This window comes from Maylandia zebra, linkage group LG15, assembly GCF_041146795.1.
Source record: "Maylandia zebra isolate NMK-2024a linkage group LG15, Mzebra_GT3a, whole genome shotgun sequence".
Classification (NCBI taxonomy): domain Eukaryota; kingdom Metazoa; phylum Chordata; class Actinopteri; order Cichliformes; family Cichlidae; genus Maylandia; species Maylandia zebra.
This window is the reverse complement of record NC_135181.1, coordinates 32,491,017-32,563,105: the sequence shown is the minus strand read 5'-3', so window position 1 is coordinate 32,563,105 and position 72,089 is coordinate 32,491,017. Positions and strand designations below refer to the sequence as shown.

General features: G+C 43.2%; 2 protein-coding genes and 2 long non-coding RNA genes across 5 annotated transcripts; 1 reads left to right on the top strand and 3 right to left on the bottom strand.

Annotated features, from left to right (window-relative positions):
* The first annotated feature begins 26,606 nt into the window (after positions 1–26,606).
* LOC143412810 (uncharacterized) lies at positions 26,607–27,830 on the top strand. Its single transcript, XR_013093344.1, has 3 exons — positions 26,607–27,221; positions 27,413–27,494; positions 27,666–27,830. It is a non-coding gene; the product is annotated as an uncharacterized LOC143412810 (long non-coding RNA).
* A 212-nt stretch (positions 27,831–28,042) lies between these two features.
* On the bottom strand, positions 28,043–32,739 carry LOC143412809 (uncharacterized). Its single transcript, XR_013093343.1, has 3 exons — positions 32,639–32,739; positions 29,015–31,485; positions 28,043–28,535 (listed from the first exon to the last, which is right to left on the bottom strand). It is a non-coding gene; the product is annotated as an uncharacterized LOC143412809 (long non-coding RNA).
* Positions 32,740–46,793: 14,054 nt separating this feature from the next.
* LOC112429821 (uncharacterized) lies at positions 46,794–49,308 on the bottom strand. The gene is made up of 5 exons (XM_076873596.1): positions 49,253–49,308; positions 48,113–48,363; positions 47,778–47,945; positions 47,562–47,657; positions 46,794–47,111 (listed from the first exon to the last, which is right to left on the bottom strand). The coding sequence occupies exons 2-5, from the start codon at positions 48,254–48,256 to the stop codon at positions 46,794–46,796; spliced, it is 726 nt and encodes a 241-aa protein (XP_076729711.1). The 5' UTR covers positions 48,257–48,363; positions 49,253–49,308.
* A 692-nt stretch (positions 49,309–50,000) lies between these two features.
* On the bottom strand, positions 50,001–52,813 carry LOC112435997 (uncharacterized). Of its 2 annotated transcripts, XM_076874295.1 has the most exons (5): positions 52,637–52,813; positions 52,155–52,220; positions 51,865–52,032; positions 51,532–51,627; positions 50,001–51,083 (listed from the first exon to the last, which is right to left on the bottom strand). In XM_076874295.1, the coding sequence occupies exons 2-5, from the start codon at positions 52,164–52,166 to the stop codon at positions 50,820–50,822; spliced, it is 540 nt and encodes a 179-aa protein (XP_076730410.1). In that variant the 5' UTR covers positions 52,167–52,220; positions 52,637–52,813; the 3' UTR covers positions 50,001–50,819. The 2 variants fall into 2 exon arrangements, with proteins under 2 accessions (XP_076730410.1, XP_076730411.1); XM_076874296.1 differs by having other exon boundaries at positions 52,155–52,680.
* Between the last annotated feature and the right edge of the window lie 19,276 nt (positions 52,814–72,089).

The following is a 72,089-nucleotide window of genomic DNA, read 5'->3' as shown; positions in this document are numbered from 1 at the left end:
GGGTGCTGGTGGGCGATCTGTCTAGTAAAAACCCTCTCCCCAGACTTCTCTTACCTGCCAAACTTCGAGTACAATCTGTTTTTCACTCGCTTTCAGTACTCATTGACTCTGGGGCTGAGCAGAACTTTATTGACACCTCGCTCGCTGCCAAACTGAACATCGCCTTGGAGCCCTTGTCACGCCCTCTCCACGTGCACGCGCTCTCTGGTCACCGCCTGCCTGATATCACTCATGTCTCGGAATTCCTTTCGCTGTCTCTCTCGGGCAATCACACGGAGAGGATTTGTTTTTTTGCATTCACGGCTCCGCTCACCCCGCTGGTTCTCGGTCACCCCTGGCTGGTGCTCCATAACCCGCACATTGACTGGGAGAAAGGTGACATCCTAGGTTGGAGTGTGAATTGTCACATGTCTTGCCTTCGGGCGGCCACGTCACCCGTTCCGCTTCTGCCCTCTGGTTCGCCGTCCGACCCCCCGGATCTTTCGGCGGTCCCGCGGGTCTATCATGACTTGTGAGGCGTGTTCTGCAAGGATCGGGCGCGGTCCCTTCCCCCCCACCGCCCGTATGACTGCGCTATCGATCTCCTTCCGGGGGCTCCGTTGCCGTCTAGCCGCCTGTACAGCCTCTCCCAGCCGGAGCGGGTCGCTATGGAACGTTACATCTCTGAGTCGCTTGCTGCGGGCTTGATCCGTCCCTCCTCCTCCCCGGTTGCGGCTGGGTTCTTCTTCGTGGACAAGAAGGATGGTTCGTTGCGCCCGTGTATCGATTATCAGGGCCTTAATCTGATCACTGTCAAGAACAGGTATCCTTTGCCGCTGCTTTCCTCTGCTTTTGAGCTGCTCCAGGGCATGACTGTTTTTACTGAGCTGGACCTGCGCAACGCTTACCACCTGGTTCGCATCAGGGAGGGGGATGAGTGGAAGACAGCCTTCAATACTCACCAGGGGCACTTTGAGTACCTTGTTATGCCCTTCGGCCTCACCAACGCTCCCGCGGTTTTTCAGACCATGGTGAACGAGGTGCTTCGTGACTTTGTTAATCGCTGTGTCTTTGTGTACTTGGATGATATTCTCATCTTTTCTAAGACGCTCGCGGAACATCAGGTGCATGTGAGACAGGTCCTGCAACGCCTCTTGGAGAACCGGCTGTTTGTGAAGGGGGAGAAGTGTGAGTTCCACGTGCCTGCAGTAGCTTTCCTGGGCTATATTGTTGAGAGGGGAAATCTATGGACTGACCCTGGAAAGGTGCGTGCGGTGGTTGAATGGCCTGTTCCTCCTAATTGCCGCTAACTGCAACGTTTTCTGGGATTCGCTAATTTCTACAGGAGATTCATTCGCGATTTTAGTAGGCTCTCCCTCCCTCTCACTAAACTCACCTCTCCAAAGGTTCCTTTTCAGTGGGATCCTGCCGCTCAGCGAGCCTTCGCCCAGCTCAAGGAGAGGTTTTCCTCGGCGCCCATCCTCCGGCAACCGGATCTCACACGGCAGTTCGTGGTGGAAGTCGACGCTTCTGACTCCGGGGTGGGGGCGGTTCTCTCGCAACAAGAGGACGGTAAGCTTCACCCGTGTGCTTTCTTCTCTCGCCGTCTCTCGCCCGCAGAAAGCAATTACAACGTCGGGGATCGGGAACTCTTAGCCATAAAACTCGCCCTGGAGGAATGGAGACATTGGCTGGAGGGAGCTGCTCACCCGTTCATTGTTTGGACGGATCACAAGAACCTGGAGTACATCCATTCGGCCAGACGTCTCAGTTCTCGGCAAGCCAGGTGGGCATTGTTCTTTGCTCGCTTTGATTTCACCATCACCTACAGGCCAGGATCTCGCAACGTGAAGCCAGACGCCCTGTCCCGGCAGTTTTCCACCACGGAGGAGGAGTCGGACCCCGAACCCATTCTGCCGGCGGCCTGGGTGGTTGGAGCAGTTTCCTGGGAGATTTAATCCCTCATTCAGGAGGCACAAGAGACTGAACCGGATCCTGGTACCGGCCCGACTGGCCGCCTCTTCGTCCCCTCGGCGGTCCGCTCCCAGGTACTCCAGTGGGCTCACACTGCCCCTTTCTCATGTCACCCCGGGGTCCTCCGCACCCTGTCCTTCCTTCGACGCTACTTCTGGTGGCCCACCATGGCGAGGGACGTCAGGGAGTTTGTGTCCGCCTGCCCGACCTGCGCCCAGAACAAGCGGTCAAACCAACCGCCGTCGGGCCGTCTTCTGCCTCTCCCTACGCCGGCCCGACCATGGTCACACATCGCTCTAGACTTCATCACTGGACTGCCTCCCTCTGCAGGTTACACCGCTGTACTAACTATCATCGACCGTTTCTCTAAGGCCGCACACTTTGTCGCCCTTCCTAAACTCCCTACTGCTCTGGAGACGGCTCGGCTCCTCACCTCACATGTGTTCAGGCTCCACGGGATCCCCGAGGACATCGTCTCAGACAGAGGACCACAATTCACTTCCCGAGTATGGAAGGAATTTTGCACCGCGCTGGGAGCCAAGGTCAGCCTCTCTTCCGGTTTCCACCCGCAGAGCAACGGACAGTCCGAACGGGCTAACCAGGAGTTGGAAGCTGCCCTCCGGTGTGTTGCCTCCCACAATCAATCAACCTGGAGTGAACAGCTGCCATGGATTGAATACGCCCACAACAGCCACACCTCCGCTGCCACGGGCAGGTCACCCTTTGAGGCATCCCTGGGCTACCAACCACCCCTGCTCCCAGCTGTCGAAGGTGAGCACTCTGTCCCCTCTGTTCAGGCTCACCTCCGCAGGTGCCGCCGGGCCTGGCGTGCTACTCGGGCCGCTCTACTCCGCACTAGGGAGCGCAACAAAGCCCTCGCTGACCGCCACCGGACACCAGCCCCGGAATACTCCGTCGGTCAACAGGTATGGCTGTCTACCCGTTTTGTGCCGTTACGGACAGAGTCTAAGAAGCTGTCACCTCAGTTCATTGGCCCCTTTCCCGTAGACTCCATTGTCAACCCTGTGTCCGTTCGCCTCAAGCTGCCACGTACCATGCGGATTCACAATGTTTTCCATGTGTCCCAGGTCAAGCCTGTGCTCTCCAGCCCGCTGTGTCCTCCCGCCAGGGCCCCGCCGCCCCCCCGCCTTGTGGGTGGTCAGCTGGTCTACGACATCTCCCGCATCATGGACTCCCGGCGCCGGGGCAGGGGTTTTCAGTACCTGGTGGATTGGGAGGGCTACGGGCTAGAGGAACGTTCCTGGGTGCCTCGGGCGGCTATTCTGGACAAGAATATGCTTCGGGACTTCCATCGCAGGCATCCAGGTAAGCCTGGTGGGTCGCCGGGAGGCTCCCGTTGAGGGGGGGGTACTGTCATGGTCCCTGTGCCTGCCCAGCCGGCCTCACAAGGCTACACTTGTGTTTTTGCTTTTTCTCTCTCTCCCCTACCTCTCTGCCTGGGCGGAGCTCACAGCTGGCTCCCACCCTTGGCTCACACAGCTGTTGGCGATCAGCTGATGGCGATCAGCTGATTACCGATCTACTATTTGAGGCTGGGTCACAGATCCTCTCATCGCTGGATGATTGAGCTACTGACGTTAGTCTTTCTTTTGGTCTTATACCTTTACGCCCTACCTTCGTGATTTGTGAGTGATTTCTCCCTTCCCTATTCCAGTTTATCTTCCCGGACCTGTGACCTCCCCGCGGTACGGACGTGTGTGAGTCGGATGTAAGGACGTGAGCGAGCGTGAGAGAGAGAGAGAGAGAGCCTTCCCCTAATCCCCTGGAATCCTGGACTTTCCCCCGTCACTGTATATAGTATTGCACTGGTGTGTAAATAAATCGTGTTCTGATACGTCAACCTGCTCTGCGCTTGAGTCCCTGCTTTCAGTTTGTGACAACTACAACTGCTACTATTAATAATAACAATTATAACAATTTGTATTTCTATTATTGCTTTATTGTCACTATTTACAGTTTTCCAAAACAGTATAAGTCACAAAATGCTCAAAAATTTCAATTAAAAAATGCACAGAAAGAAAACAAAATACTTAATGTAAAAGGTGTCAGCTTGAACCTTATTAACTCAAACACACACCCTTATCTTATTGTATCTTAAATATTCTTATTTTTCATTAAATGTGACTTTTATCATTGCTGGATGTCGTCACTTACAGTATCGTTTCTTAGCTCTATGGAATGAAAGCTGGGGAATCTGGATTTTTTTTTTTCCATTGCAGTGAGTTTCTCATCTGGGGCTGACAGAAGAAAAAGGTTCCCCCTCCCATTTTCTTTTTCTTGTAGTTTTTTAGTTTTTTTTTCTACCCATCATAGGGAATGTCTCAGGGGAAATGATAGTCCACACTTCCATAGTTTAAGCCTGAGTACTGCTTTTAATTTATTTATTGTTTTTAAATAGTCATCACTCCCATGGAAACACTATGGAAAGCAGCAGCTCTTCTTTCTTCCTCCTTGGACCTCAGACACAATTCTTCAATTTTCTATAGACTTCCTCTTTATTCGTTGCCTGCAGCCTCCTCGCTTTACAAAACTTTCACCACTTGCTCCGCTTCACCTGGATTCAAATGTGTTTCCTTATATAGATAAATTGAGGAGGGCGAGTCTGCAGATACTCCAAAACTGTATGAAGATTGCACAAGGCTGTTGGTTTCAAATGATTCTATTTTACTAACATGCACACAATGGCAAGAACAAAATAATGCATGTTTCATAAAACCAACAGGAATTTTGCATGCAAACGCAGTTTTTGTACCACATAAAAATGTTTCCAGCAAATATTAGTAAATGAAAGCTATTGTTCTATTGAAAAATAAAAATCCCCAACATCTTTTTTTCTTGTTTTGGCAGTAGACACTAACTGTAGGACCTCATTCCTGAACAGTAGTCCTAAAAAATAGTCCATTTGTTTGTCCAATTGTCATTTTCTGTCTTTAGTGTTTTAGAACAGTGACAATGTCTTAAATACCTTTAGTAAATAGCTTTCAAAATAATTTTATAATGTGCAGTGTGAATCTGCATTCAAGAAACATCTGACAGAAGAATGATAATGATATCATTCATGCTGTTTAAATTTCATGAAGGCTTTTTTAATTATCCTTGAGTCATAATGGTGAATGTTTATCCAAAAACATAATAAGGAATTAAATACTTAGAACATATATTAGAGGGAACAGAATTTATTCCATTTGACAGACTAGTTGAACAATATGGGATCAACAAGACAAGGTTTTTAGAATATCAACAAATTAAATCCATAGTAAAAAAGAAATTTAACCTCAGTCAAGTTGAATTACAAACACCACTAAGTGCGGCACATTTTCTTACTCTTAAATCCCCCAAATTATTATCTAAAATATACAGAACACTTTCTAAATTAGATGAATCAATATCCCTTCCTACTGCAAAGTGGGAAGCAGATTTATCAGTCAACCTAGACCAAAACTTCTGGTCTCAGATTTGCTTAAAAACTTTTAAATTAATTAAAAATCCCAGTCTGCAATTAATACAATACAAAATACTTCATAGAGTGCACTATACAGGTCATCGGATGTTCAAGATGGGCTTTACATCTTCCAACAACTGCTCACACTGTCAAGGCAATACACCAGACAATTACATCCACGCTCTTTGGTTCTGTCCACCAGTGCAAAAGTTTTGGCGCGAGATATGTGAAGACTTATCAAAGTGTCTGAAATGTAACATTCCAACTTCCCCCTTAGTGTGTCTACTGGGCAGCTTAGATAATGTCACTTCAGAAAAGAATATAGCCCATATGATCTTCACTGCCCTATGCATAGCCAAGAAAACAGTCCTCATGAACTGGAAAAATAAAAATAATCTTAATTCTAACCAATATAGAAATTATCTATTAGATTACATTAGTCTTGACACAGCCTCTGCCACCACATTAGATCAATTGCTCTGGGCCCCTTTTATCAGCTCCATCACCTAGTGGGGGTGGGGGGTCATAGTTTGGTCCCGCCTTCACTGTTGTGATTGGTGAGGGGGTAGGGACAGGCTTAGGGCATCGGGGGGTTCCCCGGAGGCATCTTCCTTGGGGGGCTCAACCGGGGGTAGCGGTCACGTCCGGTTGGGGGCTCTGTTGGCTCTCAGGTGACTGTTTCCTCGCGGCTGCGTGCAGCGGGGCTAGGGGAGGGTCTGTGCTGACGGACGTGGGTTACTGACCTGGCAACCTGGCTGCCCCTGGGTGGGTCCGGGATGGGCGTGAGGTTCTGGGGGCGCTCCGTCTCTGGGCTGGGGCCCGGGCCGGGCCTCGGGGGCTTGGGTCCTGGTTGGTGTGTTGCCGGGGTTGTGGGCGGGTGGGTGCATGGGGGCCCGGCCCTGGAGCAGGGTGCCGCCGGTGCGTCGAGCCGCCTGGGGGGCTCTTCAACTGGTGGGAGGGATGGTCACATCTTGCAGGAGCTTTCTTCTCTTCAGGAACTCTCTGCAGGAGGGGGAGATACAGGAGAGGTGGAGGAAGATCTCAGCCTGGGCGTTTACCGTCTTATGTAGTCTGGAAGATGTGTGGATGGTGGGGTGGGTGCAGTTTTCTCTGTGGTGGGGTTGGGTGGACTATCCAGGGCTCTGTGGAGCCGGAGGGCGCTACTGCACTGGGCCCCGGTCTGATGGGCCTGGGCCCCCCTTCCCTGGCGGGTCGCGAAGGGTGGGAGTGCCTACTGGGGTCAGCGGGGGAGCTGGCCCCAGGGAGGGGTTACCTGCCCCTCCCTTCCTTCCCTCCCCATCTCCAGCTGCCTCCCTCTTCCCGCTCCTCCACAACCACTCACACATGCAGGGCCTTGGAGTGGGGGTATGTCACCAGGGTGCAGAGGAGGCTACCCCCCCCCTGTCCCCTTCTGGCTGCCTCTGCCTCAATTTTATCCCACAACTTAGACATTCACATTATTCACACTCTCATTACACATACATATAGGATCTTGGGGGTGGGCACAATCACGGAGTCCAAAATACCATCAGGGTGTATACCTCACCCCTGACGTCGTTGCCCACCTCTCAATTTTAAATACACTTAGTCATTGAGGGCTAGCAGGAGGGACTATGCGCTTACCTGCTGCTCCTTGGCAGGTAGCTCCATGCCCTCCTGGGTTTTAATTGCACCTTAGAACACATATGCATCAACACTACAATGAGCGGGTGGAGGGAGGTTTGGAGTCTTCTCCCACCCCCATTCTCTGCGGCCTGCTGGAGCGGGAGGGCTAGTAGGAGGAGTTGGCCGTCCGACTGCGGTCTGGGGTGTGGGGCCTCCCTGCTGCTGCGGAGTCGGGGTGGTCTGCCTCTCCCCACCGCAGGGAAAAGGGTAACACCACCTGGGTCTGGGTGCAATTCCCCCCTCCAGGGGCAAGGGTACCTAGACCCGGTTTGTAGAGTACGCTTGGGGAGTGTGATTGTGTGTACAGCGTCTCTTTATGTCTGTCTCCACGTTGGTTGAGTGTGGAGTGAGTGCATATGAGAGCATGAGGGTGGGAATGGATGTTTGTGTCTCTGTGTGCCCGTATGTCTGTGTCTATATGTCAGGTTGGGTATCAGACGCCACCTCTCTGGGGACACCTCAGGCCCTCCAAGGTTTGGAGGCCTATCTCCACCCACCACCACTTCCCCTGCCGGTGGCGGACTCCCTCAGGTGTCGGTGTGTTGGTGGTTCTTTGTATCTGGGGGTGGGCGTCCGGGTACACACCGGCTCACTCCTTGGCGGCCGCTTGTCGGGGCCTGGGGCTCGCTCGGGCCCCTTTGGAGGTGGGGTGCCCCCGGCCTCTCGGCCTGGGGCTCGGTCACTCAGGCGCAGCTGGGGGCCGGCGGAGCTCACGGGCGCGTCACTGCAACTCCCCCTGACTTCTGCTCCGCGGCTGCTGGGCGAGCCCTCATCTGGGACTCTCCTCAGCTCTTACTGGAACAGTGGCGCGGCTGCCCCTCTGTTGGTCTTCCATGGTCTCTTGTGTTCTGGGGGCCTCTGGATGTCTGGAGTTTTGATCTCCTCCATACCCACTTCACACCCTGGAGGACGGGGCTGTGGCCCCCCCACACTCCCTAGCAGATCATTACATGGAGAAACCTTTGGAATGCAAGCATGCTGATCCACACAGGTATGCACACATGGGTATTCACAGACGCGGACTAAAGCTTTCTTGGCTGCTGCCTCAAAGCACACTGTGCGCTGTCTATCTTGCGTGCTGCACAATATCGTTTATTATTTAGTAAATATTGATATCTATGACTAGCTAGTTTATTGTGATGGTGCTTTGTTTTCTCTATTATTATGTTGCTCTTTGTTGTTTGCTGTCTCCTCTGTTTGTTTTTTTTGTTTGTTTTTTTTTTTCTCCATACAGGTGACCCAGGAGTTCTTTTTTTTTTTCTCTCTCTTCCCCCCCCCTTCTCACCGTCTCTTCTCCCCTTTGGTTTTCTTTCTTTCTCTCCCCCTCTTTCTCTCATTCATTCCCCCTGTCCTATTTATTAAAAAAAAAAAAAAAAATGACAAAGGATGAACTGAAGCTCTGCCATCACGTAATGTCGCATACTGCTGTTTCTGATGTCATTAAAAAAAAAAAAAAAAAAAAAAAAAAAACATAATACACACGTTTGCAACAAATTTACACTACAGTTTGTTCGGACTGAGCTAGCAGGCAGGAAGCGGCACACAGCATATAGGCCACTTACTCTAAAACATGTACTCTAAAAAATGTAAAAGCTTAAAAAGATCATTTAACAGAACTGCAAATTGTTTTTAATATAAAAACTAAAATTTAAGCAAAAATTGAGCCTTGATTAATAGCATGTCCTGTCAGAGAATGTGGTACTTTAGATGTATTTCAAGAAAGGTAAGCGAGAGAAAAGCTAGTGCACAGCACTACTTGCTTTTGTCACACAGTGGTGTCACACAGTGGTGTGAAAAAGTGATTGCTCCCTAAACATAAAAACTGGTTGGAGCACCCTTAGCAGCAGCAACTGCAATCAAATACTTGCAATTGTCATAATTGGTAATGAGTCTTTTAGTGTGCTGTGGGGGAATTTTGGCCCAGTCATCTTTGCAGAATTGCTGTAATTTTGCCCCATTGGAGCGTTTTCAACATGAATTGCCTTTTTAAGGTTATGCCACAGTATCTCAATTGGATTCAGGTCAGGACTTTGATTAGTCAACTCAAGTCTTCATTTTGTTTTTCCTAAGCCATTCAGAAGTGGACTTGCTGGTTTATTTTGGATCACTGTCCAGCTACATAACCCAACTCTGCTTCAACTTGAGGTCACGGACAGATGGCTGGATGTTCTATTTAGCACAGCAAGTCTTCCAGGTCCTGAGGCAGCAAAGCAGCCCCTAACTATCATGCTACACCACCATGTTTTTGTGTTGGTATGATGTTCCTTTTCTGAAATACTATGTTAATTCTATTCCAGATGTAATGGGACACACTACTTCCAAAAATATCAACTTTTTTTCTCATCGGTCCACAAAGTATTTTCCCAAAAGTTTTGGGGATCAACAAGATGCTTTCTGGCAAAACTGAAATGAACCTTTCAACCTGCCCAGTCACTTATGGTGGTGAGTCATGAACACTGACCTAAACTGAGGCAAGTGAGGTATGCAGTTCTTTGGATGTTGTTCTGGGGTCTTTTGTGACCTCTTGGATGAGTCGTCATTGTGCTCTTGGAGTAATTTTTTTGGGTTGGCCACTCTTGGGAAGGTTCGCTACTCTTCCATGTTTTTCGCTATTTGTGAATAATGGCTCTCACTGTGGTACGCTGAATTCCAACAGCCATTAGAAACGGCTTTTATAAACCTTTCCACACGTAGAGATCTAGATTTCTTTGTTTCTCATTTGTTCCTGAATTTTCTTGGATCACAACATTATGTCTGGCTTTTTTGGTCTACGACACATTGTCCGGCTGGTCCTATTTAAATGATTTCTTGGTTGAGAACAGGTGTTGCAGTTATGGGGCCCAGGTGTGGCTGAAGAAATTGAACTCGGCTTTCCATAACAAATGTGAAAATCTATGATCACAGGTAATTTATGTTATATAAACATTCTTATATATAACATTTTGTTAGACAGGGCCATGTATGTTTTGGATGTTTTTCTCCTCTTAAAAATATAAATGTTCATTTAGGCATTGAATTTTGTGTTTACTCGTGTTATCTATCTCTCTTTTTTTTTTTTTTTTTTTTGCCTGTCCCGTTTGGCTCTTTTGCCATCAGAATACAAGATACCAAGGAAGACCAACAGAGGGGCAGCCGCGCCACTGTCCCAGAAAGAGCTGAGGAGAGTCCCAGATGAGGGCTCACTCAGCAGCCGCGGAGCAGAAGCCAGGTAAGCGCATGGTCCCTCCTGCTAGCCCTCAATGTCTACGTGTATTTACAATTGAGAGGTGGGCAACGACGCCAGGGGTTGGGTGTACACCCTGATGGTACTTTGGATTCCGTGTATCGTGCCCACCCCCAAGATCCTATATGTATGTGTAATGAGAGTGTGAGTAATGTGAATGTCTAAGTTGTGGGATAAAATTGAGGCAGAGGCAGCCAGAAGGGGACAGAGGGGGGGAAGGGGACAGAGGGGGTGTGTTATCTATCTCTAATAGCTTAATTTGTTTGATGATCTGAAACATTTAATTGTGACAAAAATGGAAAAAAAAAAAAAAAAAGGAAATCAGTAAGGGGGAAAACACTTTTTCACACCACTGTACATAGGAGGGGGGACTCCCAGACGCTAGGATTTGGGTGGGTTAGCAATTCAAAAAAATGGCTGTATCTGTAGCAATCCCAGGATTAAAAGGAAATTTATTTGCTCAAGAGAAGCTGAAAGTAGGAAGCTATTTTATTTCTGTTCACTGTCCAGAGTTCTTACAGTAACATTCAGCACTACAGTGAGACGACGTGAGTGTCGTAAGAGGGTAGGAAGAGTGTGGCTCAGGGGCAGATTTTGACTTTCCCTCTTAGTCATGGCTTGCATGAATTTTAATTCAGTGTCTAGCTTTGGAGCTCTCCACCAGACAGCCCGAGGGAGGGGAGCATTGCTTGCACCCTTCCTTCTTTGCCTCAGCAGTTGGCCTGAACTCAGGGTCTCCAGCAGGGCTGGTGTCACACAGATGCGACTCTCCATCCATCAGCTGCTGCAGCTTCGATCCATCAGCTGCTGCAGCTTCGATAGCATGTGCCCTAACAACAGTTGTGTGATCCATTTGCCACCTGCAGATTATATGCCTCAAAGGTTCCTTCTCGTAGCTTTTAGTGAATTACTTCATTCTAAACACAAACCAAAACTTATGGCCGAGGCAAATTTCTTGTATAAACTGTAGCATAAATACTATATATTTATAAAATGCATGCATGTATGATAATAATTGTTTATGGTAATACATGCATAACAGAATTGTTATCATCAATACAAAGAACAGTGACCTCAACAACTTTTTTTAAACTTATTTCTCTTTTTTGGTGACTAAATAAAATCATCGGGCAACACAGTGGAACAAAGCTTAGCGCTGTCTCTTCAAAGCAACAGGTGAAGTCAGAGTTTGACTCTACCATCTGACTGGCTTGCATGTTCGCCCTGTGTCTGCGTGGATTCTCACAGACTTCCTTCTACAGTCCAAGGATATGAATTTAGTGTGGTTAGGTTAACTGATGATTCTAAATTGCCCATAGGTGTGAATGCGAGTGTGAATGGCTGTCTGTTTCTTTGTGTTAGTGACAGACTACTGACCCGCCCAGCGTGTACACCATCTCTTGTCCTTTGGTAGCTGGGATAAGCTCTAGCCAAACCCTAACCCTACCAATAACTCTTAATGGGTTGCCTTTGATCTGAAAGAATTAGATTATCAGAATTTAGAGGCACGGATGTTTATTAACACAGCGATTTAACGTTTTATACCTTATACAGAGTGGATACATGGATGAAAGCAGCGCTGTCATGATGCCACTGGAGCAAATCAGTGGACTACAGAGTTGAGTTATTACAACATGTCCATGACAAGACATGGACATATTTGGACATGGAAAGTAATGACCTAGTGCTATCTCTGTCAAATTTGCTTAGTTACCAATGTGAATTGAAAACTGCTATGATATTTGAGGGACACTAAGCTAATTATAGGCTTAATATGTATGCAATGACAAAACTGAATGTCTTTCAGTACTAGTGCTATATGTAAAGAAACAGCTAAAGATGGTGGATCAATCCAAATATGGATAGTATTGATACCAGCGTTGATATTGGTATCAGATCAAAATTAGTGTGGTAGGATCAATACTTTAGTTTTGGCTTCTCTCCTATATGTTCACTATGTTCACTGTTGTGCCTGATTGACAATAAGTAGATATGTGCAAACAGCTCCTCTCATGAATGCTCACTTTGCTCCACCACTCCCCTACTCACATGACTTATGACCCTGCGCTGAACAGACTCATGTAGAATGTAGCAAGAAAGAGCATCATCGCAGAGAAAGAGGAGGATTTTGTGGAGATTTTAGAATTGTACATGAAAACATTGCAAACTGTGATGTGTATAGGAAGGAAATTCTCAACTCTAGCAACCCCAACAACCTGGAACAACTCCAGAAATTCATTTAAAGTAAAGAAAACTGACTCATCATCAGAGTTAAAACATCAAGTTTAGCTCAAAATTCTATTTTACTCATCATCAAAATTTTACTTATGCCAGATCTTTAGCATTCTATAAATAATTAAGCTTTATTGCTTATCATAATTACCTTAGCAGAGTGATTACCATTCAGATTTATGCTCATTCCATTGAAATCTATTAAATGAATTCTTTAATCTGAGCTAAAAAAGAAAAAAGAAAAAAATACACTGTACCTCAAATGTGAACTATGAAATACCTTAATATAATAACCCTTTTTTGTTAACTGTCAAGTCAATCTGGCTTACCTGGCACAGTTAAAACAACAGAAACTTGCTTTTAAGCATGCTTTTAAGTGCATTTACATTCCAGTTCTCAAATTGTGAATTATCACAATGATGTGTTTTTTTCCTATATTACAGTGTATCAAATCCCATTGAGCATTCCTTAGCTTCAAATATAAATTCTCTTCTTCCTATCATTTTTTGTCTTTCTTACATCTTTTTTCATCTCTGAGTGAAGTTATCTTTTATTCTTTTCTCTTCCTGTGAAATAAAGGTGCTGGACCTTTAGCTAGCAACACACTGAGCTACAGTTTGTGTTTGGTGATGTTTATTGAACAAATAGAGACTCTATGCTTGATCTTCTTTTGTGGGGCATCTTTTGTTAGGACATGTGGCACAACACCAGCGATTGCACAAGAAAGAAATTTAAAAAAAAACCTGGCCCATTTTAACCCCTGACTATGGCACATAGTTTTGCCCCTTTAATTTATTTTTATGTGACATTCCCTGGTGATTGAAGCACAAATAGGACTGTCTTTGATGTGTTACTGTTTAGGCTCCAATCGGTTTGATGTTTGAAGGCCCGCAGTAGCATTAACCAATAACTTCCCTCAAATGAATTAAACCAAAAGTAACAAGCCTGTTTTGAAAATGTAAGGAGTAGAAAGTACAGAAAGAAAGTATTTTTACATTGTTACTTTGCATCTCTGGAAGCTGGATCTGAAGTGCGGAGAGGATGTTCATGGGTCTACCCGTGCCTCCCCTACTTCTTTCAGTTTGAGACTGTTGGGGCTGTAATCATCCAGTTGGCCCAAAAGCAAACCAATTTGCACATTTTAAAGATTTATGCGACTTCCAGCAAAATAATGATTTGGAACAAAATTGTCCAAACCAATCTGTCCTCCAATTAAATAATTTTTCCAAGTGCTTATGAAAATATTTTTTCAACTGTGGCCAACAGCAGTGAGTGTGTTTTGCTTTTTCACAGTGAATCCAGCAAACAGACCACCTCAGTTGACTCATAGCTGCCCTCCCACCACCCACCAGCAGTTCTACCGCACACTTAAATAAAAATGGATATATTAGGAATGGCAGAGTGACTAGGTCCAGTTTGTTGGTGTACATTCACTGTTACAGCAGAGAACAATCCTGCAGGAGTTTTACACTCCAAATTTGCATGTATTGATTACTCTGATGTGAACCATTAATCATGCGGAAAGCTGACCTCTTTCCTCTCCAAAAACTGGAGCCAGCTCTTTATTTCCAACGCCGAGTAGAGGAACACTACCACACAACATTTAATAGGCCTGATGTGTAACACATTTTTCTAGTGTATGTGAGAATAGGCTGTGTGGCTATTTTTTTAATAGATCACTTAGCAGCACATTGACACAAGGAAAGCTTTGATCAAAATCTGCGATGTAGTGTTGATTTGTTTTAATACAGAAACAGCTCAAATGGTATTACTTTTCTGCCTGTTGACTCGTGTAAATTCACAGATGGATAAACACATGTGTTTACTATTTCAAAGAATTTGTCATGACAGTTGATGCAGTCTTCAGCGGCAATATATCACATTCCACATGTCATGCCTGAATATGATATTGTGTGATCTAAATTCAGTCCGGGTCAAATTGTATTCAGATCATTATGTGTTTATGACATTAAAACAATATAACTGTTTTCAATTATTTGTTGGAAGTGCATAAGGTGCACAATTTCTACACATAGCACAGCAGAGATAAGTTAGCACTGAATGGCCAAGAGGATCATTTTGGACAATTTGCATTTCAAAAATCATATAACCAAAGACATGCATGGGGTTAGGTTAACTCGTGATTGTAAACTGGCAGTAAAGGTAAATGGTTGTCTGTGTATGTGTGATAGACCGGTAACCTGCAGGGTCTCATCTTACAAAAGCTGGGATAGGCTCCAACACCGCTGTGAAGAAATTGGATGGATGAGTACATATACGGACATGGACGGAATTTTTGATACTGTTCCTTTAAAGAAAGAAAAACTCACAATGGTCACTTAAATAAATAAATAAATAAAGTATTATCAATCAATCAATCAAACAACTTGAAAATGACAAAAGTAATATACAAAATTTATTGAAAATGATATAATAAAAATCAGACATAGCTTTTGAACTCTGTGTCAACAGAATCACTTTTGAAAACAATTTAACAAAATTGGCCTGGACAAAATTGATGGTATTCCTAGAAAAAGAGTGAAAATAATCAGTTAGTCTAAATATTTAAAAGGTGAAAAATAGTCACTGTGCTTTTTAGTATGATGGTACGTACCACGCTGAACATGGACCACAGAAATCTAAGTAGAGAGCTGTCTCAGGAGCAGAGAAAGACAATTACTGACAAACTTGTTAACAGCTCCTTGATGCTCCTGTGACTAAATGTCCTCATAATGTTCAGAAGTTTAAGGTCCACGGGACTGTAGTAAACTTGCCTGGACATGGCCACAAGAGGAAAAATGTTGACAAACTGAAAAGATGGATTAAACAAATGATTACCAAAGATCCCAGAAAAACTTCCAAAGAAGGTCAAGGTATATCAGTAACAGATTGAACCATCCATTGTTTTCATTTTTCAACAGTGGGCTTCACTACTGAAAGAAAATCATTAAAAAGCTAGAGTGGAATTTGCCAAAATGCATACTGACAACAAACCACAAAGCTTCTGAGCAAGTTCCATCCCCACAAACACAGAGACTGGTGAAGCAGAATATCATTTCACTAGCTGGGCCCACGTCCTCATTTTAGGTTTGACAGCGTTTTAGTAGGTAAAGGTGAATGCTTGGACATGAATTGAGCTGCGGTGTGGGAAAAGCCTCGAAGGAGACTGGCAACGGCTCCTGGGCCTGGCAGATCACCATGTACAAAATAGAAGTGAAGAAGTTAAAGAATTTAAAAGGGGAGGGAGAGTGGGGCACATAAATCAGAACTACAGCTTGCAGAACTGGGAGAACCTATATAGATGAGAACCGGAAGGAGCGTGTTTGGAGGCATGGTCCCACTCCTGAAATTCCAATACATAATCGACAAATTAAAAAGGTCCCAAGTACATGTACATGTACAAATATTTATTTTCAGCAAATGTATAAATATTGTTTCCTTTCAAGAATCACTGCAATTTAGTCAATTAAGGTATCTAGTTGATTATAATAGAGTAGCTGTTAGACAAAACAACTGTTTTGCTGCTTTAACAGAAACAAATTTTCAGTAGTGACAATGCGACAGTCTCATGATGAAAATAGGTCAGTGTTGCTTGATCACAAATGAAATTTATTCATAACATTGGCTTGTTGATATACAGCTTTTTAGATTAATTTAGATGTGAATAAAATGGGATTGCTTAGGTTTTAGGAAAATTGAGTTTTAGAAAAAAAATCATCTGTGACTCATTTATCCGACAGTGGAGTCTATTAAACCACTGTATACATTTTTCACCATAGCAGCTTTCTACTGAGCGAATAGACACCAACTCTATTTTTTTTGTCTAGAATGATCTGGGACATCACTTCAATCCCCCTGAATGTGCTCACCATCCTCACATCTACTATTTTCATCACTGTTTTTAGAAAAAGAAATATTGGAGAAATAGTAATTTGACCAGTTTAACAACTGTGTGATTGTATCAAATATTAATCGGTTGTAAGTAAGTTGTTTTTTTTTAATCAAAAATCATCATAAAGGTTGCAAGCTTGGTGTTAAGTCAGATTGTTGAACGTTGTCATTGTGTTTCTTAAATTTGTAAAGTCTTGGTTCAAACTATAGGATCAAAGACATTCCTTTGTCTGACCCCCTCCCAAGCCCCTCGAGGTTCTGGGAGGAGGCTGTAGTGTTTTATCACAAGCACATCCCTTGGGATAATTCTGCTTGATGTTTGGTAAGCTTCCTGCCCTTTTATGGTTTGACCTTTGTTGTGTATGGTGAACCAATACAGGAGTTGAACCATATATTGGATGTGGGGGAGATTACCCTCTTTTGACCAAGGATGTTGTTAAAAACAGTTGTGAGCAGGAGGTCACACAAATGCACCCCCATGACAGACACACACACAAACACACACATAGTGCCTTGTCTTAGAACCATTGGGGGGGGGGGGGGGGGGGGTTGCGGTGGGAGGTGTTTGTGTTGTATTGTGTATTGTAACTGTCATGTCAATAAATAGGTGCAAGGAGAGCTGGTTTGGAGACAGGTGAGGCGCATTTAACTCCACAGCCTGGTTCTGACCAAGCTCTTCCTCGTTAGCGAGTAAAAGACCGGTTGAAGGTGTTCTGTCTTGTTTTCGTTCTTCATGAGGAATAAGTCTCTAAACACAGACTCAACATTTCGGTGCACGCGTTATGTCATTACTGCTTATCTATGGTGGGAAAAAGTGTTTCAATACAAGGAAAAAGTGACAAACAACAAACTCCATTACAAAACAGATATCAGGAAATCACATGATAGGGTGGGACCAGGTTTCACAATGAGCTCACCCGAAACCCTGGCTGATTGTGACCCACACCCGCTTTCACACCTTGGCTCATGTGATTAGGTAGAGGATCATCAGGGGGTCCTTTGTTCCTCATTCAGGGGAAACTCCCACTGGGTTTAAATCTGGGACTCTCCACCATTTGACCCTTAGAACTGAAGAAGCTTCTCTGGTGAGAGGTGAAACGTCTTCAAGCAACTCAAAGAAGTCCAGACGCTTTTCTTTGCAAGCTCCTTAGACTACGATGACCTGGATGACTGAGAACCTTCACAGACAATAATAATAATAATATTATATAAGACATTCCTTTGTCTGACCCCCTCCCAAGCCTCTCCCATATACATATTATATATGTATAAAACACCCAGCACGCCCCTGTGGGCGGTTTTATCCTTCAAGCTCGGGTCCTCTACCAGAGGCCTGGGAGCTTGAGGGTCCTGCGCAGTATCTTAGCTGTTCCCAGGACTGCACTCTTCTGGACAGAGATCTCCGATGTTGTTCCCGGGATCTGCTGGAGCCACTCGCCTAGCTTGGGAGTCACCGCACCTAGTGCTCCAATTACCACGGGGACCACTATTACCTTCACCCTCCACATCCTCTCGAGCTCTTCTCTGAGCCCTTGGTATTTCTCCAGCTTCTCATGTTCCTTCTTCCTGATATTGCTGTCATTTGGAACCGCTACATCGATCACTACGGCCGTCTTCTTCTGTTTGTCTACCACCACTATGTCCGGTTGGTTAGCCACCACCATTTTGTCCGTCTGTATCTGGAAGTCCCACAGGATCTTAGCTCGGTCATTCTCCACCACCCTTGGGGGCATCTCCCATTTTGACCGTGGGACTTCCAGGTTATACTCGGCACAGATGTTCCTGTACACTATGCCGGCCACTTGGTTATGGCGTTCCATGTATGCCTAGCATGCTAGCATCTTGCACCCTGCTGTTATGTGCTGGATTGTCTCTGGGGCATCTTTACACAGCCTGCACCTGGGGTCTTGCCTGGTGTGATCGACCCCAGCCTCTATGGATCTTGTACTCAGAGCTTGTTCTTGTGCTGCCATGATTAGTGCCTCTGTGTTGTCTTTCAGTCCAGCTTTGTTCAGCCACTGGTAGGATTTCTGGATATCAGCCACCTCCTCTATCTGCCGGTGGTACATACCGTGCAGGGCCCTGTCCTTCCGTGATGGTTCCTTGTCTCCCTCCTCTTTCTTGGGTTTCTGCTGCCTGAGGTATTCACTGAGCACTCGGTCAGTTGAGGCCATCTTCCCAATGTGTTCTTGGATGTTCGTTGTCTCATCCTGGACTGTGGTGCTGACACTCACCAGTCCCCGGCCCCCTTCCTACCACTTAGCGTACAGCCTCAGGGTGCTGGACTTGGGGTGAAACCCTCCATGCATGGTAAGGAGCTTTCTTGTCTTTATGTCAGTGGCTTCTATCTCCTCCTTTGGCCAGCCTATTACCCCAGCAGGGTACCTGATCACAGGCAGGGCGTAGGTGTTGATGGCCCGGATCTTGTTCTTACCGTTCAGCTGACTCCTCAGGACTTACCTGACGCTCTGCAGGTACTTGGTGGTTGCAGCCTTTCTAGCGGCCTCTTCATGTTTCCCATTCGCCTGCGGGATCCCCAGGTACTTGTAACTGTCCTCTATGTCTGCAATGTTGCCTTCTCTGTGTGAGGATCTAAACGTATTCTACGCTAGATTCGACACAGCGAACACCATGAGACCGGACAGTGTGCGCACCGCGGATGACATCAGTGCGCACACTGTGTCTGAGGAGGATGTGCGGAAGTGCTTCAGGAAGGTGAACGCACGCAAAGCTATTGGTCCGGACGGGATTCCCGGCCGCGTCCTCAAGTCATGCGCGGCTCAGCTGGCTGGAGTGTTCACGCACATCTTCAACCTTTCCCTCTCTCTGTCTGTAGTCCCAGCCTGCTTCAAAATGGCCACCGTCGTCCCTGTACCCAAATCCTCCACCATCTCCTCATTGAACGACTGGCGACCTGTAGCCCTGACCCCCATCGTAAGCAAATGCTTCGAGAAGCTGGTCAGGGACTTCATCTGCTCTGCACTACCCAACTCACTGGACCCTCTACAGTTCGCATACCGCCACAACAGGTCCACTGATGATGCCATAGCCCTGACACTACATACTGCCCTGTCACACCTGGAGAAGAGAGACACGTATGTGAGAATGCTGTTTGTAGATTACAGCTCAGCATTAATAATAATAATAATGATAATAATGGATACTTTATTGATCCCCATGGGGAAATTACTTGTTTTTCTCTGCATTTGACCCATTCACTCAGTGAAGCAGTGGGCAGCCCACTAAGCAGGCGCCCGGGGAGCAGTGTGTAGGGACGGTATCTTGCTCAGGGGTACCTCAGGGTAGCCGTTAAGTGGATTCGAACCGCCGACCTTCCGATCATGGGGCGACCACTTTACCTACTGAGCTATCCCTGCCCCTGTCTGACAGACGCCAAGTGGTCAGACTGGGCAGCATCACCTCATCCCCCATCACACTGAACACTGGTGCTCCACACGGGTGTGTACTGAGCCCTCTCCTATACTCACTCTACACCTACGACTGCACAGCCACTAACAACTCCAACATCATTGTGAAGTTTGCGGACGACACTACAGTGGTGGGTCTTATCACCAATGGTGATGAGACGGCTTACAGGGAGGAGGTCAGCACCCTGACCCACTGGTGTCAAGACAACCATCTCACCCTCAACGTCGCAAAGACAAAGGAGTTGATAGTGGACTTCCGGAGGTGCAGAGAAGTACACACCCCCATCACCATCAACGGCGCTGCTGTGGAGAGAGTGAGCAGCTTCCGGTTCCTTGGTGTACATCTGGCTGAGGATCTTACGTGGTCAGTACACACAAACAAAACAGTGAAGAAGGTGCAGCAGCGCCTCTTCTTTCTCAGGAGACTGAAAAGATTCAGCATGAGCCCCCGCATCCTCAGGACCTTCTATCACTGTGCCATTGAGAGCATCCTCACTGGATGCATCACCACCTGGTATGGCAACAGCACCGCCTACAACTGCAAAGCTCTCCAGCGAGTAGTGCGGTGCTCTGAACGGATAATTGGAGGTGAGCTTCCCTCCCTCCAAGACATCTACAGGAAGCGGTGCCTGAGGAAAGCGGGGAGGATCATCAAGGACTCCAGTCACCCCAGCCATAAACTGTTCAGACTACTTCCATCAGGAAGGAGGTTCTGCAGCATCCGGTCCCGTACCAGCAGACTGAGAGACAGCTTCTTCCACCAGGCCATCAGACTGCTGAACACGTCATAGACACCTCAGCTTCACTACTGGAACTTCAACATTATGCACTCCATACTGTACAGTAATGCCACTGTTTTGCACATGTCTCAACTCTGTATATTTTTATATATTTTATTTATTGTTTACTCTATTTAATTTGTAAAATATGTGTACACACACACACGTAGAAAAATATTTAGTATACACATCCAGAAATGCATATACTATTATATATTGTACATATATTTATTAGTTTCAGATGTAGCCATTCTTGTATTTTGCTTGTTTACATTATTGTATTTTGCACAACTCTGTTGCTTGTGAAGCTCGCACACAAGAATTTCACTCACATGTGCTGTACCAATGTACCTGCACATATGATGTGACAATAAAAGTGATTTGATTTGATTTGATTTCTGGTAGTTCAATCCCCTCAGTTCTGACTACCTTCCCTCTCTTTGTTACCATTCGACTACACTTCTCCAGTCCGAACGACATTCCAATGTCATTGCTGTATAGCTTGGTAGTGTGGATCAGTGAATCGATGTCTCGTTCACTCTTGGCATACAGCTTGATGTCATCCATGTACAGGAGGTGGCTGACAACTGCTCCGTTCCGTAGTCGGTATCCGTAGCCCATCCATCCATCCATCCATCCATCCATCCATCTTCATCCGCTTTATCCGAGGCCGGGTCGCGGGGGTAGCAGCCTAAGCAAAGAGGCCCAGACCTCCCTCTCCCCAGCCACCTCCTCCAGCTTATCCGGGGGAATACCAAGGCGTTCCCAGGCCAGCCGAGAGATATAATCTCTCCAGCGTGTCCTGGGTCTGCCCCGGGGCCTCCTCCCGGTGGGACATGCCTGGAACACCTTACCCAGGAGGCGCCCAGGGGGCATCCTTGTCAGATGCCCGAACCACCTCAGCTGGCTCCTTTCGATGTGGAGCAGCAGCTGCTCTACTCTGAGCCCCTCCTGGATGGCCGAACTTCTCACCCTATCTCTAAGGGAGAGGCCAGCCACCCTTCGGAGGAAGCTCATTTCTGCCGCTTGTATCCGCGATCTCGTTCTTTCGGTCACTACCCACAGCTCGTGGCCATAGGTGAGGGTAGGGACGTAGATTGATCGGTAAATTGAGAGCTTCACTTTTACACTCAGCTCCCTCTTCACCACGACGGACCGGTGCAGCGTCTGCATTACTGCAGCTGCAGCCCCAATCCGTCTGTCGATCTCTGGCTCCCTTCTCCCATCACTCGCGAACAAGACCCCGAGATACTTGAACTCCTCCACTTGGGGCAGGAACTCATCCCCGACCCGGAGTGGGCACTCCACCCTTTTCTGGCTGAGAACCATGGCCTCAGATTTGGAGGTGCTGATCCTCATTCCCGCTGCTTCACACTCGGCTGCGAACCGTTCCAGTGCGAGCTGGAGGCCCTCAACCGATGAAGCCAAAAAAACCACATCCGCAAAAATCAGAGATGAGATTCTGAGGCCACCAAAGTGAAAGCCCTCCGCCACTTGGCTGCACCTAGAAATCCTGTCCATAAAAATTATGAACAGAACCGGAGACAAAGGGCAGCCCTGGCGGAGCCCATCACCCACCGGGAATGGTATCCATAGCCAGTCTTTTTAATGATCTCACTGAGGGGGATCAGGCCTATGCAGAACAGCAGTGGGGACAGAGCATCTCCTTGGTAGATCCCGCACTTGATGGTGACTTGTGCTATGGGCTTGGAGTTGGCCTCTAGTGTTGTACACCACATCCCCATTGAGTTCCTGATGAAGGCTCTTAGGGTCCCGTTGATCTTGTACAATTCTAGGCATTCCAGTATCCAGCTGTGGGGCATTGAGTCATAGACCTTCTTGTAATCAATCCAAGCAGTGCACAGGTTGGTCAGTCTGGTCTTGCAGTCTCGGCTGACTGTTCTGTCTACCAGTAGCTGGTGTTTTGCACCTCTGGTATTCTTGCCAACACCTTTCTGTGCCCCACTCATGTATTGACCCATGTTCCTGTTCATCTTAGCCGATATGATGCCTGACAGGAGCTTCCATGTTGTACTGAGGCAGGTTATTGGTCGGTAGTTGGAGGGGACCGGTCCCTTCTTGGGGTCCTTGGGGATCAGGACCGTTCGACCTTCAGTTAGCCATTCCGGGTGTCTGTCGGGCCATGGTGCTGTCCAACTCTTCATACTGGAGACCCTTTCTTGGATATCTGCCACTGTGATGGTTACTGGACCCTGTTCAGGGAGGTCACTATGGTCTGCCCTCAGATCCACTAGCCACTGAGCATTGCCGTTTTGGGTTGCGTCCTTCTCCCATATGCTCTTCTAGTATTGCTCCGTCTACAGCCTTGGTGGTGCTGTTCTCTTATTGTTCCCTTGCCACTGAGAGTACACCTTTGCTGGTTCTGTGGAGAACAGCTGGTTTATTCTCCTGCCTTCTATCTCTCTGGTGTACCTCCTCAAGCGGCTGGCCAAGGCTGTGAGTCTTTGCTTGGCAGTTTCCAAGGCCTCAGGTATGGACAGTTTGCTGTATTTCTTATGCACCTTCTTTGCCGCACCTTTCTGCAACTCGGTTAGTTGGCTAACCTCCCTCCGTGCTACTTTGATCTTGTTCTCTATCCTCCTTCTCCATGGAGGGTACTGCCCCTTGTGGCTGTTCATCTTGTAGCCAAGCATCTCACTGATCACTGCTGCCGTATTGTAGATCAGCTTGTTAGTGTCGGTAATCGTGGTTGTAGGTATCGTCCGTAGTGCTGCATTAACATCATCTAGCAGACCTTATGAGGGTACTTCACATAATCTTGGTAACCGGCTACGGGGGATCCAGGTTTCAAGCTTGGCCATGATCCTATTTTTCAGGTCAGTTCCTCTCGCACTCAACAATCCTTCTCCTATCGCACTTGGGGCTATGTACCCAGTCTCGGGTGGGGGTGATGATATCTCCCCCCTGACCTGGCGTCCTGACTCCTCCTTGCCGTAGCATTTATGTTGTACCTCGTCAATCTCTAGCTGTGATAGCAGTCCCTTCTTTCGAATGTTGGAACACTGAGCTACTAGTTACTACTAGCTACTAGAGCTACTAGTTCCAACTAGTTCCAACAATGCCCTGTTTTCGTCTTTTGCCCACCGATGCCTTCTTGATATATACAGTATATATATATATATATATATATATATATATAAGGGGTGCAACAATACTCGTATCGATATTGGACCGTTCGATACAGTGCTTTCGGTTCGGTACACATATGTATCGAACAATATACAATTTTTTATTTATTTTATCAACTTTTCTTCTGACGATGCTGTCTATATTGAGTGCTCAGTGGATCTGCGCTCGACAGTGCAGCCTAGGCGGAGTAGTTGAACGCAGATCCACTGAGCGCAGTGCAAGCTATCGAGACAGAAGTTAAGCTCTCCTTGCAACATGGCAAATTGAACCTCCCCCACCCTCATTCAGATCTGGCGTTTGTTTTTGGTTTTCATGTGACGTATGACCCTGAAGGTAAGCGAGTCATGGACTAAAGTAAAACAGTATGTCGGATGTGCCACGCAATGCTCAATTACATTGTTGGGAACTAATGCGTTAGCGCAGTTAGCTCGTTAATGTGTTTACGCCGTCCAGCCCCACGCTCAGGGCGATCCGCGGTAGCTCGTTAATGGAGATTTGCCGTGTTGTGGCGTTAACGTCATTTCAACGAGATTAACGCTGACAGCACTAGTGGGAACACAATGAATATGACTGCACATTTACTCTGACATCATCCTAGTGCAAAGACAAGTGGAAGCAGACAAAAACAACATGCACACATGCTACAAACTTTACCCGAGTCATTTAGACAGCCGTTAGCACATGATTCTCCTTATGGGGACCTGATATGTTTAATATGCTGCTGAGAAGTATAGTAAGCGTATAGTATAGCTTTTATTTTGGAAAGAGCCATTTCTCTGTAATAAACTCTCTTTTCCAAAGATGAGTGATTTCTCGATCAGATAGATTTATTTATTTTTTATTACTTTTTTGTTTCAGCAACATTAAATTTAAAAACTGTACTTTTGAGTTAAAATATATATTTATAATTTTAATAAATGACAAATTAAAAAGGCATGAACATTTTTTTTGTATCGAAAAAATATCGAACCGTGACACCAAAGTATCGAACCAAACCGTGAATTTGTTCTATCGTTGCACCCCTACATATATATATATATATATATATATATATATATATATATATATATATATATATATATATATATATATATATATATATATAATATTCACCCTGCAACCTATATATTATATAGGGTGGAGTATCTCTAAGGGGTACTCTGCCCTACAATAGTGTGTAGCTCCCGACATGATTTAGAGGACAAACAAATCATGAACAAGCCACAGGGTGATGGGGAATGTATTAGAACGGCACTCATTTATAAACATAGAATCAACTTTGATCTGATGTAAAATTCAAGCAGAAAAGAATAAGTAGTTGTTTTTAAAAGTTCAATTTAACCTGGAAAATTTCTAAGCAATGTCTAGACATAATGATATAGCATTTTTTTTGTTGGAGCAATCAAAGTGTAACACATTCACCCATTTAACACAAGTGCGTTTTTCTTTGCCTACGCACAGTTAACACTCACATAGCGATAGATACTTTGGGACAACTTGCGGTTAAAAATCTTGTAGGGTAACAGTAGGGTAATGAGAAAGAGGTGATAATATCCAAAGACAATGAGAGAGGAGAAGAAGCAAAACTACACACAAAGCACTAGAGAAAAGTAACTATTAAAAAAACAAAAAGCAAATAGGAAGTGAGGACCATAACATACCCCCCCCCCCCACCCACCCACCCACTCATTCCAGTCATTTGTCACTTGTACAGCTGTTTATTGTATCATTTACATGTATGAATGCTTATGATTTTGAATATATTTTAATGTAAAAACCAAAAAAAAAAACAACTGGTGCATCTTTCCCTTTCGGCTTTGCTGCTTTTACTTCCCTTACGGTGTGTTCACACCGAACGCAATAGACGCAAACAGAGCGTCAGGTTTACATGTAAAGTCAATGGAAAAGCGCAATGCGGCTCCCGCGAAAATTCGGAAGCAGATTTGCGTCGCCAAAACGCCTGAAACGCCTGAAACGCCTGAAACGTGCGTCAGTCTAGCGCGTCTGTCGCGTTCGGCTTGCGAAAAAAACCACGCGCGTGAGTTGCATTTTCTGCATACGCGTGTTTCGCGTCTACCGCTCGAGTTGGAAAAATCTGAACTCCAGTGTCAAATCGCGCCGCAACAACCAATCTGGAGCCTGGTGACGTAGCTCTGACCTAGGTCAAAGGGGGAGATCCAGCCAAAGCCCTTCATTCTTCAATGGAGGGAAGGCTAATCAACGCCGTAGCAAACAACCTGGAGCTGTACGACACCAGCTGCTTTCTGTACCGAGACAGGAATATAAAGGGCCGAGCTTGGAGGAAGATATATGAAGAGATCGGGCAACCTGGTAAGTTAATTCATTTCTCTTTTGAAAGTTTTCACTGACCCGGGGAAGCCGCACAAAAGCTAGCAAGCCACCACTATTTTCCCATTGACGTACAAATACCGTTCTGCTTTTATGCATGTTGTTATATAGGAATATATTTTGTTTATTAATAAACAGCACACAGTGGTCCCACTGTTCATCCGTCACTGCTTCGCTTTTTCGCTGATTTTCTTTTTCTTTTCTTTTTTTTGCACCGTACAGCATTGCATTCTGCAGCCTGATTGACAAATCTCCCCCATGTCGTGTCTCCTGCGCTTGCCAAATTTATCATGTTTGGTTTTGATAACCATCACGTCCAATAGAAAAAACAGCACAAAAACACCCATAACTATGACCCTCATTCGGAAATATACACCTCCACCGCGAGGGAAAAAGGCGCACGAAAGTGGCAGGCAGATGAAGACAAAACGCGGCATAATAATTGTCATGGTCCTGGGTCGGTGACCCAGCGCTTTTAGTTTGTTATCATTTTCTAGATGATGATTGTTTAAGTTCTGTGTTATTTTCGATCTGCCTCTAAGTCTGCGTCTGTACCTGTCTGTCTATGGTGTCTCCCCATCTGTTTGTGAATCTGTCTGTTTAGTTCAATGTCTTGTCTGGTTCCATGTATCTGAGTTTCCTGTTTTATTGTGAAGGTCCGTGTCGTATGTGAGTGTGATCAGTTTACGTTTCCCCTGTCCCGTCAGCCCAGATTCCTCCCAGCTGTGTTGCCCTCCTGTCTCTCATCCCCTGATTACTGGTGTGTGTATTTAAGCCCTGTGTGTTCTCCTGCCTGTTGCCGGTTCGTCTGTATTACTCAGTGTCAGTCTGTGTATCCACCGTGTCTTCTCCCTGCTGTTCATCGTCATCCTCCTCTGCTCGTTTTCATTCAGGTTTGTGCTCTGTAGTTTAGTTGTTTCCCAGTTTAGTTTAGTTCGAGCCCCGTTTGCTGTTTGTCCACATTCTTTTGTGTTCAATAAATCACCTTCACTCCTCTACGACTGCCTGCGCTTGGATCCTCATTTATTCCACACGGCTCGCCTCGGCAGCCGTGACAATAATACTTTTACGTTTTGCAATCTACAAAGGTTTGCACTTTGAGAATCAATTATGAGAACTGTGACCAATGTTCATGTGTGTGGGGAAAACAGTGTATAAAGTGCGTGGCCAGGGGCTAGATTTTCTGAGAACCCCTGCTGCAATAAATGAGGGACCACTGTATATACTTTCTCTATGACTATTGTTTTCAACCTGTTAACATTTAATACTGTATTGATAGAGCCAACTTATTCTGCAGCAGAGCATCCCCTGTTGCTTCTCCTGGCTCCCCAGTCCATGAGCTCCTGCTGCTGCACCCACAGGTATGTACAGCAAGCACTGATACCTTTTTAGTCGGTGGGATTGCCTTGTGATCACCTTTACTAAATATCTACAACCAATCTGATTATACCCTGTTTTTGTTTTGTTTTTTTCAATGTTGAAATGAAAATCTAGTAGCAGCCTTCTCATTTCTTTGTGTTTTGTGCCCACAGAGGAGGACAGCTCCGAGGCAGATGAGGGACGGGTCCCAGGACGGTCCATCGGCGGTGGAGCTGGCCATCCTGGTGTCCCTGAAGAGGCCACGCCAGTCTCCAATGGAGCATTTCCTCCTCAGCCTGGTTCCTGCTCTGGAGAGCAGTTGGGTCCTTTTTATTCCTGTCTCTCTGTAAATACTTATATTTTATATATTTATGTTTAATGTTTTTCTGTTTGAGAATTTTAATATTATTTCAAATAAATTTTTATAATGACTAATGTCTCAGTTCTACTACACAGCAAATGTTGGCACACGACTCGACACATGTACAATTTATTTCATATTATACTAATAACAAAATATACTAATACAGTAGAATGCAAAAGTTTGGGCAACATTGTTAATAGCCATTATTTTCCTGTATAAATCGTTGGTTGTCACAATAAAATATGTCAGTTAAATATATCATACAGGAGAGACACACAGTGATACTTGAGAAGTGAAAAGAAGTTTACTGGATTTACAAAAAGTGTGCAATAATTGTTTAAACAAAATCAAGCAGGTGCATAAATTTGGGCACCACAAAAAAAGAAATGAAATAAATATTTAGTGTATATCAATGTGTGTGTCTCCTATATGATATATGGGGTGCCTTCGTCTGGACTTGCTTCCCATTCAGAGCTCCACAGCAGAGAGGGAAGTTCCAGCACTCCTGGAATCCCTCTGTGATGGACCACCAGTCTCCAGGTGAAGGCACAGCCATGAAGTCGTCCACTAGACAGTCCCAGATGGCCATCGCTACCTGGGGGGTGATCTGGCTCACCGTGGACACACCGACTCTGTAATTGAAGGCTTGGTCGTGAAGGAGTCCCCGGTGACAAGGAACCTGGTCAAAATTGTTCAAAATTAGTATTATGTGTACTGCAGTTACAAAATACATTATTCAAATTCCAAAATACTTTTGTGATGTCAGATTTAAATTACAAAACATAAATCTTACATAAAACATTTTGTAATTATAAGGATAATTACAAAATGTATATTAGATAATATCTAAAACAATTGTGTTTTGTTTTAACTTTAACATTGTCACGGTCTGGCTGGCAGACCGTGGGGATGAGGAAAGTAGGACCCAAAACGCAGGACTCTGCGATGCCACAGTGCACTTTATTTACAGTGAATAGACAGGTCAGTCCAACAGTTAACTCAGATGTAAATTGCCAATGGTGCTCATCCCTTGCTCCCAGTGCGTCCCATGCTGTAGCCCCCTTAGTTTGTGTGCTCCCCAACTCGCTTCTTCGCTCGACTTTGCGGTCAAGAGTAATAATCCCACGTCGACTGTCGCCGCGAGTCCAGGTTAAATACCTCTTCCTAGCCGGGAGGGATGATTACCACCAGCTGGTCAGGTAATCAGCTGCAACAGCAAAGAGGGACTCCCGATGACGACAGTCGCCCGGACACGCCTCTCCCATGACGCGCACTTCCGTCAACAGCCCCGACGACGGGGGGAGAGAGAGAGAAGCAGACACACGTACTCTACATACAAACATGGACAGAACAGTAGACGACACAGACCCCAAATAATAGTCGTAATAATAATAATAACAACAACAATAATACCACTGCTCACGGACCCCTGAGTCCTCCAGAGCCGGGTCCGTGACAAACATCATAATTTGAGTGGTAGCAACTTTTACAACTACAGTGTGCCAATCACTCATAATTCCTAAACATGTCAATCAGGTAGGAATGAAGTAAGACATTAATAGAAATAAAGAGTTGTATGTTGACATGTAGCCCTTTCCTTGCTTATATTTTTGAAAAATTAATCTGTGATAGGACAGCTTATCAAGATAGAACCATGTAACTAAAGATGAACCAAACTGTTCAGTTTTATCTAACTCTCAGTTTTAAGAAAGGCTGGTGACCCCTGTTATAGAGTCTGACAGCTGCAGGGATTATATACAAATATTCAACTACACCAGAATTAAACCAGGTCTAAATAAAAAAAGGAGTGAGTATCACCATCCATCCATCCATCCATCTTCAGCCGCTTTATCCGGGGCCGGGTCGCGGGGGCAGCAGCCTAAGCAAAGAGGCCCAGACCTCCCTCTCCCCAGCCACCTCCTCCAGCTTATCCGGGGGAATACCAAGGCGTTCCCAGGCCAGCCGAGAGATATAATCTCTCCAGCGTGTCCTGGGTCTGCCCCGGGGCCTCCTCCCGGTGGGACATGCCTGGAACACCTCACCCAGGAGGCGCCCAGGGGGCATCCTTGTCAGATGCCCGAACCACCTCAGCTGGCTCCTTTCGATGTGGAGCAGCAGCTGCTCTACTCTGAGCCCCTCCCGGATGGCCGAACTTCTCACCCTATCTGTAAGGGAGAGGCCAGCCACCCTTCGGAGGAAGCTCATTTCTGCCGCTTGTATCCGCGATCTCGTTCTTTCGGTCACTACCCACAGCTCGTGGCCATAGGTGAGGTTAGGGACGTAGATCGACCGGTAAATTGAGTGAGTATCACTACAAAGATTAACCCACAGTGGTCCTAATACCAGTTTGATATCAGCAAACACTGAGAGCACACGTATGACACCACAGCCATGCTATCAATGCAAACGCTGATAACAGCATAAATTGAATTAAATCGGGACTTGATGAGACCTTTTGAGTATCACTAGAAATATTATAAACAGTCGTCTCCATACCACAGTTTGCTATCAGTAAACACCAACGGCATTCACTGATAGCATAGCACATGCATGTTAGCAGTGTATAAACGATAGTTTAGCATATATTAGCACAGGTATCAATAAAGGACTACTGTATTAAACACTTTTACTAACCTCAGGCAGATGGACAGACCCTCTGCAGGCGGGATTGAGCGCCTGTAGTTGGTGTCTAGGCAGGCGATTCTTGGACCAACGCGGGACAGCGGGTCCTCAAACTGGGCGAGGGGAAGACAGCGGTGGTACCGCTGAAATCGGCAGTCATCCAGGCGCAGCTCCTGGAGCAAGTGGTGAAACTCACCAAACTGCTCACGCGTCTGGAGGACCTGATGGACCCAGGCACGGCGAGGACATCCTTAACACCGCTGCTCTGCTCTCCACAGTAAATAGAGACGGGAGACTCTCTCTTCAAACGCTAGCTCGACAGCTGCCATCTAGCAAAGATACCGTCTGGCACAACTTCCTCCCACATCCCTCCCACATTTCCGCTTCACGCGCGTCAAAATATGCAATTTTGAGGCACGATGGATTTTTCTTGGACACGCGTTGAGGTGCGAATGTGCACGCGTCAAATTAGGGGCGTTTGGGGCGTTTTCGTTCGCATCTATCGCGTTCGGTGTGAACACACCGTTAGTTTCTCTATTTTTCCTCAAGCCTCTTTGTGTCTCTCCGTCTCGTTTTTCAGACAAAGCTCCTTTTATCCCTGGTCTTCCTGGTGCCCAACTGTTGGCTCTGCTTTCTATTATCCAGCCTGCAGTAGGGAGACACAAGTGGCTCAAGGCCTCCCTGCTGTGTCTTTGATCACTCATGTGACCTGCAGCTGATGTACACACAAGAAAGACCAAGGCATGTAGTAAAGCCTGCCTCCACAGTGCCAGGGACATGAGCAGGGGATACTGTCACCCCTGTACACACTTTAAGAAAACACCCCCAACAATGCCTGGCCCCGGGGAAATGGCCCACAATGGCAGAGAACCACTTGTCGTACTCAGAAACTTAACGTTGAGAAATATGATGCCTCTTGCGGGTGACCTGTTGTGAGCGCTGACACTTCATACAGCATGCTCTCTGCTGACACTGAGGGCCTCATGGTGACTTTCGACTTCCTTGTACTGGGGAGAAATGACAAATGATGGAGTGTGATATGGGGAGATTTGTAGACAGTTGGCATACAAACGTGCAAAGCCTGAAGGAGATGGATGACACATGGTGGAGTACAGCACATTTACTCCTCCATGCACACCACTGTGTTTAACAGGCCATGTAATGTGAAATAATACAGTGAGGAAAATCACATCTTACATTATTCACAATTTGTATTTGTTCCCAAATTATGAGTGGATGATATAAATGTCTCCCCCCCTTTCCAGACTTTTGTCCTCACTTTCTGTCTTAAAGCCATTAAAAGCATGCCAGATTTATTATGTGGCACCCACTGGAAAATATGAGCTCTATTTCACCCTAATTGAGATAGCTGATATGTAAGCCTGCTTAAATTACAGTTTCTCAAAGGTGAACGGGGTAAATCAAGAGCAGTTGTTGAAATTACTTCACTAGCTTTGTCTTCTTATTTTACTTGTAATTTTCTACTAAATTAAGGCTCCATATGAAGGACCTCAAAACATAGAGAACTATCTTAATGTTTTCTAAAGGCAAAAGGCTAATTAAGATATCCACAGGGTAGTATTTCTCAGACTGACTCAGGGATACAGAGGGGTCATCAGCTTGATTATTCATGTCTCAGTTAACCATTATTTTTTAATAAGACTGGGTCTCAGTGTTACATTACCTGTTTTATTTTTTCCTTCAGTTAGTAACTGAAGCAGGCATTATTAAAAGAAATGTTCAAAGGGAGCTCAACAACAATCTATAGTTAGTGATTCTTATGTATCTTTTGGATTTAAAAAAAATCCATGAATTAGAAAGTGTGTTGATTTACATTTGAAACATTACAACATTTATACATTTAGTAAATAACCAAATAAATATGTGAACATTCCCATGACAATGTGGCACACCGTTTATATTTCACTCAGTAGTGTTACTAAGGTACAGCTTAACAGCTAGCACTTATAAAACAGATTCCTCCACCAGAGACTGTCACGGCTGCCGAGGCGAGCCGTGTGGATTTAGAAGGAGGACCCAAGATGCAGGCAGTGGATGAGATACCGGTGGTTTTATTTACAGAGGTGTAGTGGCAAACAAACAGTGGGGCATAACAAACAACTAAAGACACCTAAACTGGGAGAACTAAAAATAACAGACCTGGGAGCATATGACAACGGATGATGAATAGCAGAGAGACGCAGACGAGGAACGGGACACCGTGGAACACAGGGTAACAGACTGACACGGAGTTACACAGACTGACACGGAGTTACACAGACTGACACGGAGTTACACGGAGTTACACGGAGTTACACAGACTGACACGGAGTTACACAGACAAACCGGCAACAGGCAGGAGAACACACAGGGCTTAAATACACACACCAGTAATCAGGGGATGAGAGACAGGAGGGCAACACAGCTGGGAGGAATCTGGGCTGACGGGACAGGGGAAACGTAAACTGATCACACTCACATATGACACGGACCTTCACAATAAAACAGGAAACTCAGATACATGGAACCAGACAAGACATTGAACTAAACAGACAGATTCATAAACAGATGGGGAGACACCATAGACAGACAGATACAGACGCAGACTCAGGCAGATCGAAAATAACACAGAACTTTAAACAATCATCTAGAAAATGATAACAAACTAAAAGCTCTGGGTCACCGACCCAGGACCATGACAGACTCTATATCAGAGAATATATCAATCTATGAGTGTCTATGTCAATTTAATAAAATTTAATTTAATAAATTTGTTGCAAATATGTTTGCTGCCAAAAGAAAAAAAAACAAAGAATAAGTTTTATTTATTACTGATCGTAATCAGCAAAACACAAAGCTATTACATATTATCTCTCTCTCTCTCTCTCTCTCTCTCTCTCTCTCTCTGTATATATATATATATATATATATATATATATATATATATATATATATACACACATCTTCAACCTTTCCCTCTCTCTGTCTGTAGTCCCAGCCTGCTTCAAAATGGCCACCGTCGTCCCTGTACCCAAATCCTCCACCATCTCCTCATTGAACGACTGGCGACCTGTAGCCCTGACCCCCATCGTAAGCAAATGCTTCGAGAAGCTGGTCAGGGACTTCATCTGCTCTGCACTACCTGACTCACTGGACCCTCTACAGTTCGCATACCGCCACAACAGGTCCACTGATGATGCCATAGCCCTGACACTACATACTGCCCTGTCACACCTGGAGAAGAGAGACACGTATGTGAGAATGCTGTTTGTAGATTACAGCTCAGCATTCAATACCATCGTTCCCTCGAAGCTGGACAGGAAACTGCAGGATCTAGGACTGAGCAGCTCCCTCTGCAGCTGGATCCTTAGCTTCCTGTCTATTTTTTTTTTTTTTCTGACAGACGCCAAGTGGTCAGACTGGGCAGCATCACCTCATCCCCCATCACACTGAACACTGGTGCTCCACAGGGGTGTGTACTGAGCCCTCTCCTATACTCACTCTACACCTACGACTGCACAGCCACTAACAACTCCAACATCATTGTGAAGTTTGCGGACGACACTACAGTGGCGGGTCTTATCACCAATGGTGATGAGAGGGCTTACAGGGAGGAGGTCAGCACCCTGACCCACTGGTGTCAAGACAACCATCTCACCCTCAACGTCGCAAAGACAAAGGAGTTGATAGTGGACTTCCGGAGGTGCAGAGAAGTACACACCCCCATCACCATCAACGGCGCTGCTGTGGAGAGAGTGAGCAGCTTCCGGTTCCTTGGTGTACATCTGGCTGAGGATCTTACGTGGTCAGTACACACAAACAAAACAGTGAAGAAGGCGCAGCAGCGCCTCTCCTTTCTCAGGAGACTGAAAAGATTCGGCATGAGCCCCCGCATCCTCAGGACCTTCTATCACTGTGCCATTGAGAGCATCCTCACTGGATGCATCACCACCTGGTATGGCAACAGCACCGCCTACAACTGCAAAGCTCTCCAGCGAGTAGTGCGGTGCTCTGAACGGATAATTGGAGGTGAGCTTCCCTCCCTCCAAGACATCTACAGGAAGCGGTGCCTGAGGAAAGCGGGGAGGATCATCAAGGACTCCAGTCACCCCAGCCATAAACTGTTCAGACTACTTCCATCAGGAAGGAGGTTCTGCAGCATCCAGTCCCGTACCAGCAGACTGAGAGACAGCTTCTTCCACCAGGCCATCAGACTGCTGAACACGTCATAGACACCTCACCTTCACTACTGGAACTTTAACATTATGCACTCCATACTGTACAGTGATGCCACTGTTTTGCACATGTCCCAACTCTGTATATTTTATATATTTTATTTATTGTTTACTCTATTTAATTTGTAAAATATGTGTACACACACACACACACACACACGTAGAAAAATATTTAGTATACACATCCAGAAATGCATATACTATTATATATTGTACATATATTTATTAGTTTCAGATGTAGCCATTCTTGTATTTTGCTTGTTTACATTATTGTATTTTGCACAACTCTGTTGCTTGTGAAGCTCGCACACAAGAATTTCACTCACATGTACTGTACCAATGTACCTGCACATGTGATGTGACAATAAAAGTGATTTGATTTGATTTGATTTGATATATATAAACCACTAGACCCTCCTACTGTCTGTGTACAGGGGTCCGAGGGATCCTCCAGGAACCTATTTTCTGAATAACCTGTTCCAGGGCAGGCTAGATTCACAGCATAAATTAGCATGGTGATTTACCAGAGTAACAAGTAAAACACCTTAATAATACAGAAAATACAGAGTTAGCCCTGAAGCTTCCTGGATAAGCTAAAATCCAGCTTTGTAGTATAGACCTCTGGCCCTTGTGTACTGAGATAGCAATTAGTGAAGCTGGTTCCTTTGCCCTTTGCGCTATTGTTCCTGTGAAAATACTTACCCAGTTGTCTTGTGCGCAGATTTTCTAGAGACTGGTGAGCTGAACTCAGTGCTGGTGAGATTCATTCTGAGGAAAGGAACTTTGGATTTGCCTGTTGATCTAGAACCCTGGACTTCACTAATGGAGACCTGTTCCCTGAGTATTGAACCCCATGAAATTTTTAGACTGGAGTCCTGTGTTTGAGTCTAACCCACCTTAGTGTTTATGACAGAGGCTCAAGACTGCCATGAACCTAAAACTACTGGAACACCAGACTCATACGCAGGTTTTACATCGCCTGCTTTGAGGAAAAAGGGAAAAACCTATTAAAAATGCTCTCATTAAAAGTCAATTGAAATGATGATGAAACAAAAGCAAAGCTTAATTCATAATTCATAGCATAAATTGTCTTTATTGGGGAGGTACATAAAAGTGGATATTTCAAGCCAAAGAAAACTTTCTGTATTTGTTCTGGCTAAAGACACTTTCAGAAGGCATGTGATAAGTGTAATAAATATAATGTTTTTAAAGAATTCTGATTGTTTTACTCTACAATAAAGACTATAGTTCTCTCACAGAAGAAGAGAGGAGGTGTCTGTTGGCAGTCTTTTGTTTTTGCTGAAGTCTGATGGCATTTATTTCATCACACACTGGTAGGATGTTGTGATAAACTGTGCAAAGCGTTGTTTTGTCCTTTTGTGCTCTGAAATGTGCCACAACTTTAGTGGGAGGTGATGGTTCATTACTGGCTGCCACCACTTTACATAGTCTTTATAAATCCAGGCGACTTGTCTTTTGAGAAAAGTGTAGTCCCTTATAGGAGGTTACTTTAAAGAACTGACTGACTGGGGATTAATTGTAAATTATCGTTTCATCAAATGATAAGTGTATTAATCTGGACTTTAAAGATACTTAAATCACTTTTTCCCAGGAGTTAGGACAAACCGTGATAAAATCAATAAGCAATTTTAAAGAGACATTGAATGAGGTGTTTAGATGCAGCTGCTTCTTGATTCAGAACCCTTGGTATGGTTAAAAGTCAAAGAAAGTAGATGCTGTCCCTCAGCACCTATTCTTCATCAGCTAGTGTGTGTATAATGATCGTACTTTGCTGGCTATCCTGCAACTTACAGTGCCTTTTAGATAAAGTCAGAACTCAGAATTTCCAAATTCCCAGTTGGCATTTTTCATCTGGAATTACCTCTCAACTTGGGCACCTTTTGACTCGTCTTGACCCAACTTTTGACTCATCAAAGTAGCCACCTTTGGGAGAAAAACAGCTGACCACACCAATAGAAATCAAATATTCTTCAGAAATTCTTCCCATATGTGTTGCAGAAGTTCCCATAAATGTGTGACACTTGTAGGTTGCTTTGCTTTCACTCTTCTGTCCAGTTCATCCCAAACCAGCTCAATGGGGTTTAAGTCTGGAGACTGTGCTGGCCGCTCCATGTTTTCAAGCTTATCAACTTGGTCTTTTTCCCTGAGATAGGTCTGGCATAGATTGGACTTATGTTTTGTGTCATTATCTTGCTATAGGATGAACCCCTGACCAACTAGATGCATACCAGAGGTTATTGCATGGCGCTGCAGAATGCTGTAGTAGCCGTTTTGGTTCACTCTGTACAAGTCACCGACCCTGGATATAGCACGCTTCCTCCTCCATGTTTGATAGTTGATGCCCCACACTGTGTGAACCAACCATAAGGTCAACTTCTCTTGTTTTACCCTTACTACTTGCAAGATGGTGCCAGTGAGGATGGTTCCTCTCACTTCACTACAGTATAAGTATTTCCTTAAAGGTAGAATATAAACATTTGTTCCTTTCTGTAAAAAAAAAAACCCCAAAAACAAACAGTAATCCAAAAATCGTGTGTTAAATTTTGATTCCCAAATATCTTCAGGTGTAAGTATTTGTACGTAAATATAATTATAAATATAATAATAATTTTAAATATAATGACAATATACATATTCATTCTATATATATATATTACATGCAGTGTTGGTCAAGTTACTTGAAAAAAGTAATCAGTAACTAATTACTGATTACTCCCCCCAAAAAGTAATCCCGTTACTTTACTGATTACTTATTTTCAAAAGTAATTAATTACTTAGTTACTTAGTTACTTAGTTACTTTTTAAAAACACGATTTACAACCTGAAGAGGTGATAAAGTGATAGATCTTTCAGCCCAATTCTACTTTTTCTACATAATCCATCATACAAAATGTAATCAAATGGAAAAGTCTCTTTTTTTTAACTTGTTTTATCAGTTTTAATCTTTTAACTTTATGCATCAAGCAAAACATTTAATTATATGCAACATTCTCTGACTTGAATAAATTAGTTTAACATTTAAACCTATTTTCTACACATTCCAGCACATAAAATAAAATATTTTTTGTGTTTTCACTCACTCTTTCAAACAGATGCAAGTAAAACACAGCAGAAAATAAATAAAGTCAAAGACTCAGCGGTCCTTTTGCTCTATTTTCACCTGTAAAGCAGGAGCAGGGTAGGCGGAGGGTTACCCTGGTGTAGGTGTGCTGCGGTCAGTTGAAGAATCCGCGCGAGTGTCTCTGTGAGTTTCCCATCACGTCGTAGCTACTCGGTGCTTGCTCGGAAGTTTAGGGGTTTTTTTCGCTGTAAAAAGAAGTTTTCTTCCCACGCACGATGGACGCTAATGTTTTTGTCACTTTTTATGGAATCAAACTCAAAGTAAGGTCAGTACTTCCACACTTTAAACGCTGCACGCTCATACTCTCTCCCGCACTCGATATATTATCCATTGTTGATCTGCACACAGCTGCTGTCACCAACGTCGCACTTGCTTACGTCACTGTCATGAGACATTCTCGCAAAAAAAATCACGGTTTTAGTAACGCAGTAACGCAGCGTTCCTACGGGAAAGTAACGGTAATCTAATTACCGATTTTGCAATAGTAATCCCTTACTTTACTCGTTACTTGAAAAAAGTAATCAGATTACAGTAACGCGTTACAAGTAACGCGTTACTGCCCATCTCTGATTACATGCATTCTAAATGACACAGTCTACTGTGCTAATTATTTATTTTCAGTTGCAAATAACCAGCTAGTGTTATACGCACAGCTTAGTGGGCATAAAACCATCATATTGCAAAAGTGATTTGATATACAGCAAAAGCAAGTGTCCGGTTTGGATAACACATGGTCTCAGGTTTTGCGTCCATTTGATGCACTGATTGAATCCCTCACCCACTTCCATCTGTGTTACTCTCTTTGTGCTCCCAACTTTAGTCGACCGTTATTAAGGGCAAAGTCTGACCATTTCCCATAGGGAGCCAAAGAAAAACCCTGTAATTCATATTCCTAGCACAGACATGTATCCATCAATCATTTTATTTAATTCTGGCTAGGGCTCAAGAGAAGATATTCTCTTTCTGTCCTCCTATATGTATTGAAGAGATGTGTCTTAGAACAAAAGGAGAGGAGTGCCGATAAATCCCCCAAGACTGAACAACATAAAGCTGTGTGAAGAAAATGGATCTGGAAACAAGGGCACTTTAAAAGCTCCCTGACTTAATTTGGAGTGAATTAAAAATCAAGATATGAGACTTTTTTTAAAAAAGTAAATACAAAGTGACATAGCAGTAATGTTCAAGTACATAATAGTTGTAAGGAGGGATCAGGGAATGAAAAGGGAATGAAAAGAATAATGAATCCAATGGCATGGTATCAAGATTATTCAAGATTATTTTGTGGTCTAACACAATGACAGACAGAGAAGGCATGCTGTGCAAGCACTTTTTAATTCATTCATCTTTTTCATTCATCATTAATTCATCAAGTACAAAGAACTTTAAAAATGTAATCCCGTTTGGAAGAAGAACTGAATTTACAGAAAGTTGATCATCTCCCAGGCTGATTTCTTGTCCATAGCAACCGTGTATACAACTAATGTAGTATAGACCTGCCATAACAAATTAACGCTATATTTTTTTTAGAAACCAAGTAAAAATAATAATACTTGTGGGACACTCTGCTTAAGCCTTTGGTAACATTAAGCATATTTAAAAAAAGATGACATGGAAATATAGAATAGAAAACAAACACAAAGTTCTTGTAGAAGTAAGCCTCATCACATCAACAGAACATATATGTCAAATATATCAATACAGACTACATGAACAGTTAACTGGAAAAAGAGCTGATATATAGTACAAAAAACTGACTTTGTTCCTGAAATAAGGTTTTAAAAGAAAACTGTCTCTGTCACTATCTTTGCTGTTTATTGTTACTGATTTGAAATGAGGTTTTTTGGAAGGAATAATATCTTGCCTGTATTCCTAATATGTAGTAACAGACCCATGGTGCTAAGCTTTAATGTTAGAGTATTACAGTAGTATTTTGAGATGTGTTAAAAAAAATGTGTGCAAATACTACAAACCAGCACAGGGTTATTATTTGGCAGACTACTTGGTCATTGGGTACAATCACTACCTGGAGTTTCTGCTGGTTGCCAGGCAACTCGAGAGTGATGGCCAGGATGTTGCTTGCTTTGTTCAGTTGGGAGCTTGCCCTCCTTGCTGATTCCAAGAAAACAATATTATTCTCACTATCATTTACAAATACCAATGTTAATGGCCACATGTGAGATTAGTAATGTTGAGGAGATGCTGATTAATTACACCATTATTCGAATACTTCTGGCATGTGATTCTGGTAACCATGTTGTTCTTGTCTTGCTTGACCTAACTGCTGCCTTTGACACCGTAGACCACAATATTCTAATTTCTCGATTACATGATGTAGTGGGTATTGGTTTCACTGCACTTAATTGGTTTGGGTCTTATTTGTCAGATAGAACTGTCTCTGTCATCCTTCTCGGTTACGAATCGTCTTCTGCTCCTCTGTCATGCGGCGTCCCACAGGGCTCAATTTTAGGGCCACTGCTCTTTTCACTGTATCTATTGCCTCTGGGTTCTATCCTTAGAAGGTGTGGGATCTCATTTCATTGTTATGCCGATGACTGCCAAATTTATTTGCCACTAAAACACAAGGATGGCATCTCCATAAAACCTCTCTTGACCTGTCTAGATGACATTAAAGCTTGGTTGGCTCTAAACTTTTTAAATTTTAATGAAAAGAAAACAGAAGTGTTGGTGTTTGGACCCAGTGGTCCCTGTGAGTCCTCCTCTGTTGTTTTAGGATCCCTGGAAGTCTATTTTAAATCTGTTGTTACTGACCTTGGTTTTAAGTTGGACAGTGATTTTAAATTGGACAACCAAATCAGAGCAGTGGTGAAGTCCAGTTTTTATCATTTAAGGCGACTGGCAAGAGTAAAATCTTTTCTTTCGAGGCAGCACCTTGAAACAGTGATCCGTGCTTTTATTTCTTCCCGCCTGGACTACTGTAACTCACTTTATGTGGGGGTCAGTCAGTCATTGCTCTCACGTCTGCAGCTGGTTCAAAATGCGGCTGCACGACTCCTAACAGGAACTCGAAAAAGAGAGCATACCGTATTTTCACGACCATAAGGCGCACTTAAAAGTCTTAGATTTTCTTCAAAAAGTACGGCGCGCCCTATAGCGCAGTGCGCCCTGTGTGTTGTAAGGAGGACGTAGTAGAGAACACCATGAGAACGCTAAACGGTGAAGTGTGGGCGCAACCCTGAAAATGGCAAAGAGACACGCTTATGAAGCACAGTTTAAACTGAAGGCCATCAGCTACGCGGAGGAACATGGAAATCGAGCAGCGGCGAGAGAATTTAAGATTAACGAATCGATGGTTCGCAAATGGAGGAAGCTAGAAAACAAGCTCCGGCAGGTCAAGAAAACGCAGCTGAGTTTCCGCGGACATAAGGCGAGGTGGCCCGAGTTGGAGGAAAGACTCGAGCGGTGGATCATCGAGCAAAGAACAAGCGGGAGAAGCGTTTCGACGGTCACCATTCGGCTAAAAGCAGTTTCACTTTCACTTTTTATGAAACGGTGCCATTTTTCCATCCGGACCAGGACTACGGTAGCGCAGCAACTTCCAGCGGATTATAAGGAAAAGCTGGCCATCTTCCGCTCCTACTGCAGCAAACACATCGGCGACAAAAACATCCAGCCCAGCCACATCACAAACATGGACGAGGTCCCGCTCACTTTTGACATCCCGGTGAGTCACACTGTGGAGAAGAAGGGGACCAGCACGGTAGCGATACGCACAACGGGGCACGAAAAGTCTTCTTTTACTGTTGTGCTTGGCTGCCATGCTAATGGACAGAAACTATGGTGATTTTTAAGAGAAAGACTTTGCCTAAAGAGAAGTTTCCAGCAGGAATCATCATTAAGGCAAATGAAAAGGGCTGGATGGATGAGGAAATGATGAAAGACTGGCTGAGGGAGGTGTATGTAAGGAGACCAGGTGGTTTTTTCCACGCATCACCATTGCTGTTGATCTGTGACTCTATGCGTGCCCATCTCACAGCAGATGTGAAAAAACTTGTGAAGCAAATGAACTGTGAGCTTGCTGTCATTCCGGGAGGCCTGACAAAGGATCTCCAACGGCTGGACATCGGTGTGAACCGCCCGTTCAAAGTAAGGCTGCGAGCGGCCTGGGAGCGATGGATGACCGATGGAGACCACAGTTTCACCAAGAGGCAGCGCCGGGCGAGTTACGCCACAATTTGCCAATGGATTGTAGATGCTTGGGCTAACATGTCTGCTGGCACTGTTGTTCGAGCTTTCGCAAAAGCCGGCATCATTTCCGAGGAGCCGCACGGAAAGTGACTCTGACAGTGAAGAAAGTGAACCTGGCATGTTTGATGGAGATTTAAGATAAGATAAGATAAGATAACCTTTATTAGTCCCACACGTGGGAAATTTGTTTTGTCACAGCAGGAAGTGGACAGTGCAAAAGTTATGAGGCAAAAATTAGAATACAATAAGAATAAATACAGTACACAACTGTACAGAATAGAATAAAATAAAATACTATATACAGTAGAATAAAATAAAATAAATATACAATAAGATAAAAATAGAATACAAATACAAATACTATATACAACTGAGTAAAAATACAACGATGACAGAAAGGATTATTGCACTTAGTATTATTGCATATGTATGGATGTGTGTGCTTGATCAGTTAAAGTCTTTATTATGGAGTCTGACAGCAGTGGGGAGGAAAGACCTGCGAAATCTCTCCGTCCCACACCGTGGGTGCCGCAGTCTCCCACTGAAGGAGCTGCTCAGTGCTGTCACAGTCTGCTGCATGGGGTGGGAGATGTTGTCCATCAGGGATGACAGCTTAGCCGCCGTTCTCCTGTCACTCACCACCTCCACTGGGTCCAGAGGGCATCCTAGAACAGAGCTGGCCCTTCGGATCACCCTGTTCAGTCTCTTCCTGTCCCCAGCAGAGATGCTGCCGCCCCAGCAGACCACGCCATAAAAGATAGCAGAAGCCACAACAGAGTCATAGAATTTCTTCAGGAGTGGGCCCTCCACTCCAAACGACCTGAGTCTCCGCAGCAGGTACAGCCTGCTCTGCCCTTTCCTGTAGAGGGCGTCTGAGTTATGAGTCCAGTCCAGTCTATTGTTCAGATGAACACCAAGGTACCTGTAGCTGTCCACAGCGCAGCTGTTCAATTCAGACAGAGGATGAGGACTTCGATGGGTTTGATTGATGATAAAAATGTGAGTACCAAACTCAGTTTTGCTCCTGCTTTATTTTTAAATACGCACACTTGTATGCTTGTGTGTTGTTGATGATGACGATTACTGGTAATAAAAATGTGAGTAAGGTACCGAACTCAGGTTTGCTCCCGCTTTATTTTTAAATACGCATACGGTACTTGTATGCGCCCTATGATCCAGTGCGCCTTATGTGTGTGTTAAATACAGTAATGGCACACATAACTGAGACTGCGCCTTTTAGTACAGTGCGTCTTATGGTCGTGAAAATACGGTATAACCCCCGTGCTAGCCTCTCTGCACTGGCTGCCTGTGTCTTTTAGAGTTAATTTTAAAATTCTTATGTTTGTTTTTAAATGCCTTCACAGTCTTGCCCCGCCTTACCTCTCCAAGCTTCTTCATCCCCACATACCCTGTCAGTCTCTCAGGTCAGCTGACCAGCTGCTCCTGGAGGTACCGAGATCCAGGAGGAAGCTCAGAGGGGACAGGGCCTTCTCTATTGTGGCTCCAAAATTATGGAATAATTTGCCCATGGATGTTAGAGAGGCCCCTTCACTGTCCACTTTTAAATCACGTCTTAAAACCCACTTTTATTCCTTGGCTTTTAACCTCAGTGAGACTTAGTTTCTCTTTTAATTGAAGTAGTTATTTAATTAATGATTTCACTCTTCTTTTATTTGTGTTTTATTTATATCTCGTGTAATTTTATTTTACGGTTCCAATGTACAGCACTTTGTGTCAGCTGTGGTTGTTTTAAAGTGCTTTATAAATAAAGTTGATGATGAAAGCTGATGATGACTAAAAGCTAGGATGTTTAATTCCTTATATACAGAAATGTATGCAATTGTATTTATATATATTTAAATTGAATAAGGAGAACATCATGGAAGAGTGTTCCTTGACTGGAAGGATGAATAAAATGTAATAAATATATATGCCACATACTTCAGCTTCCAAAACTTAAATTACCTGCTGGCCTATGTCTTGGTCAGGAGACTTGAGGATCACAGTTCCATGGAGAAAAAGCATAATATAAACTTTTGGCCTTTATTTGATAGAGACAATGTAGGTAGACAGGAAAGCTGGGAGAGAGAGGGGAAAACATGCAGCAGACTCAAACCTGGGACTATTGCTCTCCGGTCATACAGCACATGGTCACCTGCTCATCCATTGCGCTAAACCAACACCCCAGGCAAGTGTTTTTAATAAGTAGTGACAGGTAATAGTGATGATAACTGTGCGATAGGAGAAGGATCGTTGAGTGCGAGAGGAACTGACCTGAAAAATAGGATCATGGCCAAGCTTGAAAACTGGATCCCCCGTAGCCGGTTACCAAGATTACGTGAAGTACCCTCATAAGGTCTGCTAGATGATGTTAATGCAGCACTACGGACGATACCTACAACCACGATTACCGACACTAACAAGCTGATCTACAATACGGCAGCAGTGATCAGTGAGATGCTTGGCTACAAATTGAACAGCGACAAGGGGCAGTACCCTCCATGGAGAAGGAGGCTAGAGGGCAAGATCAAAGTAGCACGGAGGGAGGTTAGCCAACTAACGGAGTTGCAGAAAGGTGCGACAAATAAGGTGCCTAAGAAATACAGCAAGCTGTCCATACCTGAGGCCTTGGAAACTGCCAAGCAAAGACTCACAGCCTTGGCCAGCCGCTTGAGGAGGTACACCAGAGAGATAGAAGGCAGGAGAATAAACCAGCTGTTCTCCACAGAACCAGCAAAGGTGTACTCTCAGTGGCAAGGGAACAATAAGAGAACAGCACCACCAAGGCTGGAGACGGAGCAATACTGGAAGAGCATATGGGAGAAGGATGCAACCCATAACGGCAATGCTCAGTGGCTAGAGGATCTGAGGGCAGACCACAGCGACCTCCCTGAACAGGGTCCAGTAACCATCACAGTGGCAGATATCCAAGAAAGGGTCTCCAGTATGAAGAGTTGGACAGCACCATGGCCCGACATGGTTCACGCCTACTGGATGAAGAAGCTGACTGCACTCCACGAGCGTCTGGCAGCACAAATGAACCAGCTGCTAGTTAACGAGAGACACCTGGAATGGCTAACTGAAGGCCGGACGGTCCTGATCCCCAAGGACCCCAAGAAGGGACCGGTCCCCTCCAACTACCGACCAATAACCTGCCTCAGTACTACATGGAAGCTCCTGTCAGGCATCATATCGGCTAAGATGAACAGGCACATGGATCAATACATGAGCGGGACACAGAAAGGAATTGGCAAGAATACCAGAGGTGCAAAACACCAGCTACTGGTAGACAGAACAATCAGCCAAGACTGCAAGACCAGACTGACCAACCTGTGCACTGCCTGGATTAATTACAAGAAGGCCTATGACTCAATGCCCCACAGCTGGATACTGGAATGCCTAGAATTGTACAAGATCAATGGGACCCTAAGAGCCTTCATCAGGAACTCAATGGGGATGTGGCGTACAACACTAGAGGCCAACTCCAAGCCCATAGCACAAGTCACCATCAAGTGCGGGATCTACCAACACTGTAAAACCCAATAAGTTAATTTTACTCAAAACTTTTGGTGAAACTGATTACATAAAATATTTTAAGTAACTAAAACTTAAAAATAAAAGTTAAATAAACACACTTTATTTATTAGCTTTAGATAAATATTTTTAAGTACCATTGATAAATGTTTTTATGTTATATCCACATTTTTGGTTTAGTACTCTCTACTTGATATTTTGAGTTTCAAGTACAAATCTAGCTCAAGTAACTTTAAGGAATTAATTTTTAGTTTCAAAATGTTAACCATTTTAAGCTAATACAACTCAAAAATTTTAAATACAAATGCTTGTAATATCCAAATCTACTGTGTTTTGAATTTGATTTAAAAAAAAAAAGTGCCCAAAATAATTACACTTGTAAAAACATAAGACAGAAAATATAAATTCAAGTTACAGATTTATTGAGTTACTTTGACACAAAAAGCCCAAAGACATAAATCCACCACATTTTATAGGGAATAATGTCAGAAATTTTGGCACAAGGTTACAATATTAGAAATAAAGAATTTCACAACATGTTTTAAGAGTATTCAAATTTGATTAACACATGAGTATGGCCTTTTTATTAAAAAAACAAACAAAAGGAAAAGAAAATCCTGCATTATTAGGTGGGAAAACCGAATGAAAGTAATAGTATAGTGCAGCTAATACACTGAAATATAATTGGTAACCTTTTTAATATGCCAGTACTGTGGTTATGCAAAATGCACATTTGTAGAGTGCAATCACAGTCTCAACAACAAAGCAATAAAATTTTAAATAGAAAAATACTTCTTTAGAGACATAAACAAAGTGTTATAAACCTCCTTAGCGCCTTATGTCAGTTATGAGTAGTTCAGGAGGAACGTTCCTTAAGTGACATTCAAGATCCCACCTAGAAGCCAGAAATGAGATTGTCCTTCATTTTCTCTATAGATTTACAGTTATCTGACTAAAAACACAATCAAAATCAACTAAAACACAAGTGATGATGGGGGGAAAAAAATAAATAAAAATAATAAAATCACCCCTTTTACTTTGGATGTGGCTTTTAGATAATGAAGTATGAAACAGAGTCTGCAAAGATTTCTTTATTCTATTCTCTCTTTTTATAAAAAACTTATCCAGACTTGGAAACATGATAAACTGAATTACTTGCTTTAACAGGCACTTGAGGGCTGTGTAGGAATCCTGGACATTATTCTGCTGCCAAAAGATCATTTTTAAGACTCAGCACTTTGGGCTTCAACTTCCCACCCTTCAGACCCATCAAAACTTTCTGAATAAAGTCAAAAATGTTGGCCAAACATTTTGGGTAGCTTAGGTGCAGGACGTCAGTCAGTCCAAATATTACTAGAAATGCATCAGCCAGGGTGGTGAAAACAATGATCATGTTACCCTCGACCAAAACTGCAGTCTTCTCAGGGCAGAAGAATGTTGCATCGCTGGAATTGGCTCTGATCAGGAGGAGTCCAAGTGGCACTTCACCAATATCTGGTCTATCAGAATGCATCATCTACAGAAAACAAAATTACTACATGTTAGTGCATTCCTATTTCTCTTAGTTTCATCTATACAAGTCACATTTCTGGATTATTACTAGCTCAGAAATCAATTGTTTGAACAACAAAAAAGCCACAACACACCAAGATTTGAGAAAACAAACTGACAAAAATAGTACTTTTAGTAAAGCAAAGTCATACCTCTTCGTAGCAATAACAACAGAAAGTCAATAGGAGTTATATATTTTTTTCATTTGTACAGTGATGTATGGTTGGGCTAGGAACATTATAGAAGGTCTACGCACATTAAAAACATGTAGTGTTTCCATTATGTGACATGGACACTGTTGTAGACAGATCCAAGCATGGGGATGCTTCTCAAACTCTCAAAGTGTCATAATGTTTTGAGAAATCTAAACAAGGATGCTACTAAGATATTGTTCACAACTTTGTCCAAAACTTACATCCCATGTTTTGATGAAGGTAGAGGTGTCTTCGTACAAATAGGCAGAGAGGGCATGAAGCACACCAGCACTTTGGGCATGGATATCAGCTTGTTCCTACATCACAAGAAAATTTTTATTTTAAATTATTGGCTAACCTAGTCAAGAATGGTAATTAAAATTGAAAAATTGATCAAATCAAATGAAGCTCAAAAAACAAGACAAAAACTCACTAACCTGGAGATTATAGCTTCTGAAGAGCTGAGACAGGACATCAGACACGTTCCCTGTGCAAACAGCTTTCTTTCTGAATAAGCTCTGGAGCCGGGGAGCATGTTGGTCCAGCACAGCATAAAAGTGGTTCTTCAGGTGGAGGTTTGTAATCCTGTGGAATTCTGCACAGATCTGAACACACAGGATACATTTGTGTTTACAAGTTTCAATTAGTCTATAAATCTTTGCAAAATACATCAAAATCCTTACACTCCAAAGGCATAATTTGTTCAGACAGGCCAGATAACAGGGGTTGATATAAAATACATCTTGTTAGATACATCTATATACATTCTTACCTGGGACTGGGATTTCAGAGTAGGCCAGCAATCCAGGATCTGACCTACTGGTAGGTCATCATTGATGATCTCTTTGCATTGCAAGGCCAAAGTTGTGAGCATCAGCTTTGTAATCAGGATTCTTTTCACTTTTCTCGACTTCATCTACAATCTGTAGTCTTAGCTGGTCAAGGTAAACAGCATCTTCACCCCTGAAAATTTACTTCTGCCCTGGCATGGACATAACAGTAAAACACAGAAGACAAGACAGACTACACAGAGAACAGAAAAGACACACAACCAAGGAGACACAGATGAAACATAACCAGCCCAGAACTCAACTAAACCTTAACTAATAATAACAACAATACAAGAACTTCACCTCATTTCAATATAACATAAGAAAGCAAAACTACAAAATAAACTCAAAATGCTGGTTCACAGACCCAGCCCCTGACAGATAAAAAACTAAGTCTTTCACTAATGAACACTGGGCATCAGAATAAAATAAAACGAAAAAATAACTGTTTGGTAAATATATTATTGATGGATTCACCCTTAAGCTAACCTAAAATAGACCAGGCACAACAATTTTACAGTTCAGAAGATTCTACATTTCAACTTGGTATACATAACTATTTGCAATGTAAACCAAGTTCTACCGCGTAATTATGTAATGATTATTCACTGCTTTTGTAAGTATGTCCTGTGCCTACAATTTTGCTGCCCCAGTTTTAATATGTACAACTCCAGAGAACTAAACGTAAGTTTTAAGTTCCACTAGTTAGCAAATGGGCTAGCCAATATCAATATCCACGTATGCGCTAAGTGTGAAGCAGCGCAGCAGTGCATATTGATTCAACAATTTAACCACAAGGCAGTTTATAATCTGCAAATCCAGAAATGCCTTCTAAAGACTTCTTTTAAAATAGTAAGAGATTAGAAAAGTTATTAACACATTATTAGTCCCAGGGACTAATAATATGTTATACTAAATATGAGCGTATTAGCATAATTCATGCAAACACTTTGGGGCCAAGCCGACATGGATAAAACGACGCATGCATGTAATTCTTAAATGCCTGCTAGAGTTGTACATTTATGACGATAAAAACCCATATTACAACGGAGAACTATAGTTTCAGAAAAAATAAAACTTACCACAAAGCGCTCCTGAAGATGCCGCGAAGGCGGTAAATGCAGCTAGCCAAGTGCAGCGGGTTAGCTGTTCCAGTTCAAAAGTCCGTAACATACCATAGCATGCCCTCCTTTATCCAGCGTCAAAGGCAATGCCGCAAAAAACCCGTTGACAAATGTTTTTATTTCTGTTCGGATATTAACGTTCCACAAGTTTCTTTCGGGGTAATGAGCGGGCATTCGCACTCGAAGCGAGGAATCCAAGATGGTTGCCAGCACTTCATAAAGAAACAGGTGGCGCACGTAGGTACGTACGTAGGCACGTAAGTGACGTCAGTGTTAAAACTCAAATTATTTGAGCGCAATGCTAGAAACTAATCAATATATTCAAGTACTGATAACTTGAAAAAACAAAATTGTTCAAACTACTCAAAAAAATAAAGGTGTATGAACTTATAACAGGTTTTTAAGTAGTTGGAACTCATTTCATTTATTAAAACTATTACTATTCGGTCTTACAGTGCACTGTAAACCCGAATAAGTTACCAGAACTCAAAAAAATTGAGGCAATCGATTGCCTCAATTTTTTTGAGTTGATCAACTCAAAAGTCAAATTTTTCCAGAACATAAAAGTTTGGATTACATGGTACTTGTATCTTTTGAGAACGGTCAACTCAAATATTTGCAGTTAATATGACTTAAAGTTTCAAGTTTACAAATTCAAAGAAATAAGTTCACAGAACTTATAAAAAATAAGTACACAACCACAACATTTTTATGTTAACAAAACTCAAATGTTTATTAGTTTGTGTTGTCATTATTTTAAGTACACGTTAGTCAAATATGTTGACTACTTGATACTTAAAAACATGTGACCCAAAACTTAAAATTTTTGAGGCAATTGATTGCCTCAATTACACTGAGTATCGGTAACTTAATATGCAAAAGTCATAAACATCTGCCATTGAACAGTATCTTGCCTGCTCCCTTTTAGCACTATGTTGAAATTAAATACATTTTTTTTAAAAAAAATAAATAAATAAATTAAAAATAATTAACAAAAACATTTATAAATTAAAATAAGTAGACCAAAAATTGTTTAGTCAGGAAAACTGTCAGAGTAATGAAAAATAATGCCAAATAATAATAAATAATATCAAAATGTGCTTTTGGCTCTCTGGCTCTCTGGCTTTTGGCTCTCTGGCTAATATCTGAATAATATCTGAATATCTGAATAAGGCAACAGGGCAGCAATTTGAGTGAATTACAATGCTATTTGTTTTACATTAACCAGTATCAAACAGTGAAATTTAGGTCATCTTGCGCAGCCCACAATGTTTTGGAAATAGTATTACGAAAAACATTAAAACACACAAAACATTAGTGTTGCTTTGCATTATGTTAATGAGAACAAAGGCACGTTGTATAGTTTGGACCTATTGGCTGAATGCAATAACGTTTTGAGGCATTATTTAGATAAAAGGAGAGAACTTTGAACTAGCCTTTTATAATGCTTCACCCTGCATCCTTCTTTCAGATGAGTTCCTACATAACCAAGTCATTCTTGAGGGTCTGTAACCTGGGTGACAGTTTACCACTTTCTAGACCAAGTAAAATCTTTTGAGTAAATTCTAAAGTGTTGGTCAGGGCTTTGGGGTAGCTGAGGTGCATAGATCAGTCCAAACATTACCAGGAAGGCTTCACCAAATCTGGGGAGACTGAACACGGCATCACTTTCAATGACGACAGAGATTTTCACAGGTTGGTAGTGAACTGGACTTGTCGTGTCATGGTCACTAATGACAGTGAAGAGGGCCACTTCAACACCATCAAGCTCCAACTCATCAGATTCGTCCTGAATTAATGAAAAAGAGATACTAATCACAATCTAACCCAAGAAATACAACAGACGACATATAATTTCTCATTTTACCAACTCCAATTGAGATCCAATACCTCTTTTACAAGGGAGACCTGAGTCTCACTGTAAGAGGTGAAAAACAGAAGATCCATGTTCTGCACACATAAATCAGCTAATTCACCAGAGAATCAAGTGGTGTGAGATAGACTGAAACTAAGCTAAAGGAAATACACAGGAAAATGTTTTACTAAACATCTTATCACTTTCAACAAAACACCAATTCAGTTCATTCGTAGTGAGGAGACAGAAAAGACCATACATGGAAACCGTATGGGTAGACTAAACAAAGGTAAGTCCAAACAGTGCATCAAAATACATGTTTGTACTTTGATGCACTGTTTATATACACAGTAGTATCTGTTAGATACTTAAGGACACTCACAGTGCAGGTTCTGAAAAATCCAGAGACATCCTCACGCAGACAGACAGGAAGGGCGTGGAGAACGGTAGTGCGCTTGGTGTGGATATCATGGATTTCCTATTTCCAGATAAAAACAGAATTGTATATACTGGTGAGTTTACTGAACAACAACAACAACAACAGTCAAATCAGAACATATGTCCACAAATAACCTGTTCACATCTTTAATACAGTCAGACAAATAGCAAACACAAAGTGGAGTAATAGCAAAATTCAAAAAGCTCATTTAAATCATTGAACCTGTCCAATGTTCCACTGGTTCAACCTATGAAATGTGTAACAATCTATTATTACCTGTTCATTGTGAATTCTTAGAATTTCAGCCAGGGCATCAGCTGTCTTCCCAGTTTTTGATGCCTTCTGTCTGAATAAGGTCATCAGTCGAGGAAGATGGCGGTCAAGTTCAGCGTAGAATGTATTGGGCAGGTTCTGATTTGTAATCCGCTGAAACTCTGCATACAACTACAGCAGAAGGACAATACAGTTCAATTTGAAGAATCTCGCACATCTTTATAAAGCAGCAAAAAGCTGCCACATGAGTAAGAATTACAATTTTCATTTTAAAGAGAGCTGATCCATATTACCTCAGACTCCATTTTTAGAGCAGGCCAGAGGTCCAAGAGCTCCTTCACTCCTTCACAACCCTAACCCTGCACATATAGTTTAAAATATAGCGTTTCTAACAAGAAAACAGCTTGAAAGCACTCTCACTGCAGACAGGCATCTCCGTTGTGTAACTGCAGGGACAACGGGCTTGTTTGGACCCAACTATTCTGAGTCATGAGAGGGGGTTTAAAAATTTAAAGAGATTAAAACACTTTGTTTCATACTAGGCGACCGGGCGCCACCTCTAGAACAAGTAGTATCTAACTTTTTAAACAGCCTGCGACCCTCATTACAACAACTTAATGCTAGCTCTGCAAGCGCAAAGTTTCCTTCGGGGAGAGCAGCAAAGCACATAAAAAACACGGACCCGACATTTCTGCTATTCTTTTCGACACGCACCCAAAATACAACTAAATATTCGTATTTTAACAATAAACTAATATCAACATTGAAAACTTACTGTAAGTCCAGTGATGCTAGTTGCTGCGGTTAGGTCCAACTTTCTCCAGTCGTCCGTGTTGCCTCTTTGGTGCTGTTCCCGCCCATATACAGTGGGGCAAAAAAGTATTTAGTCAGCCACCGATTGTGCAAGTTCCCCCGCCTAAAATGATGACAGAGGTCAGTAATTTGCACCAGAGGTACACTTCAACTGTGAGAGACAGAATGTGAAAAAAAAATCCATGAATCCACATGGTAGGATTTGTAAAGAATTTATTCGTAAATCAGGGTATTTGGTCAATAACAAAAATACAACTCAATACTTTGTAACATAACCTTTGTTGGTAATAACAGAGGTCAAACGTTTACTATAGGTCTTTACCAGGTTTGCACACACAGTAGCTGGTATTTTGGCCCATTCCTCCATGCAGATCTTCTCGAGAGCAGTGATGTTTTGGGGCTGTCGCCGAGCAACACGGACTTTCAACTCCCGCCACAGATTTTCTATGGGGTTGAGGTCTGGAGACTGGCTAGGCCACTCCAGGACTTTCAAATGCTTCTTACGGAGCCACTCCTTTGTTGCCCGGGCGGTGTGTTTTGGATCATTGTCATGTTGGAAGACCCAGCCTCGTTTCATCTTCAAAGTTCTCACTGATGGAAGGAGGTTTTGGCTCAAAATCTCACGATACATGGCCCCATTCATTCTGTCCTTAACACGGACCAGTCGTCCTGTCCCCTTGGCAGAAAAACAGCCCCATAGCATGATGTTTCCACCCCCATGCTTCACAGTAGGTATGGTGTTCTTGGGATGCAACTCAGTATTCTTCTTCCTCCAAACACGACGAGTTGAGTTTATACCAAAAAGTTGTACTTTGGTTTCATCTGACCACATGACATTCTCCCAATCCTCTGCTGTATCATCCATGTGCTCTCTGGCAAACTTCAGACGGGCCTGGACATGCACTGGCTTCAGCAGCGGAACACGTCTGGCACTGCGGGATTTGATTCCCTGCCGTTGTAGTGTGTTACTGATGGTGACCTTTGTTACTTTGGTCCCAGCTCTCTGCAGGTCATTCACCAGGTCCCCCCGTGTGGTTCTGGGATCTTTGCTCACCGTTCTCATGATCATTTTGACCCCACGGGATGAGATCTTGCGTGGAGCCCCAGATCGAGGGAGATTATCAGTGGTCTTGTATGTCTTCCATTTTCTGATGATTGCTCCCACAGTTGATTTTTTCACACCAAGCTGCTTGCCTATTGTAGATTCACTCTTCCCAGTCTGGTGCAGGTCTACAATACTTTTCCTGGTGTCCTTCGAAAGCTCTTTGGTCTTGGCCATGGCGGAGTTTGGAGTCTGACTGTTTGAGGCTGTGGACAGGTGTCTTTTATACAGATGATGAGTTCAAACAGGTGCCATTCATACAGGTAACGAGTGGGGGACAGAAAAGCTTCTTACAGAAGACGTTACAGGTCTGTGAGAGCCAGAGATTTTCCTTGTTTGAGGTGACCAAATACTTATTTTCCACCCTGATTTACGAATAAATTCTTTACAAATCCTACCATGTGGATTCATGGATTTTTTTTTCACATTCTGTCTCTCACAGTTGAAGTGTACCTCTGGTGCAAATTACTGACCTCTGTCATCATTTTAAGTGGGGGAACTTGCACAATCGGTGGCTGACTAAATACTTTTTTGCCCCACTGTACCTTTACTTCTTCTGTGTTTCGTATTAATGCTCATTAGCGCCGCCTTCCGCTTCGGAGGGTGAATCAGAGATTAACTCGGAATAAAAATTGATTCCTGCAGCTGCTCAACACTTGCTGAAAATATTAAAAATATATATGGAGGATACATTGATAAAACAATGAATATTAAAATAAATACATTTTGTCTTCCACTAATGCATTTAAGACAATTTGATTTCACTTATTTGGTGAAACACTTTGAGATTTTATTGTATTTTAGCATGTGCTACATAAATTAAGTTTATTATTAAATCCTATACTTGAAACAACAAAAATAACAGGACTTTACCATTCTTATATGTCCTAACTTAACTGTGTTACGTTGTGCTTAAGTTATGATTTTAAGTGATGCTTACTTAATATAGAAATAGTTCAATTCAATCAAATATTATTAGTTTCATTTACTCAAAAAGAAGAACATGTTACACGAACTTGACATATTTAAATTAACAGAACTTTTTAAAGACTTTGAGTATACACTACTTAATCTATTTAATTACTTTGAACATTCGGGTTTACAGTGCACTACCAGGCTATACAGCAATGACATTGGAATGTCGTTCGGACTGGAGAAGTGTAGTCGGATGGTAACAAAGAGAGGGAAGGTAGTCAGAACTGAGGGGATTGAACTACCAGAAGGCAACATTGCAGACATAGAGGACAGTTACAAGTACCTGGGGATCCCGCAGGCGAATGGGAACCATGACGAGGCCGCTAGAAAAGCTGCAACCACCAAGTACCTGCAGAGGGTCAGGCAAGTCCTGAGGAGTCAGCTGAATGGTAAGAACAAGATCCGGGCCATCAACACGTACGCCCTGCCCGTGATCAGGTACCCTGCTGGGGTAATAGGCTGGCCAAAGGAGGAGATAGAAGCCACTGACATAAAGACAAGAAAGCTCCTTACCATGCATGGAGGGTTTCACCCCAAGTCCAGCACCCTGAGGCTGTACGCTAAGCGGAAGGAAGGGGGCCGGGGACTGGTGAGTGTCAGCACCACAGTCCAGGATGAGACAACGAACATCCAAGAATACATTGGGAAGATGGCCCCAACTGACCGAGTGCTCAGTGAATACCTCAGGCAGCAGAAACCCAAGAAAGAGGAGAGAGACGAGGAACCATCATGGAAGGACAGGCCCCTGCACGGTATGTACCACCGGCAGATAGAGGAGGTGGCTGATATCCAGAAATCCTACCAGTGGCTGGACAAAGCTGGACTGAAAGACAGCACAGAGGCACTAATCATGGCAACACAAGAACAAGCTCTGAGCACAAGATCCATAGAGGCTGGGGTCTATCACACCAGGCAAGACCCCAGGTGCAGGCTGTGTAAAGATGCCCCAGAGACAATCCAGCACATAACAGCAGGGTGCAAGATGCTAGCAGGCAAGGCATACATGGCCATAACCAAGTGGCCGGCATAGTGTACAGGAACATCTGTGCCGAGTATAACCTGGAAGTCCCACGGTCAAAATGGGAGATGCCCCCAAGGGTGGTGGAGAATGACCGAGCTAAGATCCTGTGGGACTTCCAGATACAGACGGACAAAATGGTGGTGGCTAACCAACCGGACATAGTGGTGGTAGACAAACAGAAGAAGACGGCCGTAGTGATCGATGTAGCGGTTCCGAATGACAGCAATATCAGGAAGAAGGAACACGAGAAGCTGGAGAAATACCAAGGGCTCAGAGAAGAGCTCGAGAGGATGTGGAGGGTGAAGGTAACGGTGGTCCCCATGGTAATCGGAGCACTAGGTGCGGTGACTCCCAAGCTAGGCGAGTGGCTCCAGCAGATCCCGGGAACAACATCGGAGATCTCTGTCCAGAAGAGTGCAGTCCTGGGAACAGCTAAGATACTGCGCAGGACCCTCAAGCTCCCAGGCCTCTGGTAGAGGACCCGAGCTTGAAGGATAAACCGCCCGCAGGGGCGTGCTGGGTGTGTTTTTATATATATGAGCCGGAGAATGGTGATAAAGTCCTGCCTCAGAAGGGGCGGGAGAGAAACAGTCTCTCGGTTTTACGGAGGGTTTGTAGACGCCCACTTGCGAAGGATCTGTTACCACGAAGATAGGTAAGCTATCCACACTGTCTCTCATCCCGCTCAGAACAGCCCCAGAAAACAGAGTCCCGGAATCTGGGGAAGCCAGAGCATCTCGCTCGCTCACCGCCTCGGGCTGCTCGAAAGTAAAAGCAGACGGGGGGTGAAGTCCGAGGTCTAAAAGGAGAAACTCCCGCTCCCACGAACAAAGCGAGCCCAGAAGCCATGGGAGACCGGTCACCAGACGCTGTAGCCGCCTCTCTATAGCGCGCTGGGACGTGCCACCCGGGCTTTCCAGCCACAGGTCGATGAGCTCCTGTGTGGCATCGATGAGCGTCTCCCGTAGCTCTCTGGACGGATTAAGCGCTGCTGGGTCCAGCTTGTGGTCGCGTCGTACTGTCACGGCTCGGGGCAGCGGCCGTGTGAAGAGTGGAAAGGAGGACTCAAACGCAGCGCTTCCTTAGATGTGAAGGTGATTTATTGACAATACTGAACATAAAGTGGAGATGGCAAACAGAACTAAGGACGAACTAAACTGGGAGAAACTACACAAAGGAGTGGCAAACCTGAACATGAAGGGAGAACAGCAGGGAGAGCACGCAGGGGAATTCACCGGGTATGAACACAGACGACGCGACCAGGAGCAGAGGAAAACACACACTATAAGTACACAGAGAGACACTGGGAATCACACACAGGTGGGGGAAACAGCTGGACCTGATTAACCTGACGAGACAGGGGAACACTAACACCAGGGACCAATAGAGGGAGCACAAACCCAGAACCCAGTATCTAAAATCCCAAACACAAACCATCCCAAAACAGCCACGAATAATCATGAAAGTAATAACAATAAAGAACACAAACACAAAGTCACTGAGTCATGGCCGCAGGACCATGACATTGACAGCTCACCAAAAGTGAAGCCAAAATGTTTCTATTGTTTCCTGGTGTCTTACTGCAGTATAGTTCATAAAACCACCCCCATGGTAGCAAATGGGACTTGTGTGAGACTAAAAGAAAAAGTTCACCTCAGGTAAGTTTTTTTTCCAAAAATGCTTTTCCTAATATTATTAGTTCTTATCATGTTAATCTGAATTCTAAGGATCACATTTTTTATAACGTTGCTTTTAAGTACTAAGATGTTGTAAAATTGGTGTGCAAAATAATGCTGATAGCTTTAAAGTGAACAATAAAAATTATATATACAAAGGCTAATTTACACCATTAATTTACATCAGCTCTCAGACACAGATTTGAGTTTGTCTGTGAAGCTGGATTTAAGAAACAAGTGCTTAAAGTTAAAGTTTTAAAAACATGTTTATTCCCATTTTCGGTACGGAATGTTATATCACCGGGTTGGTTGCTTGGTTGCTGTCAATAGACTTAGTTTATGTTAGCTAAGGGGAAAATAAGGATACAAAAACAAAAAATTAGTTTAAGGGGGTCACTTTTGTGCTGCTCCTGGTGGCAACAATGAGTTTTATGTGAACACTAAGGATATACTCTCCACTTTCATTCTGTCGCTTAATGGTGTGTTCACACCAAACACGATAGACGCGACCAGAGCGTCAGGTTTACATATAAAGTCAATGTAGAATGTAGCCCCGTGAAAATTCGGAAGCAGATTGGCGTTGTGAAAATGCACGAGAAACGTGCGTCACAGCAGCGCGTCTGGCGCGTTTGACTCGTGAAGAAAACCACGGGTGTCAGTTTTTGTGTTGCATTTTGTGCATACGCGCGTTTCGCGTCCACCGCTCAGTTGGAAAAATCTGAACTCCGGTCAATTCGCACCGCAGCAACCAATCAGCAGCCTGGTGACGTGGCTCTGACCTAGGTCAAAGGGGGAGATCCAGCCAAAGCCCTTCATACTTCATTCAATATGGAGGAAAGGCTAATCAACGCCGTAGCAAACCACCCGGAGCTGTACGACACCAGCTGCTTTCTGTACCGAGACAGGAATATAAAGGGCCGAGCTTGAAGGCAGATATGTGAAGAGAACGGGCAACCTGGTAAGTTCATTCATTTCTCTTTTGAAAATTTTCACTGACCCGGGGAAGCCGCACAAAAGCATTCTACTGTCCTGCTTTTATGCATGTTGTCATATAGGAATATATTTTTATTGTTTATTAATAAACAGCACACAGTGGTCCCGCTGTTCATCCTTCACTGCCTCGCTTTTTCGCTGATTTTTTTTATTGCACAGTAGAGCATTGCATTCTGCAGCCTGATTGACAAATCTCCTCCGTGTCGTGTCTCCTGCGCTTGCCAAATTTATCATGTTTGGTTTTGATAACCATCACGTCCAATAGAAAAAACAGCACAAAAACACTCATAACTATGACCCTCATTCGGAAATAGACACCTGCACCGCGAGGGAAAAAGGCGCACGAAAGTGGCAGGCAGATGAAGACAAAACGCGGCATAATAATACTTTTACGTTTTGCAATCTACAAAGGTTTGGACTTTGAGAATCAACTTGTCAGAACTGTGACTAATGTTCATGTAAGTGTATATTCTGAGAACCCCTGCTGCAATAAATGAGAGACCACTGTATATACTTTCTCTATGACTATTGTTTTCAACCTGTTAACATTTAATATTGTCTTGATAGAACTAACTGATTCTGCAGCAGAGCATTCCCTGTTGCTTCTCCTGGCTCCCCAGTCCCTGGTCCCTCCGCTCCTGCTGCTGCACCCAGAGGTATGTAATTGTAGCATCAGATGTACAGCAAGCACTGATAGATAGAGGACAGCTCCGAGGCAGATGAGGGACGGGTCCCAGGACAGTTCATCGCCGGTGGAGCTGGCCCTCCTGCTGTCGCTGAAGAAGCCACGCCAGTCTCCAATGGAGCATTTCCTCCTCAGCCTTGTTCCTGCTCTGGAGAGCAGTTGGGTCCTTTTTATTCCTGTCTCTCTGTAAATACTTATATTTTATATATTTATGTTTAATGTTTTTCTGTTTGAGAATTTTAATATTATTTCAAATAAATTTTTATAATGACTAATGTTTCAGTTCTACTACACAGCAAATGTTGGCACACGACTTGACACATGTAGAATTTATTTTATATTATACTAATGACAACATATACTAATACAGTGGGCAACCTTGTTAATAGCCATTATTTTCCTGTATAAATCGTTGGTTGTTACAATAAAAAAAAGACACACACAGTGATATTTGAGAAGTGAAAAGAAGTTTACTGGATTTACAAAAAGTGTTCAATAATTGTTTAAACAAAATCAAGCAGGTGCATTAATTTGGGCACCACAAAAAAAGAAATGGAATGAATATTTAGTGTACAGGGAGTGCAAAATTATTAGGCAAATGAGTATTTTGTCCACATCATCCTCTTCATGCATGTTGTCTTACTCCAAGCTGTATAGGCTCGAAAGCCTACTACCAATTAGGCATATTAGGTGATGTGCATCTCTGTAATGAGAAGGGGTGTGGTCTAATGACATCAACACCCTATATCAGGTGTGCATAATTATTAGGCAACATCCTTTCCTTTGGCAAAATGGGTCAAAAGAAGGACTTGACAGGCTTAGAAAAGTCAAAAATAGTGAGATATCTTGCAGAGGGATGCAGCAGTCTCAAAATTGCAAAGCTTCTGAAGTGTGATCATCAAACAATCAAGCGTTTCATTCAAAATAGTCAACAGGGTCGCAAGAAGCGTGTGGAAAAACCAAGGCGCAAAATAACTGCCCATGAACTGAGAAAAGTCAAGCGTGCAGCTCCCAAGATGCCACTTGCCACCAGTTTGGCCATATTTCAGAGCTGCAACATCACTGGAGTGCCCAAAAGCACAAGGTGTGCAATACTCAGAGACTATGGCCAAGGTAAGAAAGGCTAAAAGACGACCACCACTGAACAAGACACACAAGCTGAAACGTCAAGACTGGGCCAAGAAATATCCCAAGACTGATTTTTCCAAGGTTTTATGGACTGATGAAATGAGAGTGAGTCTTGATGGGCCAGATGGATGGGCCCGTGGCTGGATTGGTAAAGGGCTTAGAGCTCCAGTCCGACTCAGACGCCAGCAAGGTGGAGGTGGAGTACTGGTTTGGGCTGGTATCATCAAAGATGAGCTTGTGGGGCCTATTCGGGTTGAGGATGGAGTCAAGCTCAACTCCCAGTCCTACTGCCAGTTTCTGGAAGACACCTTCTTCAAGCAGTGGTACAGGAAGAAGTCTGCATCCTTCAAGAAAAACATGATTTTCATGCAGGACAATGCTCCATCACACGCGTCCAAGTACTCCACAGCGTGGCTGGCAAGAAAGGGTATAAAAGAAGAAAAACTAATGACATGGCCACCTTGTTCACCTGATCTGAACCCCATTGAGAACCTGTGGTCCATCATCAAATGTGAGATTTACAAGGAAGGAAAACAGTACACCTCTCTGAACAGTGTCTGGGAGGCTGTGGTTGCTGCTGCACGCAATGTTGATGGTGAACAGATCAAAACACTGACAGAATCCATGGATGGCAGGCTTTTGAGTGTCCTTGCAAAGAAAGGTGGCTATATTGGTCGCCGATTTGTTTTTGTTTTGTTTTTGAATGTCAGAAATGTCTATTTGTGAATGTGGACATGTTATATTGGTTTCACTGGTAAAAATAAATAATTGAAATGGGTATATATTTGTTTTTTGTTAAGTTGCCTAATAATTATGCACAGTAATAGTCACCTGCACACACAGATATCCCCCTAAAACAGCTAAAACTAAAAACAAACTAAAAACTACTTCCAAAAACATTCAGCTTTGATATTAATGAGTTTTTCGGGTTCATTGAGAACATGGTTGTTGTTCAATAATAAAATTATTCCTCAAAATTACAACTTGCCTAATAATTCTGCACTCCCTGTATATCAGTATGTGTGTGTGTCTCCTATATGATATATGGGGTGCCTTTGTCTGGACGTGCTTCCCATCCAGAGCTCCACAGCAGAGAGGGAAGTTCCAGCGCTCTTGGAATCCCTCTGTGATGGACCGCCAGTCTCCAGGTGAAGGCACAGCTATGAAGTCGTCCACTAGACAGTCCCAGATGGCCGTCGCTACCTGGGGGGTGATCTGGCACACCGTGGACACACCGACTCTGAAACTGAACGCAATGGTCGTGAAGGAGTCCCCGGTGACAAGGAACCTGGACAAAATTGCTCAAAATTAGTATTATGTGTACTGCAGTTACAAATTACATTATTCAAATTCCAAAATACTTTTGTGATGTCAGATTTAAATCACAAAACTTAAATCTTACAAAAAACATTTTGTAATTATGAGGATAATTACATAATAAATATTAGATATAATATAAAACAGTCAGTTGTGTTTTGTTTTAACTTTAACATATCATAATTTGATTGGTAGCAACTTTTACCACTACAGTGTACCAATCACTCATAATTCCTAGACATGTCAATCAGGTAGGAGGAATGAAGTAAGACATTAATAGAAATAAAGAATTGTATGTTGACATGTAGCCCTTTCCTTGCTTAAATCATTGTTAATATTTTTGAAAAAAATTAACCTGTGATAAGACATAGCTTATCAAGATAGAATATGCTAGATAGAACCATATAACTAAACATGAACCAAACTGTTCACAAATTTATCTAGCTCTCAGTTTAAAGAAAGGCTGGTGACCCCTGTTATAGAGTCTGACAGCTGCGGGGATTATATACAAATATTCAACTATACCAGAATTAAACCAGGTCTACATTAAAAAAAAAATGAGTGAGTATCACTACAAAGATTAACCCACAGTGGTCCTAATACCAGTTTGATATCAGCAAACACCGAGAGCATACATTGATATGACACCACAGCCATGCTTTCATCGCAAACACTGATAACAGCATAAATCGAATTAAATTGGGACTTGATGAGACCTTTTGAGTATCACTAGAAATATTACAAACAGTCATCTCCATACCACAGTTTGCTATCAGTAAACACCGACAGCATTTACTGTTAGCATAATACATCCATGTTAGTGGTGTATAAACGATAGTTTAGCATATATTAGCACAGGTATCAATAAAGGACTACCGTATTAAACACTTTTACTAACCGCAGGCAGATGGACAGGCCCTCTGCAGGTGGGATTGAGCGCCTGTAGTTGGCGTCTAGGCGGGCGATGCTGGGACCGACGCGAGACAGCAGGACCTCAAACTGAGCAAGGGACAGACGGTGGTACCGCTGAAAGCAGCCGTTGTCCAGGCGCAGCTCCTGGAGCAAATGGGGAAACTCACCAAACTGCTCACGCCTCTGCAGGACCTGATGGACCCAGGTACGGCGAGGACGTCCTTAACGCCGCTGCTCTGCTCTCCACAGTAAATAGAGAAGGGAGACTCTCTTCAAGCTAACCCTAACCCTTCAAGCTCGACAGCTGCCATCTAGCAAAGATACCGTCCGGTGCAACTTCCTCCCACATCCCTCCCACATTTCCGGTTCACGCGCGTCAAAATTGCATATTTTGACACGCGATGAATTCGCGTTGGACACGCGTTGAGGTGCGAATGGGCACGCATCAAGTTAGGGGCGTCTGGGACGTTTTCACTCGCGTCTATCGCGTTCAGTGTGAACACACCGTAAATAATCAGTGGTTCTTTGCTGTTTGGCTAGCTGCACTGACATGGGAAAATTCAGCTGTTAGCTGCAATTTTCAAGCTCGTTAAGCACTTCATGAATGAGGACTGTGTGGAGAAGAGCCTGTTTGAATCACCAACAAACTGGAGTCTGAGAATCCACCTTATCTTGGCAGGCCAGGTGCAACAAGGCACATGATCAGGTGGCAAAGCAAATGTTTGCAAAATGCAGTAGCAGCTCTATTTTATGACCAGTTCTGTTTACATTCTACATGGTTCCCTTTGTCAGTATCATCCAGTAACACTGTGAGGGGTCTTGGAGTCATTTTTGACCAGGATATCTCCTTTAGTGTACATATTAAACAAATATGTAGGACTTCTTGATGCATGCTCATCCAGGTAAGTAAATCCCCAAAAGTTGATTCTGTTCATCTGGACGTAGCGTTTTCAGTGGAATAAACGTTACGTCACTCATTCCAGTGACTTCTTCAGTCTCAGTTGACTGCAGGTTTCCCCAACCTTATAAACCATACATTTGCATAATGACTGAGACCAGCACCACTGAAGGAACAATGGGTTGGGAGGTCAGTTCCTTAATCTTAATTATGCAAATTTTCATGGCCACTGACCAAAACCCACTGATCAAAGCCCACTGATCAATGGCCATCAGTGTTGGTCAAGTTACTTGAAAAAAGTAATCAGTAACTAATTACTGATTACTTCCCCAAAAAGTAATCCCGTTACTTTACTGATTACTTATTTTCAAAAGTAATTAATTACTTAGTTACTTTTTAAAAACACGATTTACAACCTGAAGAGGTGATAAAGCCGTAGATCTTTCAGCCCAATTCTACTTTTTCTGCATAATCCATCATACAAAATGTAATCAAATGGAAAAGTCTCTTTTTTTTAACTTGTTTTATCAGTTTTAATCTTTTAACTTTATGCATCAAGCAAAAATTTAATTATATGCAACATTCTCTGACTTGAATAAATTAGTTTAACATTTAAACCTATTTTCTGCACATTCCAGCACATAAAATAAAATATTTTTTGTGTTTACACTCACTCTTTCAAATAGATGCAAGTAAAACACAGCAGAAAATAAATAACATCAAAGACTAGCGGTCCTGTTGGTCTATTTTCACCTGTAAAGCAGGACTGGGGTAGGCGGAGGGTTACCCTGGTGCAGGTGTGCCGCGGTCAGTTGAAGAATCCGCGAGTTTCTCTGTGAATTTCCCATTACGTCGTTGCGCACTCCCGGTGCTTGCTCGGAAGTTTAGGGGTTTTTTTCGCTGTAAAAAGAAGTTTTCTTCCCACGCACGATGGACGCTAATGTTTTTGTCACCTTTTATGGAATCAAACTCAAAGTAAGGTCAGTACTTCCACGCTTTAAACGCTGCACGCTCATACTCTCTCCCACAATCGATATGTGATTCATTGTTGATCTGCGCACAGCTGTTGTCACTAATGGCGCACTCGCTTACATCACTGTCGTGAGACATTCTCGCAAAAAAATCACCGTTTTAGTAACGCAGTAACGCAGCGTTCCTATGGGAAAGTAACGGTAATCTAATTACCGTTTTTGCAATAGTAATCCCTTTACTCATTACTTGAAAAAAGTAATCAGATTACAGTAACGCGTTACTGCCCATCTCTGATGGCCATGACTACCATTCACAAAGAGTTGAGGAATGGCTGCAATCACAGCATTGTAAGATGGCGAAAGATGTATCCTTTGGCTCCCTCCTTGATTCAGAGATGGTCTTTCCCAAAGAAGAAAAACATCTAGTGACTTCAGACTTCAAGGTGAATTAATTGAAGATGAATTACTGAGAGGACTGAAAGGTTCTTGGAGCATTTTTGGCTGACACACACAAGCTGCCAGTATGATTAGTTCCAGTTTCTAGCTATGTCAGCTTGCCGATGTCACACACACAAAATAACAGCTTTAATTAAAAAATAATAATTTACTCTTTATATTGATTGTATATATTCTTAATGAATTCTTATATATGATGGGTTGTGGTTGACAGTACAGTACTTTGTACAACCTTATCCTTTCATAGAAATAATATGACGCATTCATACATGCTATCCAATGCTAAGGCTCTATATAGGTTTTCCTCTTTTTACCTGCAAGTGACCATGATGACACATGACTGAACTGGGACTTGAAGCGCTCACTATCATCTTATCTTTCCACCTGTCATCTCATCCCTGCCTACACCCCCCTCAGGAAACAAACTCCTCCAAGCACCCGGGTCATTAAAACGTGGCCAGATAATGCTCTCCTCCAGCTACAAGATTGTTTTGATCTGACAGAGTAATCCACTTTGAACAGCAGGACCCGGAGACCTTCACTCATTCTGTCCTTTTTCTACATTAAGTGCTAGAGAATGTGTCAATGACTAAATACATTCAGGGTTTTCCTCACCATAAACCTTGGATGACGAGTGAAGAACAGGCTCTGATCAGAACTCATAACACAGCCTTCAGGCTGAGGTACAGTTCTCTGTACAGCACTACCAAAGCCAACCCGAGCAGGGGCTTCAAATGCACCAGGGAGGCTCACAGGAGGAGGATAGAGGGCTTCTTCACCAACAACAACAACCCCCACCAGGTGCGGAGATGCATCCAAGCCCTCATCAACTACAAAGGCCAGTGCCCCCAACCCTCCACAGCAGCCTCAAACTAGCAGAGGCGCTCAACATCTACTTTGCTCGGTTTGAGACCACCCCTCCCTCTTCCCCACCCTCTCCCTCCAGGACTGAGGTCAAGAGGAGAAAGAACTTATAATGGACTTCAGGAGGTACAAACAGGTCCACTCCCCCTCATCACAACTGGTAAATGTCTAATATATGTAAATCTGCTGAAATTCAATTTTGTTAATGTCATCCCAGATTATTCAAATATATTGACTATGACAGCAACACTGGTGTATAGAATTACCTAACAGAAACTTTATAACACAGTGCGTGTACTTAATGCTAATCTAGCTAATGCATTAATACTGGAAACTAGAAAATAATTTTAGATGCTATATAGAACTATATAATGTTAACATGTGTGACTTTTTAAATACAGTGACAGTTGTATTTTCATCAATTTAACAATCTGTCATGTGCAGTAAAACCATTAGTAGAAACTGTTAAAACTGGGCAGACGGGCTATGTAAAAAGTGTAGGGAGGGCGTGTTCAAGGTCACGTTCAGTGGATATTTAGGCGGGAGTTTGATACAACAACAAATCACTGCCGTAAATCGGTCTAGCTCCAAAATGAAAGGACGCAGGCCCCATTAACAAGAAAGTTTGGCTTTATTTTTGCACAGTGGGATGAAGTTGACTGGAGACGCTTTAATGCAGTCACTGGTTAGAACAGTTTCAAACTGAGAATATTCAGCATGTTAGCATGGCTAGGAAACCAGCTCATGGAGGCCATCATCCTCCTTCAGCTCACCTCGAGCACAGGAAAATGAAGAGAGTTGTCAGTCATTGAGTGGTGTCCTTTGTCTGCATAGCTATTTTACGACCACAGTGACAGCTTGACTGCTTCTCTCATCCTCTTCCTGTATGCAGCTTTTCTTTAATCCACAGCCCCCCCAGTTGTATTGAAGTGGTTGTCAGGAAGATTTGAGCTCCGAGCAATTGGCAATTCCTGGCAGTGACCTTGATCTTATCTTCTGATGAAAAAAGAGAAAAAAGACAAAAACAAACAAACAACAAATATCAAAAGTAAACTTAAAAAAAAAACAATTCTTTATTTCTCTCAGAAGTCTTGCAGCTTCTTAGAACACATAGCAAACAAAATATATACTGTGACAAAATACCCTGTACTAGTCAATACCCTCAAATATGGCTTTGATAGGTATTATAATAAGTATTACTTGAACAAAAGTGTGGCTGTTGCCTCATAACAAGCACATAGAAGCTGATGAAGCAAAGTAAATAAAAATTTATTTTTTTTTGTTTTGTTCTTTTTTTGTGAATTTCACCGAAATTTGTCACAAGCAAACCTCAAAGCGCATTATAGCACAAAGATCCTATGATATTTGAGGGAAAATCCTAAAAATCAGATTTGAATTTCTTGTCATAACCTCAAACTTGTTAGACTTGGATATGAAATATACTTGACTGGACACTGGTTGAGCTTTCAATCAGACTTCTTAGGCCTGACACTGGGTTCATTTGAAATCTCTTATGTATGACTTGAATGTCTATTCAAATCTATAAAAAACTGGGTACATAAAACAACTGTACAACAAAACAATAACAAATGTACAACTGTGCCTAGATACCAGCCCTTTACATTATTATCTGGTTCAGGATTTGATGATCACTGAGTTAGAAGAATATTACCAGTGATGTTAAGCTCTATTTCTGATCTAACATATTTCTATGCTTAGTGGTTACTGTAATTAGACAAGCCCAATAACAACATGACCATCTGGAGTAGTGAGAGTTCTCTCAGTGGGCTGGTTGACTTGTGGGTCAGCAATGACTCCCAAAACACCAGTGTTGAAAAACAAAGCGCAACCCCCCCCCCCCCCCCCCCCAAAAAAAAAAAAAAAACACCAGTTGTTTCCTGGCTAGCATACCTTGTAGAGTTATACATGTTTAGGGTTTGAGAAGTTTTATTGCTTGCTTGTTTTTTTTTCTTTTGTTTTTCTTTAGCATTCTAAGACTCCATCTTTATTTTAAATGCTGAGCAATTACTTACTAGACTGATGTAACAAATAAATGTGGAAACAGAGGTGAACAAAAAATAAAAGGAATGCTAGGGAATGCGTTGAAGACAAGTATGGACAGAAATCTGTGCCATCAGAAACTGAATTTGAATAAGTTAAATTTGAATTTGAATTGCTTGGATTGAATTTGCCCTGCGACAGACTGGCGACCTGTCCAGGGTGTACCCTGCCTCTCGCCTTATGACAGCTGGGATAGGCTCCAGCGCCCCCCGCGACCCTGAAAAGGATAAGCGGAAGCCAATGGATGGATGGATGGATGGATGGATTGAATTTGAATTGTAACCTAAATAAATGCTTTTAAAAACTGAATATGAATTATCCTTATTTGAAATTCAATTTATTGGTTTGAAAATGATCATCATTAAATTGAAATTGAATTTTATATTTTGAAAATGAATTAATTTGCTTTGAAACCGTATTTTATCCTTTAAAAGTTTAGCTCTCGAATAATTTCAGATTCATTTCTCACCATTCAGTTTCAGTTCTACAATTCAATTTCAGTTCCAAAATTCAGTTTTTGGGGACTTACATCCGGTTCCGGTTCAAATGGTAAATGGCCTGTATTTATATAGCGCTTTACTAGTCCCTAAGGACCCCAAAGCGCTCTACATATCCAGTCATCTTGAAATGCTTCCTTTATTTCATGCCTCCACACGTCTGGTCGGTCTGATCTTGTAAAATGTTCTTAGAATTTCTGTTTTTAGGAAGTTTAAAAGAAGAGATTATTCGAGAGTAATCAAGCGCAGATTAATAGAACTACGTTTTACTAGCGGACCGAAAGTGTTACTGATGGGAATCTACAGCATCTTGAGCTGAATTAAGACTTCAGAAGTCATTCGTCATGTCGAATCACCAGCGGATAATCTCTCAGGTTGGTAATAAATGTATTACATGTATAAGAACAAGCGTCATGTTAACAAATGATAGCCGTACAGTAACTTTTATGCTTATTGTAGCTGTTAGCTAAAAACGCTAATTTAGCGTAGTTTGCCCTGGATTCAGCTTTGACAAACAAATATGATCGACTGTTTCTAGTAGAATTCCAAAGTTGTCATCTTGTACCCTCTCAGAGCCCTGTATGCTTCCAGAGACCCCTACAGTAGGGAAACATGCAAACCAATAAATTGAATTTCAAATAAGGATAATTCATATTCAGGTTTTTTAAAGCATTTATTTAAGTTACATTTCAAATTCAATCCAAGCAATTCAAATTCGAATTTAACTTATTCAAATTCAGTTTCTGATGGCACAGATTTCTGCCCATAGACAAGTCTCAGACCAGAAAAAACTAAATACAAGGATTACATTTTAGTTCATTTGTACTTACAAAGCACTTGTCTAACTCACTCTCTGAGGAATCAATTCTCTGTTTTAAACAACATTCCACACTTTATTCTGTGTCTTTAAAGCTACCACATACTAACACTCACACTTCAGTAGATGAGCTGGGTGAAACCTCAGCATGCAGCCTGGAAGAGCCTGGGATTGGGCCACTGATTCTCTGATTAGCTGAACCACTTTGTCTCGTGTGCCAAGAGAGTAGAATGACTTAGCTGGTAGTTAACAGACAGATTGTGTGCCCAACTGCAAAGAAACAGCTTGTGTGTTTGGTTATGTTTGTTGATCTGTTTGCTCCGCTCGTGTAGCATGAGATTTCCAGTGGTGATATTGACTCTTCATGACTGAAAGCCTTCTGTTAATTTCAGTAAATGAATGAGATCTTGCTGGTTTCTCTGCCCAGATATTTGCAGCGTTGTGGGTAAAATGACCTCTTCAAGTGTCTGTGCAAGTGGAAAACATGAGACTTTATTTAATTTTACATACATTCTCACATACATTCATACATTCTCACACACATACATACTAGGGGTGCAACAATACTCGTATCGATATTGAACCGTTCGATACAGTGCTTTCGGTTCGGTATGCATATGTATTGAATAATACAAAATTTTTAATTTATTTTATCAACTTTTCTTCTGACGATGCTGTCTTTGTTGAGAGCTCAGTGGATCTGCGTTCTACTACTCCGCCTAGGCTGCATTGTCGAACGCAGATCCACTGAGAGCAGCGCAAGCTAGCAAGACAGAAGCTAAGCTCGTTGAAACATGGCAAACCTTGAACCTCCCCCACCCTCATTCAGATCTGGCCTTTGGAAATATTTTAGTCTTCATGTGAAGTATGACCCTGAAGGTAAGCGCGTCATGGACAAAAGGAAAACAGTATGTTGGATGTGCCACGCAATGCTCAATTACATGGGTGGGAACTACTGGGTTAGCGCAGTTTGCTCGTTAACGTGTTGACGCCGTCCAGCCCCACGCTCAGGGCGATCCGCGGTAGCTCGTTAACGGAGATTTGCCGTGTTGTGGCGTTAACGTCATTTCAGATTAACGCTGACAGCACTAGTGGGAACACAATGAATATGACTGCACATTTACGCCAACATCATCCTAGTGCAAAGACAAGTGGAAGTAGACAAAAACAACAAGCACGCATGCTACAAACTTTACCCGAGTCATTTAGACAGCCGTTAGCACGTGATTCTCCTTATGGGGACCTGATATGTTTAATATGCTGGTGAGAATATAGCCCAGAAGAAGCGTATAGTATAGCTTTTATTTTGGAAAGAGACATTTCTCTGTAATAAACTCTCTTTTCCAAAGATGATTTCTCAATCAGATAGATTTATTATTGCATCCCTTTGTTGTTTCAGCAACATTAAATTTAATAACTGTACGTTTGAGTTAAAAATATATAATTTTAATAAGTGACAAATTAAAAAAGCATGAACATCTTTTTGTATCGAAAAAATATCGAACCGTGACACCAAAGTATCGAACCGAACCGAACAGTGAATTTTGTGTATCGTTGCACCCCTAATATATACATACTCACACACACATTCATTCATACACTCACACACACACACACACACACACACACACACACATACATTCTCTCACACACACACACATTCTCTCACACACACACACACACACACACATTCTCTCTCACACACACACACACACACATACATTCTCTCACACACACACATACATTCTCACACACACACACACACATACATTCTCACACACACACACACACACATACATTCTCACACACACAAACACATACATTCTCACACACACATACATTCTCACACACACATACATTCTCACACACACACATACTTTCTCACACACATACATACATCTGTAACAAATAATCTGAAATGTGAAAGTTATCTGTTAAGCCTGTAAATTTTCCACATTGTTTACTGAGCATGTGCGATATATACTTTCAACAGTTTACATAAGATATAGATTTGACTTGATATATGTCATGGTTCTGGGTCCATTGGACCCAGTATTTTGAGTTTATTATATTTCGGTTTACAGTTTTTTACAGACGCTAGGACACATTTCCCAATACTTAGGTCACTTTTGCAAAACATTTCACACAATCCTCCTAACTGACCGTCAGCTTGGCAAAGCAGTTAATTTCACATTCAAAATGCACTACAACTACCGAAACACTTCATTCAGGTCTCAAATAAACTCATTCTTCCAGAACACTAGCAAAGGTTGACAGCCGACAAACACACTTTGTCACCCACAAAACAATGACCTAAAAAACACTAACAACATGTAGCATTACATAGTGTTTTCTTGTGTAAAACAAGGACACATCTCTGTTTATAATTTCAATATATGTTACTGGAATGAATCAGACATCATGCAGAATTCGTTAATATTTGTTTATGTATTTTTATTTTTTTGCACTAAGTAATCCCAAAATACAAGAATTTGTATACACACCATCCACTGATACACATACAATAGTAATGCTAATCTACTTGGTCTTCTCCATTTGGCCACAGGTTCTCATCCACATCACATCTTATGTCATCTAGGGCAATACACCTAGGAAAGAATCTTCTGGCCTGCCAGAATTGAAGGAGTTGAAAAATTGAAGGAGTTACTGACCTGGCAACCTGGCTGCCCCTGGGTGGGTCCGGGATGGGCGTGAGGTTCTGGGGGCGCTCCGTCTCTGGGCTGGGGCCCGGGCCGGGCCTCGGGGGCTTGGGTCCTGGTTGGTGTGTTGCCGGGGTTGTGGGCGGGTGGGTGCATGGGGGCCCGGCCCTGGAGCAGGGTGCCGCCGGTGCGTCGAGCCGCCTGGGGGGCTCTTCAACTGGTGGGGGGGATGGTCACATCTTGCAGGAGCTTTCTTCTCTTCAGGAACTCTCTGCAGGAGGGGGAGATACAGGAGAGGTGGAGGAAGATCTCAGCCTGGGCGTTTACCGTCTTATGTAGTCTGGAAGATGTGTGGTTGGTGGGGTGGGTGCAGTTTTCTCTG

Bases quoted from the DNA above. Each gene is read 5' to 3' on its own strand.
- LOC112435997 (XM_076874295.1), bottom strand. The intron at 51,628-51,864 runs GTAATAATAGAT...ATCTGGAAATAG, and splicing joins TAAGAATTCACAATGAACAG to GAAATCCATGATATCCACAC. The intron at 51,084-51,531 runs GTGAGTGTCCTT...TCATTAATTCAG, and splicing joins GATTTTTCAGAACCTGCACT to GACGAATCTGATGAGTTGGA.
- LOC112429821 (XM_076873596.1), bottom strand. From the start codon at position 48,256: ATGAAGTCGAGAAAAGTGAAAAGAATCCTGATTACAAAGCTGATGCTC. The intron at 47,946-48,112 runs GTAAGAATGTAT...CTGTGTGTTCAG, and splicing joins CTCTGAAATCCCAGTCCCAG to ATCTGTGCAGAATTCCACAG. The intron at 47,658-47,777 runs GTTAGTGAGTTT...CTTGTGATGTAG, and splicing joins TCAGAAGCTATAATCTCCAG to GAACAAGCTGATATCCATGC.